Source organism: Hemiscyllium ocellatum, chromosome 44, assembly GCF_020745735.1.
Source record: "Hemiscyllium ocellatum isolate sHemOce1 chromosome 44, sHemOce1.pat.X.cur, whole genome shotgun sequence".
NCBI lineage: Eukaryota > Metazoa > Chordata > Chondrichthyes > Orectolobiformes > Hemiscylliidae > Hemiscyllium > Hemiscyllium ocellatum.
The window spans coordinates 5,727,418-5,797,337 of NC_083444.1; the positions used below are offsets into that span (position 1 = coordinate 5,727,418).

Below are 69,920 nucleotides of genomic sequence, written 5' to 3' on the forward strand. Positions count from 1 at the left end.
GGCGGTGATGTGGTAGAGAGGGTGGTGATGTGGTAGAGAGGATGGTGATGTGGTAGAGAGGGCGGTGATGAGGTAGAGAGGGTGGTGATGAGGTAGAGAGGGTGGTGATGAGGTAGAGAGGGTGGTGATGAGGTAGAGAGGGTGGTGATGTGGTAGAGAGGGCGGTGATGTGGTAGAGAGGGTGGTGATGTGGTAGAGAGGGTGGTGATGTGGTAGAGAGGGCGGTGATGAGGTAGAGAGGGTGGTGATGTGGTAGAGAGGGTGGTGATGTGGTAGAGAGGGCGGTGATGAGGTAGAGAGGGCGGTGATGTGGTAGAGAGGGCGGTGATGTGGTAGAGAGGGTGGTGATGTGGTAGAGAGGGCGGTGATGTGGTAGAGAGGGTGGTGATGTGGTAGAGAGGGCGGTGATGTGGTAGAGAGGGTGGTGATGAGGTAGAGAGGGTGGTGATGAGGTAGAGGGGGCGGTGATGAGGTAGAGAGGGCGGTGATGTGGTAGAGAGGGCGGTGATGTGGTAGAGAGGGTGGTGATGTGGTAGAGAGGGTGGTGATGTGGTAGAGAGGGCGGTGATGAGGTAGAGAGGGTGGTGATGTGGTAGAGAGGGTGGTGATGTGGTAGAGAGGGCGGTGATGAGGTAGAGAGGGCGGTGATGTGGTAGAGAGGGCGGTGATGTGGTAGAGAGGGTGGTGATGAGGTAGAGAGGGTGGTGATGAGGTAGAGGGGGCGGTGATGAGGTAGAGAGGGCGGTGATGTGGTAGAGAGGGCGGTGATGTGGTAGAGAGGGTGGTGATGTGGTAGAGAGGGTGGTGATGAGGTAGAGAGGGCGGTGATGTGGTAGCGAGGGCGGTGATGTGGTAGAGGGGGCGGTGATGTGGTAGAGAGGGCGGTGATGTGGTAGAGAGGGCGGTGATGAGGTAGAGAGGGCGGTGATGTGGTAGAGAGGGTGGTGATGTGGTAGAGAGGGCGGTGATGTGGTAGAGAGGGTGGTGATGTGGTAGAGAGGATGGTGATGTGGTAGAGAGGATGGTGATGAGGTAGAGAGGGCGGTGATGAGGTAGAGAGGGTGGTGATGAGGTAGAGAGGGTGGTGATGTGGTAGAGAGGGCGGTGATGTGGTAGAGAGGATGGTGATGAGGTAGAGAGGGCGGTGATGAGGTAGAGAGGGTGGTGATGTGGTAGAGAGGGTGGTGATGTGGTAGAGAGGGCGGTGATGTGGTAGAGAGGGCGGTGATGAGGTAGAGAGGGCGGTGATGTGGTAGAGAGGATGGTGATGAGGTAGAGAGGGCGGTGATGTGGTAGAGAGGGCGGTGATGTGGTAGAGAGGGTGGTGATGAGGTAGAGAGGGTGGTGATGTGGTAGAGAGGGCGGTGATGTGGTAGAGAGGATGGTGATGAGGTAGAGAGGGCGGTGATGAGGTAGAGAGGGCGGTGATGAGGTAGAGAGGGTGGTGATGTGGTAGAGAGGGTGGTGATGTGGTAGAGAGGGCGGTGATGTGGTAGAGAGGGCGGTGATGTGGTAGAGAGGGTGGTGATGTGGTAGAGAGGATGGTGATGTGGTAGAGAGGATGGTGATGAGGTAGAGAGGGCGGTGATGTGGTAGAGAGGATGGTGATGAGGTAGAGAGGGTGGTGATGAGGTAGAGAGGGCGGTGATGAGGTAGAGAGGGCGGTGATGTGGTAGAGAGGGTGGTGATGTGGTAGAGAGGGTGGTGATGTGGTAGAGAGGGCGGTGATGAGGTAGAGAGGGCGGTGATGAGGTAGAGAGGGCGGTGATGAGGTAGAGAGGGCGGTGATGTGGTAGAGAGGGTGGTGATGAGGTAGAGAGGGCGGTGATGAGGTAGAGAGGGCGGTGATGTGGTAGAGGGGGCGGTGATGTGGTAGAGAGGGCGGTGATGTGGTAGAGAGGGCGGTGATGAGGTAGAGAGGGCGGTGATGTGGTAGAGAGGGCGGTGATGAGGTAGAGAGGGCGGTGATGTGGTAGAGAGGGCGGTGATGAGGTAGAGAGGGCGGTGATGTGGTAGAGAGGGTGGTGATGTGGTAGAGAGGGCGGTGATGTGGTAGAGAGGGCGGTGATGTGGTAGAGAGGGCGGTGATGTGGTAGAGAGGGCGGTGATGTGGTAGAGAGGGCGGTGATGAGGTAGAGAGGGCGGTGATGTGGTAGAGAGGGCGGTGATGTGGTAGAGAGGGCGGTGATGTGGTAGAGAGGGCGGTGATGTGGTAGAGAGGGTGGTGATGTGGTAGAGAGGGCGGTGATGTGGTAGAGAGGGCGGTGATGTGGTAGAGAGGGCGGTGATGTGGTAGAGAGGGCGGTGATGTGGTAGAGAGGATGGTGATGAGGTAGAGAGAGCGGTGATGTGGTAGAGAGAGCGGTGATGAGGTAGAGAGGGCGGTGATGTGGTAGAGAGGATGGTGATGAGGTAGAGAGGGCGGTGATGTGGTAGAGAGGGCGGTGATGTGGTAGAGAGGGCGGTGATGTGGTAGAGAGGGCGGTGATGAGGTAGAGAGGGCGGTGATGTGGTAGAGAGGGCGGTGATGTGGTAGAGAGGGCGGTGATGTGGTAGAGAGGGCGGTGATGTGGTAGAGAGGGTGGTGATGTGGTAGAGAGGGCGGTGATGTGGTAGAGAGGGCGGTGATGTGGTAGAGAGGGCGGTGATGTGGTAGAGAGGGCGGTGATGTGGTAGAGAGGATGGTGATGAGGTAGAGAGAGCGGTGATGTGGTAGAGAGAGCGGTGATGAGGTAGAGAGGGCGGTGATGTGGTAGAGAGGATGGTGATGAGGTAGAGAGGGCGGTGATGAGGTAGAGAGGATGGTGATGTGGTAGAGAGGGCGGTGATGTGGTAGAGAGGATGGTGATGTGGTAGAGAGAGCGGTGATGTGGTAGAGAGAGCGGTGATGAGGTAGAGAGGGCGGTGATGTGGTAGAGAGGGCGGTGATGTGGTAGAGAGGGTGGTGATGAGGTAGAGAGGGTGGTGATGTGGTAGAGAGGGCGGTGATGAGGTAGAGAGGGCGGTGATGTGGTAGAGAGGGCGGTGATGTGGTAGAGAGGGCGGTGATGTGGTAGAGAGGGTGGTGATGTGGTAGAGAGGGCGGTGATGTGGTAGAGAGGGTGGTGATGTGGTAGAGAGGGTGGTGATGAGGTAGAGAGGGCGGTGATGAGGTAGAGAGGGCGGTGATGTGGTAGAGAGGATGGTGATGTGGTAGAGAGGATGGTGATGTGGTAGAGAGGGCGGTGATGTGGTAGAGAGGGCGGTGATGAGGTAGAGAGGGTGGTGATGAGGTAGAGAGGGCGGTGATGTGGTAGAGAGGGCGGTGATGTGGTAGAGAGGGCGGTGATGAGGTAGAGAGGGCGGTGATGTGGTAGAGAGGATGGTGATGAGGTAGAGAGGGCGGTGATGAGGTAGAGAGGGTGGTGATGTGGTAGAGAGGGTGGTGATGTGGTAGAGAGGGTGGTGATGAGGTAGAGAGGGCGGTGATGAGGTAGAGAGGGCGGTGATGTGGTAGAGAGGGTGGTGATGTGGTAGAGAGGATGGTGATGTGGTAGAGAGGGCGGTGATGTGGTAGAGAGGGCGGTGATGAGGTAGAGAGGGTGGTGATGAGGTAGAGAGGGCGGTGATGTGGTAGAGAGGGCGGTGATGTGGTAGAGAGGGCGGTGATGAGGTAGAGAGGGCGGTGATGTGGTAGAGAGGATGGTGATGAGGTAGAGAGGGCGGTGATGAGGTAGAGAGGGTGGTGATGAGGTAGAGAGGGCGGTGATGTGGTAGAGAGGGCGGTGATGTGGTAGAGAGGGCGGTGATGTGGTAGAGAGGGTGGTGATGAGGTAGAGAGGGCGGTGATGTGGTAGAGAGGGCGGTGATGAGGTAGAGAGGGTGGTGATGAGGTAGAGAGGGCGGTGATGTGGTAGAGAGGGCGGTGATGAGGTAGAGAGGGCGGTGATGAGGTAGAGAGGGTGGTGATGAGGTAGAGAGGGTGGTGATGAGGTAGAGAGGGCGGTGATGTGGTAGAGAGGGCGGTGATGTGGTAGAGAGGGTGGTGATGTGGTAGAGAGGGCGGTGATGTGGTAGAGAGGGTGGTGATGAGGTAGAGAGGGCGGTGATGTGGTAGAGAGGATGGTGATGTGGTAGAGAGGGCGGTGATGTGGTAGAGAGGGTGGTGATGTGGTAGAGAGGGTGGTGATGTGGTAGAGAGGGTGGTGATGTGGTAGAGAGGGTGGTGATGTGGTAGAGAGGGTGGTGATGTGGTAGAGAGGGTGGTGATGTGGTAGAGAGGGCGGTGATGTGGTAGAGAGGGTGGTGATGTGGTAGAGAGGGCGGTGATGTGGTAGAGAGGGTGGTGATGAGGTAGAGAGGGCGGTGATGTGGTAGAGAGGATGGTGATGTGGTAGAGAGGGCGGTGATGTGGTAGAGAGGGTGGTGATGTGGTAGAGAGGGTGGTGATGTGGTAGAGAGGGTGGTGATGTGGTAGAGAGGGTGGTGATGTGGTAGAGAGGGTGGTGATGTGGTAGAGAGGGTGGTGATGTGGTAGAGAGGGCGGTGATGAGGTAGAGAGGGCGGTGATGAGGTAGAGAGGGTGGTGATGTGGTAGAGAGGGCGGTGATGAGGTAGAGAGGGCGGTGATGTGGTAGAGAGGGTGGTGATGTGGTAGAGAGGGCGGTGATGTGGTAGAGAGGGCGGTGATGAGGTAGAGAGGGCGGTGATGTGGTAGAGAGGGCGGTGATGTGGTAGAGAGGGCGGTGATGTGGTAGAGAGGGCGGTGATGAGGTAGAGAGGGCGGTGATGAGGTAGAGAGGGTGGTGATGTGGTAGAGAGGGTGGTGATGTGGTAGAGAGGGCGGTGATGTGGTAGAGAGGGCGGTGATGAGGTAGAGAGGGCGGTGATGTGGTAGAGAGGGTGGTGATGTGGTAGAGAGGGCGGTGATGAGGTAGAGAGGGCGGTGATGTGGTAGAGAGGGTGGTGATGAGGTAGAGAGGGCGGTGATGTGGTAGAGAGGGTGGTGATGAGGTAGAGAGGGCGGTGATGTGGTAGAGAGGATGGTGATGTGGTAGAGAGGGCGGTGATGAGGTAGAGAGGGCGGTGATGAGGTAGAGAGGGCGGTGATGAGGTAGAGAGGGTGGTGATGTGGTAGAGAGGGTGGTGATGTGGTAGAGAGGGCGGTGATGAGGTAGAGAGGGCGGTGATGTGGTAGAGAGGGCGGTGATGTGGTAGAGAGGGCGGTGATGAGGTAGAGAGGGCGGTGATGTGGTAGAGAGGATGGTGATGTGGTAGAGAGGATGGTGATGTGGTAGAGAGGATGGTGATGTGGTAGAGAGGGCGGTGATGAGGTAGAGAGGGCGGTGATGAGGTAGAGAGGGTGGTGATGTGGTAGAGAGGGTGGTGATGTGGTAGAGAGGGCGGTGATGAGGTAGAGAGGGCGGTGATGTGGTAGAGAGGGTGGTGATGTGGTAGAGAGGGTGGTGATGTGGTAGAGAGGGCGGTGATGTGGTAGAGAGGGCGGTGATGTGGTAGAGAGGGTGGTGATGTGGTAGAGAGGGTGGTGATGTGGTAGAGAGGGCGGTGATGTGGTAGAGAGGGCGGTGATGAGGTAGAGAGGGCGGTGATGTGGTAGAGAGGGCGGTGATGTGGTAGAGAGGGCGGTGATGTGGTAGAGAGGATGGTGATGTGGTAGAGAGGGCGGTGATGAGGTAGAGAGGGCGGTGATGAGGTAGAGAGGGTGGTGATGTGGTAGAGAGGGTGGTGATGTGGTAGAGATGGCGGTGATGTGGTAGAGAGGGCGGTGATGTGGTAGAGAGGGCGGTGATGTGGTAGAGAGGGCGGTGATGTGGTAGAGAGGGCGGTGATGTGGTAGAGAGGGCGGTGATGAGGTAGAGAGGGCGGTGATGTGGTAGAGAGGGCGGTGATGTGGTAGAGAGGGCGGTGATGTGGTAGAGAGGATGGTGATGTGGTAGAGAGGGCGGTGATGAGGTAGAGAGGGCGGTGATGAGGTAGAGAGGGTGGTGATGTGGTAGAGAGGGTGGTGATGTGGTAGAGATGGCGGTGATGTGGTAGAGAGGGCGGTGATGTGGTAGAGAGGGCGGTGATGTGGTAGAGAGGGCGGTGATGTGGTAGAGAGGGTGGTGATGTGGTAGAGAGGGTGGTGATGTGGTAGAGATGGCGGTGATGTGGTAGAGAGGGTGGTGATGTGGTAGAGAGGGTGGTGATGTGGTAGAGAGGGCGGTGATGTGGTACAGAGGGCGGTGATGTGGTAGAGAGGGCGGTGATGTGGTAGAGAGGGCGGTGATGTGGTAGAGAGGGCGGTGATGAGGTAGAGAGGGCGGTGATGAGGTAGAGAGGGCGGTGATGAGGTAGAGAGGGCGGTGATGAGGTAGAGAGGGCGGTGATGTGGTAGAGAGGGTGGTGATGTGGTAGAGAGGGCGGTGATGTGGTAGAGAGGGTGGTGATGTGGTAGAGAGGGTGGTGATGTGGTAGAGAGGGCGGTGATGAGGTAGAGAGGGCGGTGATGTGGTAGAGAGGGCGGTGATGAGGTAGAGAGGGCGGTGATGAGGTAGAGAGGGCGGTGATGTGGTAGAGAGGGCGGTGATGAGGTAGAGAGGGCGGTGATGTGGTAGAGAGGGCGGTGATGTGGTAGAGAGGGCGGTGATGTGGTAGAGAGGGCGGTGATGAGGTAGAGAGGGTGGTGATGTGGTAGAGAGGGCGGTGATGTGGTAGAGAGGGCGGTGATGTGGTAGAGAGGGTGGTGATGAGGTAGAGAGGGCGGTGATGTGGTAGAGAGGGTGGTGATGTGGTAGAGAGGGTGGTGATGAGGTAGAGAGGGCGGTGATGTGGTAGAGAGGGCGGTGATGTGGTAGAGAGGGCGGTGATGTGGTAGAGAGGGCGGTGATGTGGTAGAGAGGGCGGTGATGTGGTAGAGAGGGCGGTGATGAGGTAGAGAGGGTGGTGATGAGGTAGAGAGGGTGGTGATGAGGTAGAGAGGGCGGTGATGTGGTAGAGAGGGCGGTGATGTGGTAGAGAGGGCGGTGATGAGGCAGAGAGGGCGGTGATGTGGTAGAGAGGGCGGTGATGAGGTAGAGAGGGTGGTGATGTGGTAGAGAGGGCGGTGATGTGGTAGAGAGGGTGGTGATGTGGTAGAGAGGGCGGTGATGTGGTAGAGAGGGCGGTGATGAGGTAGAGAGGGCGGTGATGTGGTAGAGAGGGCGGTGATGAGGTAGAGAGGGTGGTGATGTGGTAGAGAGGGCGGTGATGTGGTAGAGAGGGTGGTGATGTGGTAGAGAGGGCGGTGATGTGGTAGAGAGGGCGGTGATGAGGTAGAGAGGGTGGGGAAGAAGACACGTAGCATGCGCACAGACAGGAGGGTGTAAGAAGACATTGTCAGCCTTGCCTTCATCGCTCAGGGTTTTGAGTGTTGGAGTTGGGGCGTCATGTTGAGGTTGTACAGGACATTGGTGCGGCCCCCTCTGGAGAACTGTGTCCAGTTCTGCTCGCCCTGTTATAGGAAGGATATCATTAAACTGGAGAGGGTTCAGAAGAGATTTACCGGGATGTTACCGGGTCTGGTGGGTTTGGGTTATACAGAGAGCCTGGATAGGCCGGGACCTTTTTCACTGGAGGGTAGGAGGCTGAGGGGTGACTTTATAGAGGTTTGTAAAATCATGAGTGGTTTGGAGGCAGATTATTGTAACACCTTCTGTGTAAAAATGTTGCCCCTTAGGTCCCTTTTAAATCTTGTCCCTCTCACCTTAAACCTATGCCCCTCTAGTTTTGGACTCCCCAACCCTGGGGAAAAAGCCTTGACTATTAAGTGAACCTTACTGTCACTTTTTGGAAATCTATAATAGTGAGTAGAGTGGAGTTCTTTTTTGATGATACATTTTTATCGAGATCTGTCTCTTGATTAAATTTAAAAAATATAAAACATAGGTACTAAGTTCCCTTGGAGCAGTGTTTGTTTAGAGCAGTAAGACGGTGTTATTTTCTGGGTCTGTGGATTGTGAAGGAGCAAAGATGGCCATTAGTCGAGTGATCTGCTCTTCTCGGACGTGGGAGTTTAGGGAGAGTTTACAGGTTACTGAGGATTATGTCTGCAAGAAATGTCTTTGGTTGCAAATCCTATCAGATCACATGGATTGGTCGGAGCGGCAGTTAGAGGCAGTGAGGAATTTACAAGAGCAATGGGGATGTGATAGCTGGCAGTTATAGGAAGAGAGAAAACCCACAGATACAGTCAGGAAGATGGGATAACTGCAGGAAAGGTAGGAAAGGTAGGTAGTGCAGGAATCTCCTGTGGCTATCCCCATTTCAAACAAGTATGCTGTTTTGGAAAATGTAGGGGATGATGGATTCTCAGGGGAATGTAGCATGAACAGCCAAGTTTCTGATATCGAGACAGGCTGTAATGCAATGAGGGCTATGTCGGGTTGCAAGGGACCGATTGTGTTCGGGCACTCTGTAGTCTGAGGTACAGACAGATATTTCTATGGCCAGCAGTGAAAAATCAGAATGGTGTGTTCCCTCCCTGGTGCCAGGGATGTCTCAGAGAGGGTGCAGAATGTTCCCAGAGGGGGAGAGGGGCCAGCAGGAGGTCATTGTACACATTGGAACCAATGACATAGGAAGGGGAAAGGGTGAGATTCTAACGGGAGAATATCGAGAGTTAGGCAGGAAATTACAACGGATTACTCCCGGTGCCAAGAGCTGATGAGGGTAAGAATAGGAGGATAGAGCAGATGAATGCTTGGCTGAGGAGCTGGTGGATGGGGGAAGGATTCACATTTTTGGATCATTGGAATCTCTTCTGGGGTAGAAGTGACCTGTACAAGAAGGACAGATTGCACCTAAATTGGAAGGGGACTAATATACTGGCAGGGAAATTTACTAGAGCTGCTCGGGAGGATTTAAACTAGTAATGTGGGGCGGGGGGGGGAGGTGTGGATGGGACCCAGGGAGATAGTGAGGAAAGTAATCAATCTGAGACTGGTACAGTTGGGAAAAGGAGCGAGTCAGTCAGGGCAGGCAGGGACAAAGCAGAGAACAAGGTAGGACTGATGAATTAAACTACATTTATTTCAATGCAAAAGGCCTAACAGGGAAGGCAGATTAACTCAGGGCATGGTTAGGAATATGGGACTGGGATATCATGGCAACTACAGAAACATAGCTCAGGGATGGACAGGATTGGCAGCTTAATGTTCCAGGATACAAATGCTACAGGAAGGACAGGGGGAGGTAACAGGAGAGGGAGTGGCGTTTTTGATAAGGGATAGCATTACAGCTGTACTGAGGGGGGATATTCCCAGAAATACATCCAGGGAAGTTATTTGGGTGGAACTGAGAAATAAGAAAGGGATGATCACCTTATAGGAGTTGTGTTATAGATGTTCTAATAGTCAGAGGGAAACTGAGTAACAAACTTGTAAGGAGATCTCAGCTGTCTGTAAGAATAATAGGGTAGTTATGGTCGGGGGGTTTTTAAAATTTTTACAAACATAGACTTGGACTGCCATGGTCTAGATTAGTGTGGTGCTGGAAAAGCACAGCAGGTTAGGCAGCATCCGAGGAGCAGGAAAATCGACGTTTCGGGCAGGAGCCCTTCATCAGGAATGTTGCTGGGAGCCTCAGGGGTGGAGAGATAAATGGGAGGGGGGATGGGGCTGGGGAGAAGGTGGCAAAGAGTACAATAGGTGGATGGGGGAGGGGATGGGGGTGATAGGTCAGAGAGGAGGGTGGAGCTGATAGGTGGGAAGGGAGATTGGCAGGTAGGACAGGTCATGGGGATGGTGCTGAGCTGGAAGTTTGGAATTAGGGTGAGGTGGGGGAAGGGGAAATGAGGAAACTGTTGAAGTCCACATTGATGCCCTGGGGTTGAAGTGTTCCGAGGCGGAAGATGAGGCGTTCTTCCTCCAGGCGTCTGGTGGTGAGGGAGCGGCGGTGAAGGAGGCCCAGGGCCTCCATGTCCTCGGCAGAGTGGGAGGGGGATTTGAAATGTTGGGCCACGGGGCGGTGTGGTTGATTGGTGCGGGTGTCTCGGAGATGTTCCCTAAAGCGCTCTGCTAGGAGGTGCCCAGTCTCCCCAATGTAGAGGAGACCGCATCGGGAGCAACGGATACAATAAATGATATTGATGGATGGGCAGGTAAAACTTTGATGGATGTGGAAGGCTCCTTTAGGGCCTTGGATGGAGATGAGGGAGAAGGTGTGGGCACAGGTTTTACAGTTCCTGCGATGGCAGGGGAAGGTGCCAGGATGGGAGGGTGGGTCGTAGCGGGGGTGTGGACCTGACCAGGTAGTCACAGAGGGAACAGTCTTTGCGGAAGGCGGAAAGGGGTGGGGAGGGAAATATATCCCTGGTGGTGGGGTCTTTTTGGAGGTGGCGGAAATGTCGGCGGATGATTTGGTTTATGCGAAGGTTTGTAGGGTGCAAGGTGAGCACCAGGTGCGTTCTGTCCTTGTTACGGTTGGAGGGGTGGGGTCTGAGGGTGGAGGTGCGGGATGTGAACGAGATGCATTAGAGGGCATCTTTAACCACGTGGGAAGGGAAATTGCGGTCTCTAAAGAAGGAGGCCATCTGGTGTGTTCTGTGGTGGAACTGGTCCTCCTGGGAGCAAATAAGGCGGAGTCGGAGGAATTGGGAATATGGGATGGCAGTTTTGCCAGAGGTAGGGTGGGAAGAGGTGTAATCCAGGTAGCTGTGGGAGTCGGTGCTTTGTAAAAAAGGTCAGTGTTGAGTCAGTCGTCGTTGATGGAGATGGAGGGATCCAGGAAGGGGAGGGAGGTGACAGAGATGGTCCAGGTGGAATGTGTTAGTGAAATGGATGAAGTGTCAACCTCCTCATGGGAGCACGAGGTGGTGCCGATACAGTCATCAATGTAGCAGAGGAAGAGGTGGGGAGTGGTGCTGGTGTAACTACGGGAGATGGACTATCATAGTGGGAAGGAATTTGTTAAGTGTGTACAAGACAACTTTCTGATTCAGTATGTGGATGTACCTACTAGAGAAGGTACAAAACCTGACCTACTCTTGGGAAATAAGGCAGGGCAGGTGACTGAGGTGTTGGTGGGGGAGCACTTTGGGGCCAGCGACAATAATTCTATTAGTTATAGAATAGTAATGGAAAAGGATAGAACAGATCTAAAAGTTGAAGTTCTAAATTGGAGAAAGGCCAATTTTGATGGTATTAGGCAAGAACTTTCAAAAGCTGATTGGGGACAGAAGGAAAGGGACGGCTGGAAAATGGGGAGCCTTCAGAAATGGGATAATGAGAGTCCAGAGACAGTATATTCCTGTCAGGGTGAAAGGGAAGGCTGGTAGGTGTAAAGAATGGTGGGTGACTAAAGAAATTGAGGGTTTGGTTAAGAAAAAGAAGGAAGCATATGTCAGGGATGGACAGGAGAGATCGAGTGAATCCTTAGAAGAGTATAAAGGCTGTAGGAGGATACCTAAGAAGGCAGCTCTATGACTGTGGGAGAAAGTGAGGGCTGCAGATGCTGGAGATCAGAGTCGAGAGAGTGGTGCTGGAGAAACTCAGCAGGTCAGGCAGCATCCGAGGAGCGTGAGAATCGACATTTCGGTCATAAGCCCTTCATCAGGCCTTCATTCCTGATGAAGGGCTTATGCCTGAAACGTAGATTCTCCTGCTCCTCAGATGCTGCCTGACCTGCTGCGCTTTTCCAGCACCACTCTCTCGAACTCTATGTCTCCACACAATTACAGCATTCAAAAGGCATGTGGATGGGTCCAGGACGGGTTTAGAGGGATATGGGCCAAGTAGTGGCAAATGAGACGAGATTAGGTTAGGATACCTGGTCAGCATGGACGAGTTGGGCCGAAGGGTCTGTTTTCGTGCTGTATGTCTCTATGTCTACATGACATTCGGACAGATACACGGATAGGGAAGGTTTGGAGGATTATGGGCCAAGCGCAGGCAGACTGCGGACTAGTTTAGTTTGGGAAACTTGGTCGGCATGGAGGAGTTGGGCCGAAGGGCCTGTTTCTGTGCTGGGCGCCTCCATGACCTCCCAGAGCGTGTCCTTGACCTCAGATCTCTAGCGCCTAGCGACCTCTCACAGCGTCAAGTGTGTGAGGTGAATGTGTTCCTCCCGTCACCAAATCCCTCTGGCCTTTCAGGCGCAGCATGGCCAATCCACCCTAACCTGCACATCCCTGGGCACTATGGGACAATTTAGCACTGCCAACCCACCATAACCTGCACATCTTCGGAGTGCGGATAGAAACTGGAGCACATGGAGTTAACCCACACAGACACGGGGAGAATGTGCAAACTCCACACAGACAGTTGCCTGAGGGTGGGACCGAAGCCTGGTCCTTGGCGCTGGGTGGAAGCTGTGCTAACCTACCTGTAAAAGTCCAAACTCTAGAACACCCCGGGCACTGCATACAGACAGGTCGGGAAATTGGAGGGTAGAATAGAGGAGTGTATTGCTGAATGTGAGAAAGCGAGAGAGGGAGAGAGCGAGCTTTGAATTCCTGGGATTTCGGAACACTGGTATTCTCTCTGGGGAAGTGTAAGAAATAATGAGTAACAGTGACATGTAACCTCCTGCATTACATTTCTGTTGCTCCCAGAGTGGTTTTACATTGCCTTTAAGAGGCATGTCGATGTTGATGCATAGATTTTATTTTGAGGAATAATGATATCTTGAAGTCTGGCTTCGTCAGGGATTACTGCGGATGTGCGTTCTTCCTGAATTGATGGAATACTAGATCGACCGACTCCCCTCGGACCTGATTCATTTTGGAAATGCCGGACAGGAGTCACCTACGGAAGGGGTGTGGCTCTGAAAGCTTGTGATTTCATATAAATCTGTCGGAATAGAACCTGGTGACGTGTGACCGATGGGAGGTCACGTTGCGGCTGTACAGGACATTGCTTCAGCCACTGTAAGAATGCTGTGTTCAATTCTGGTCCCCCTGCTCTCCGAGAGATGTTGTGAAACTTGAAAGGGTTCAGAAAAGATTTACAAGGATGTTGCCAGGGTCGGTGGGTCTGAGCTACAGGGAGAGGCTGAACAGGCTGGGGCTGTTTTCCCTGGAGCGTCGGAGGCTGAGGGGTGATCTTATAGAGGTTTACAAAATTATGAGGGACATGGATAGGGCAAATAGACAAGGTCTTTTCCCTGGGGTGGGGGAGTCCAGAACTAGAGGGGCATAGGTTAGATTACTTACAGTGTGGAAACAGGCCCTTTGGCCCAACAAGTCCACACCGACCCGCCGAAGCACAACCCAGCCAGGTTTAGGGTGAGAGGAGAAAGATATAAAATGGACCTAAGGGGCAACTTTTTCACACAGAGAGTGGTACGTGTATGGACTGAGCTGCCAGAGGAAGTGGTGGAGGCTGGTACAATTACAGCATTTAAAAGGCATCTGGATGGGTATATGAATAGGAAGGGTTTGGAGGGATATGGGCCGGGTGCTGGCAGGTGGGACTAGATTGGGTTGGGATATCTGGTCGGCATGGACAGGTTGGGCCGAAGGGTCTGTTTCCGTGGTGTACATCTCTCTGACTGGATGATAAGGGCTGATCTCCGAAAAAATGCACCAAGTTACACAAGACACTGTCAGATGGAGAGGGCATCAAAGTAAGTTAAAAGGTGGAGTCGGGGTTAGGGGGAAAATTAATAGATTGTAAACTCTGGTCGCTGTGTGCGCGAGCGAGCGGACAGATTATAATAAGAGTGAAATGTTAGCACAGACTGTCATGTGGAAATATGATGCCTGGTGATCATAGAAATCTGGCTCAAGGAATATTTGGGTTAATTAAGTGAATCTCCAGGACAACAATATTAAAATCCCGTCCTTAAAATCCTGAGCTAAATAATGACGATTTTATTTTGTGAAGTGAAAACACTTTCTTAACGCAACATGCAATCGCTGTGTAAGAATCAGTGAAACGGATGTCAAAATATTCCTGGGTATAAGGTGTTCAGGAATCTCAAGAGCTAGGAAAGGAGGAAGGAAGAAGGGTCACCGGTCCCAAAATGTCGGCTGTGATTTCCCCTTCATAGATGCTGCCAGACCTGCTGAGCTTTTCCAGCGATCTCTGTGCTGGTTTCCGGTTTCCAGCTTCCTCAGTTGTTTCGGTTTTGTGAAGGTTTAATGACATTGTTCTGGTGCAGTGTCCAGTGATTTCGGGTTTAAGGGTGGCACGGTGGCTCAGTGGTTAGCACTGCTACCTCACAACACCGGGGTCCCGGGTTCGATTCCAGCCTGGGGCGACTGTCTGTGTGGAGATCGCACGTTCTCCCCGTGTCTGCGTGGGTTTCCTCCGGGTGCTCCGGTTTCCTCCCACAGTCCGAAGATATGTGCAGGTTAGGGTGGATTGGCCAGGCTGAGTTGACCCAGGGGTGTGTAGGCTGGGTGGGTTGGCAATGGGAAATTGCAGAGACAGGGGGGTGGGAGGGTCAGTGTGGACCTGCATATCCTTGATGGAGTGGGAGGGGGAGTTGAAGTGTTTAGCCATGGGGCGGTGGGGTTAATGGGTGCGGGCGTCCCAAAGATGTTCTCCAAAACGTTCCTCAAGAAGGCATCCTGTCTCCCCAATGTCCTAGAGACTATATCGGGTGCAGTAGATGACGTTGGTAGAGGTACAGGGAAATTTCTGTTGGATGTGGAAGGATCGCTGGGGACCTTGCACGGAGGCGAGGGGAGTGGTGTGGGCTGATGGAGGGCATGGAACAGAGGAGGGAGTCGCGGAGGGAATGGTCTTTCAGGAACACTGATAGGGGTGGGGAGGGAAATGTATCTCTGGTGGGTGGGGCCCGTTTGTAGGGGGCAGACATGGCAGAGAATGGTGTGGTGTTTCCAGTAGGGTGGAACGTGAGGACAGACACCACAGCAATCCCCGCACATCTGTTCGACGCCCCAAGGGATCCTTCCACATCTGGCAGAGATTTACCTGTACCTCCCCCAATGCCATCTACTGTGCCTGTTGCACCCGGTGTGGTCTCCTCTACATCAGGGAGACAGGACGCCTTCTTGCAGATCATCTCTGGGACACCCACACCCACCAACCCCACCGCCCCAGGACTGAACACTTCAACACCCCCCTCCCACTCCATCAAAGATATGCAGGTCCTGGGCCTCGTCCACCACCAAACCCTTACCACCCGACGCGTCATATCCTGCCTTGGGACCCTGCAACTGCACAGGATCAATGTGGATTTAAACAGCTTCCTCATTTACCCCCCCCTCCCCCCACCCCCCACATTATCCCAGTCCCAAACTCCCAACTCGACCCCGCCCTCCTGACCTGTCCATCATTCCACCCCCACTGACCTATGACCTTCTCCCTCACCGTCATCCACCTATCGCTTTCCCAGCTACCTCTCCCCAACCCCACCCCCTCCCATTTATCTCTCAGCCCCCTGCCCACCAGCCTCATTCCTGATGAAGGGCTTATGCCTGAAACGTCAATGCTCCTGCTCCTCAGATGCTGCCTGACCTGCTGCGCTTTTCCAGCACCACACTCGCCACTCTGATCTCCAGCATGTGTAGTCCTCACTTTCTCCTCGTTCAAATACCATTAGGGGTCAACTTACACATGAGATTGACCTATAGATGATATACATGACCTATACCATGTATAGGTCGATCTCACGTATAAACTGACCCCTTCTCTTTGGCCAAAATAGCTTGTATTTTCTATATATCTCGTGTATAAGTCGACCCTAGTTCTTCACAGTTACAGACCAGTATTTATGAGTGAGTGACCCTGCCCATTGCGCTTCGTTCTGGCTCTCCAGTCTGCTGGCCAGTCCACTCCATTCCGGGTCTTTGAGCCCGCCACCTGTCCACTCCAGGTTTTCAGAATTACTGTAATGGTACAACAATAGAGGCAGACCGCCGTATCCACGGAGTCGGTTTCAGTTATCCACGTTTTACCACGGCCCGAACATATGACAAGGAACCTTCCAGAAGCAGGGGGCAGGTTAGCTGCCTGGAAGGTAAATTTCCCATTTTATCTATTTTGTAAATAAATACTCAGCCCCTCGAAAACAATACCTCGGGCATGAGTCGTCCCCTCATTTCAAATTTAAACAAAAACGTCTTCAAAATTCGCCCTATACACGAGTAGGTGCGGTAAACCTGTCGGACTGGAACCTGGTAACCTGGTAACCTGGTAACCTTGTCCACCCCGATCCAACACTGCCACCTTCAGGTCAAACTGTAAAGTGTGGGATTTAGTAAAGCATTCTTTCCTGCCATCTTCAACAATGTAGAAAGTCTCTGCACCCTCTGTTTCCCACATCTACTCTCGGCTGGTATCCTTTATTTTCCCACATTGGTTTTCCACATTATTCCGGCCAAAATGAATATTTACACATGTTTCTATATTGTACATTCATAGAGATGTACAGCACGGAAACAGACCCTTCAGCCCAACGGGTCCGTGCCGACCAGATATTCTACAATCTTCTACACCACAACCACCTGTTAAAGGAGCGTCGCTCGGAAAGCTAGTGCTTCCAATTAAACCTGTTGGACTATAACCTGGTGTTGTGTGATTTCCAACTAAATTAACCTAGTCCCACCTACCAGCACCCGGCCCATATCCCTCCAAACCCTTCCTATTCATATCCCCATCCAGATGCCATTTAAATGCTGTAATTGTACCAGCCTCCATCACTTCCTCTGGCAGCTCATTCCATACACACCCCACCCTCTGGGGGAGAAAGTTGCCCCTTAGGTCCCTTTTAAATCTTTCCCCTCTCACCTCAAACCTACACCCTCTCGTTCTGGACTTCCCCACCCCAGGGAGTGTGGTGCTGGAAAAACACAGCAGGTCAGGCAGCATCCGAGGAGCGGGGGAATCGAGGTTTCGGGTGTAAGCCCTTCGTCAGGAATGAGGCTTGTAGGTTAGGGGCTGCGAGATCAATGGGAGGGGCGGGGGGGTGGGCTAGGGGAATAGTTGGCTGAGGATGTAATAGGGAGATGAAGGTGAGGGAGAGGGTGATGGGTCAGAGGGGGCAGTGATGGATGGGTCCGGAGGGCGGTGCCGAGTTGGAGACTTGGGACTGGGATAATGTGGGGGGGGGAGGGGAAATGAGGAAGCTGCTGAAATCCACATTGATCCCGTGTGGTTGGGGGGTCCCAAGGCGGAATATGAAGCATTCCTCCTCCAGGCGTCACGTGGTAAGGGTCTGTCAGTGGAGGAGGCCCAGGACCTGTATGTCCTTGATGGAGTGGGAGGGGGGTGTTGAAGTGTTCAGTCCCGGGGCAGGGGGGTTGGTGGGGGTGGGTGTCCCAGAGATGTTCTCTGAAACGAGAAGGCGTCCTGTCTCCCCGATGGAAGAGGGGACCACACCGGGTACAACGGATGCAGGAGATGGCACTGGGAGCGGTGCAGGGAAATTTCTGACGGATGTAGAAGGATCCGTTGGGGTCTTGGACGGAGATGAGGGGAGTGGTGTGGGCGCAGGTTTTTGCACTTCCTGCGGTGGCTGGGGAAGGTGCCAGCGCTGGGGAGTGGGCCGGAGGGGGCAGGGCGTGGACCTGACGAGGGAGTCACAGAGGGTATGGTCTTTTGGGAACGCTGACAGGGGTGGGGAGGGAATCTCCTGACCTTTATGGTATTTGAAATCATGATCTGTGGGTTCGCGGCTGACACAGGGTCCACCTGATGAAGGAGAAGTGGTGGGAAAGGTTGTGATCTCAAACAAGCCTGTTGGATTGGAACCTGGTGTTGTGTGACTTCTGTATTGGCAGCACAGAGCGCAGACGCTAAAGAGAGGGTCCACCGAACTTACAAGAGACACCAGTGGGGCGCGATTGTCTCCAATTTCAGGTTTTTGGGAAGGCTTTGAAAGGATTACGGAAAATATTCACCAGAATGATTCCAGAAATGAGGAACTTCATTTGAGGGAGACGAGAGGAGTTCTGGTTGCTTTCCTTCAGAAAAGAAAGGCCCAAAGTAGAGTAAACAGAAGTGTTCAAACCCACGAGGGTGCCTAGACTAGGGGGATCGGGAGAAACTGTTCCCATGGGTGAAGGGAAGGAGAATGAGCAGGGCGTGGAAGTTAACCTGAGATCCGAAAGCACTAATCCGGGAAATAAAATGAAAACCGGTGAGGTTTGGAATGAGCTACCTGAGGTACACATTGTGGTGTGACTGGGAAAGGACAAATGGCTGAGGTGACAGGGAGTCTCCCTGCTCAACTCAGGAGATTCCCCGTGGACACGATGGGCCGAATGGCCCAAACCTGTGATTCCGTCTTAGAGTCCAAATGCCACAGATGCTGGAAACCTGAGACAGAAAGAGAGGACCCCCCTGGAGGAAACACAACAACAGGCATCTGCAGAACCGAGAGTAACAGAGTTCAAGGCAGGGACAACGCTGCTCAGATTGTTATCGCTGCGTTCTCTCTCTCCTCTCTCTTTGTCCTCTGTCTCTCTCTGTCTCTCTCTCTCTCTCTTCTCTCTCTCTTTCTCCTCTCTCTCTCTCCCCTCTCTCTATCTTTCTGTCTTCACCCTCTCTCTTTCTCTCTCTCTCACTCTCCTCTCTCTCACTCTCTTTTTCTCTCTCACCTCTCTCTCTGTTCGGTGTCTCTCTCTCTCTCTCACTCTCCTCCCTCTTACTTTCTCTCACTCTCCTCTTTCTCTCTCACTCTCCACTCTCCTCTCTCTCTCTCTGTCCTTCTCTCTCTCCATAGATGCTGTCAGACCTAGCTGCGTTTCTCCAGCGTTTGACACAGTATATTTGTCAAGGTTTAGCTAAAAGGAGAGATTGGACAGACTGAGGTGGCTTTCCGCTGAGAGGCAGTTAGCTCAGTTTGTAAAAAGACCCCAGTGTGGAGCCCATGCATAGGCCAGCCGAGGGCTCCATCACCCTCAGTTCTTTAACAGGACAGTGGTCCGACTGGGACAAGTCCCAAAGTCACTCCTTGGAAAATAAAATCCACAACTGAGATTTACGGGAATTACGAGCAACGTAGACAGATCTAACTCTCCACCTTGGCAGAGGGAGCATTGTCCATCTTCATTGATCCATGTCGAGCGGCTGAGGGAATGTAAAGAGAAGACTGTTCACCCAGAGGATGATGGGAATCGGGAACCCACTGTCTGTAAACATTGGTGGCCATTCACAGGAGATTCACAAGATTGATTCTACAGATAAGGGGGTTGTCTAATTGAGGAGAGATTGAACAGTTTACTCGCTGGAATCGCATTTCAGAAGTATTTTGGCGTGCTTTTGTGATGAGAGGGGTTTTGGGGCCATCTGCTGGAAAGTGGGATGGGAACAGTTCAGTGGTTGGCGTAGACTCAATGGGGCAAAGGGCCTTTCTCTGTGCTGTAGGCCTCAATGAAGCCTCAAAGTGAGAATCCTTCCCACCCCAAGCCCTGGTGGTATTTTGTTAACAAGAAATGACTGGCGGGATTTTACGTGAATCGCCCTCCTACGTCCCTGTGTCCCTCTTTCTCAACAAGAGATTCCACCATCTCTAAGGGGCAGCGGCCATTTTGGGCACCATTTCCCTCCTACCCTCCCCCCCTTCCCCCCCATGCTTAGTGTCGGTGACCCTGGAGATGAGCTGCTTCCTCTGCAAGTAGGTGAGGTATTGTTTCTCAGGGAGTACCATTCGCTGACAGAGCTCCAGGTCATCATTGCTGAGGTTGACCTTCAGCACGTAGCCCTGGATCTTAGCCTTGCCGGAGCTGTGGGGCATGAAACCGGGGTCCCAGACCCGCCCGGGGAAGCTGCTTTTGAGACAGCGGGAGGCCAGGCGGTGGCTCAGGGCTTTCAGGCGGGCCACGTCGCTCTCCATCCTCTGGGCGCCGTAGCTGGAGATCCGCCGCCAGAGGGAGGCGTTGTAATGGCGGTAGAGTCTCCAGTCCAGGTGGTTCCAGGCCCGCAGCCTCTCCACTGAGCTGGCACTCAGAGGCAAGACCGAGTCATTGGAGCGGGTGTTCAGCTTGAAGTAGGCCACGTCCTCCAGGTCCCAGCACAGCGCCTCCTTGAGGAGGATCAGCGACTCGTCGAAATACTCAGCCACCAGCACCAGGTCAAAGATCCGGTCCAGCTGGGCCAGGACGGCGTCGACGTAACCGGGCACGTCCTCCATGTTGTTGTCGTGCCCGAAGTCGAACCACATGACGTTGCGGGCGTAGTGGTTGTTCGGCTCCAGGCCCCTGTAGTGGCGCTCGGGGAAGGCCACAAACTCATCCAGGCTCTTGGCATGACTGAAGGCCGGGGAGTGGAAGCGGTAATAGGCGAAGGAGGACTCAGCCAACCAGACAGGATCCCTGACGATGGAGAAGTAAAACGTATCGTTTGGCACCACCTTTTTCACCTGTGGGGGGTGGGGAGGGGGAAGAGAGAGCTACATGAGACAGCAAGGAAACAGGAAGTAGGCCCTCAAGCCTATCCCGCCATCCTGTCTTGACGTCATTCGCAGGATGCAGGTGCCGCTGGATAGGCCTGGCCCTTGTTGCTCCTCTCTCTCCCTAACTGCCCCTTTTCATGAGGGGGAAATGTCAGGATTGGAGAGGCCAAACTCTCAGAAACAGTTCAATGTGCACGTGCGATGCCAGGGCTGTGGGCCAAGTGCCAGAAAGTGGTGTGGGAACACCTTGGCGCTCGGCTCGGATTCAACGGGTCCTTCTCTGTCCTGTAGGCCGTGAAGCCTGGGACCGGTCGGAGGGCCGGCTGGAATCGGTCAGATTTGCCATGTGGGAGCCGGAGCAGAAAACACAGGCCATGTGACAATGATGGCTGCCTTCTCTGGACAGTTATCGTCCCCGAGGCGTGCGGCTCAAGGCTCTCCCGATGGAACGTGCCAATTCCTGACGTGGGATTTGAGCTCCAGCCTGGGCCTCCAGATTGGTCGCCTAGGGGACACCAATAACACACGCACGCGAGCAGGAAGTGCTGAAAATAAACACTCCTGTTAAAAATCCACTTCCCTTTCACAATGCCGAGAGTACTCTTTGAACCCTCTTTGATAGAAAGAGAGGCAAGAGAGAAGGGGGAGTGGCGTTTTTGATAAGGGATAGCATTACAGCTGTACATAGGGAGGATATTCCCGGAAATACACCCAGGGAAGGTATTTGGGTGGAACTGAGCATTAAGAAGGGGATGATCACCTTATTGGGATTGAATTACAGACCCCATAATAGTCAGAGGGAAATTGAGAAACAAATTTGTAAGGAGATCTCAGCTATCTGTAAGAATAATAGAATGGTTATGGTAGGGGATTTTAACTTTCCAAACATAGACTGGGACTGCCATAGTGTTAAAGGTTTAGATGGAGAGGAATTTGTTAAGTGTGTACAAGACAACTTTCTGATTCAGTATGTGGATGTACCTACTAGAGAAGGTGCAAAACTTGACCTACTCTTGGGAAATAAGGCAGGGCAGGTAACTGAGGTGTCAGTGGGGGGCACTTTGGGGCCAGCAACTATAATTCTATTAGTTATAGAATAGTGATGGAAAAGGATAGACCAGATCTAAAAGTTGAAGTTCTAAATTGGAGAAAGGCCAACTTTGACAGAATTAGGCAAGAACTTTCGAAAGCTGATTGGGGGCAGATGTTCGCAGGTAAAGGGACGGCTGGAAAATGGAAAGCCTTCAGGAGTGAGATAACAAGAATCCAGAGAAAGTATATTCCTGTCAGGGTGAAAGGGAAGGCTGGTAGGTATAGTGAATGCTGGGTGACTAAAGAAATTGAGGGTTTGGTTAAGAAAAAGAAGGAAGCATATGTCAGGTATAGACAGGATAGATCGAGTGAATCCTTAGAAGAGTATAAAGGCAGTAGGAGTATACTTAAGAGGGAAATCAGGAGGGCAAAACGGGGACATGAGATAGCTTTGGCAAATAGAATTAAGGAGAATCCAAAGGGTTTTTACAAACATATTAAGGACAAAAGGGTAACTAGGGAGAGAATAGGGCCCCTCAAAGATCAGCAAGGCAGCCTATGTGTGGAGCCGCAGTCTTTGGGGGAGATACTAAACGAGTATTTAGCATTAGTCTTGACTGTGGAAAAGGATATGGAAGATATAGACTGTAGGGAAATAGATGGTGACATCTTGCAAAATGTCCAGATTACAGAGGAGGAAGTGCTGGATGTCTTGAAACGGTTAAAGGTGGATAAATCCCCAGGACCTGATCAGGTGTACCCGAGAACTCTGTGGGAAGCCAGAGAAGTGATTGCTGGGCCTCTTGCTGAGATATTTGTGTCATCGATAGTCACAGGTGAGGGGACGGAAGACTGGAGGTTGGCTAACGTGGTGCCACTGTTTAAGAAGGGCGGTAAAGACAAGCCAGGGAACTATAGACCGGTGAGCCTGACCTCGGTGGTGGGCAAGTTGTTGGAGGGAATCCTGAGGGACAGGATGTACATGTATTTGGAAAGGCAAGGACTGATTAGGGATAGTCAACATGGCTTTGTGTGTGGGAAATCATGTCTCACAAACTTAATTGAGCTTTTTGAAGAAGTAAAAAAGATGACTGATGAGGGCAGAGTGGTAGATGTGATCTATATGGACTTCAGTAAGGCGTTCGACAAGGTTCCCCATGGGAGACTGATTAGCAAGGTTAGATCTCATGGAATACAGGGAGAACTAGCCATTTGGATATAGAACTGGCTCAAAGATAGAAGACAGAGGGTGGTGGTGGAGGGTTGTTTTTCAGACTGGAGGCCTGTGACCAGTGGAGTGCCACAAGGATCGGTGCTGGGTCCTCTACTTTCTGTCATTTACATAAATGATTTGGATGCGAGCATAGGAGGTACAGTTCGTAAGTTTGCAGATGACACCAAAATTGGAGGTGTAGTGGACAGCGAAGAGGGTTACCTCAGATTACAACAGGATCTGGACCAGATGGGCCAATGGGCTGACAAATGGCAGATGGAGTTTAATTCAGATAAATGTGAGGTGCTGTATTTTGGAAAGCAAATCTTAGCAGGACTTATACACTTAATGGTAAGGTCCTAGGGAGTGTTGCTGAACAAAGAGACCTTGGAGTGCAGGTTCATAGTTCCTTGAAAGTAGAGTCGCAGGTAGATAGGATAGTGAAGAAGGTGTTTGGTATGCTTTCCTTTATTGGTCAGAGTATTGAGTACAGGAGTTGGGAGGTCATGTTGCGGCTGTACAGGACATTGGTTAGGCCACTGTTGGAATATTGTGTGCAATTCTGGTCTCCTTCCTATCGGAAAGATATTGTGAAACTTGAAAGGGTTCAGAAAGGATTTACAAGGATGTTGCCAGGGTTGGAGGGTTTGAGCTACAGGGAGAGGCTGAACAGGCTGGGGCTGTTTTCCCTGGAACGTCGGAGACTGAGGCGTGATCTTATAGAGGTTTATAAAATCACGAGGGGCATGGATAGGGTAAACAGAGAAAGTCTTTTCCCTGGGGTCGGGGAGTCCAGAACTAGAGGGCATAGGTTTAGGGTGAGAGGGGAAAGATATAAAAGAGACCAAAGTGGCAACTTTTTCACACAGAGGGTGGTACGTGTATGGAATGAGCTGCCAGAGGAAGTGGTGGAGTCTGGTACAATTACAACATTTAAGAGGCATCTGGATGGGTAAATTTATTAGATTCCCTACAGTGTGGTAGAGGCCCTTCAGCCCAACCAGTCCACACCGGCCCTCTGAATGGTAACCCACCCAGACCCATTCCCCCTGACTAATGCACCTAACACTATGGAACAATTTAGCATGGCCAATCCACCCTAACCTGCACATCTTTGGACTCTGGGAGGAAACCGGAGCACCCGGAGGAAACCCACGCAGACATGGGGAGAACGTGCAAACTCCACACAGTCAGTCACCCGAGGCTGGGATCCTGGTGCTATGAGGCAGCAGCGCTAACCACTGAGCCACCGTGCCATCCTACACAAATAGGAAGGGATATGGGCCGGGTGCTGACAGGTGGAACTAGGTTGGGTTGGGATATCAGGTTGGCGTGGAGGGGTAGGGCCGAAGGGTCTGTCTCCGTGGTGAACACCTCTATGACTATGACCTGTTTCAACATTGGGGTCATCCCCGTGACCTTTGACAGTTACACAGGAAGCTCCGTTGTCCGTTCTCCCGAGAGGCAGAATTGTCAACTTGTCGGGGGTGGGGGAACTGAGACCTTACCCAGGAGGCCACACTCTCCTGGCTCGACCAGAGAATCTCTGGAAATGAGTCACCGGTGATGGTTAGAAGGTGAAAGGACTCACTACCTCCGGGTGGTAGAACCTCATGTGGTTGCACAGGATGTTGAACGTGCCGCGGTGGGTCTTGGTGAAGTGTTTGACGTATTCCGCCTTGAACCTTTGAGGGTAACCGAGGTGGTCGTAATAGGGCAGAGCGAAGGTGAGATTGTGGGCCTCACCGTACCGATACAGGATGTTCAGGATGGTACTGCTCGCCGTCTTGTGGGTCTTCAGGAACACCAGGTTCTGCTTCGGAACGCAGGGAGGCTCCAGCCGGATGTCCACGCTGCGCCTGAAAGGCCAGAGGGATTTGGTGACGGGAGGAACACATTCACCTCACACACTTGACGCTGTGAGAGGTCGCTAGGCGCTAGAGATCTGAGGTCAAGGACACGCTCTGGGAGGTCATGGAGGCACCCAGCACAGAAACAGGCCCTTCGGCCCAACTCCTCCATGCCGACCAAGTTTCCCAAACTAAACTAGTCCCCAGCCTGCCTGCGCTTGGCCCATATCCCTCCAAACCTTCCCTATCCATGTGTCTGTCCGAATGTCATGTAGACATAGAGACATACAGCACGAAAACAGACCCTTCGGCCCAACTCGTCCATGCTGACCAGATATCCTAACCTAATCTCGTCTCATTTGCCACTACTTGGCCCATATCCCTCTAAACCCCTCCTGGACCCATCCACATGCCTTTTGAATGCTGTAATTGTGTGGAGACATAGAGTTCGAGAGAGTGGTGCTGGAAAAGCGCAGCAGGTCAGGCAGCATCTGAGGAGCAGGAGAATCGACGTTTCAGGCATAAGCCCTTCATCAGGAATGAAGGCCTGATGAAGGGCTTATGACCGAAATGTCGATTCTCACGCTCCTCGGATGCTGACTGACCTGCTGAGTTTCTCCAGCACCACTCTCTCGACTCTGATCTCCAGCATCTGCAGCCCTCACTTTCTCCCACAGTCATAGAGCTGCCTTCTTAGGTATCCTCCTACAGCCTTTATACTCTTCTAAGGATTCACTCGATCTCTCCTGTCTATCCCTGACATATGCTTCCTTCTTTTTCTTAACTAACCCCTCAATTTCTTTAGTCACCCACCATTCTTTACACCTACCAGCCTTCCCTTTCACCCTGACAGGAATATACTGTCTCTGGACTCTCATTATCCCATTTCTGAAGGCTCCCCATTTTCCAGCCGTCCCTTTCCTGCTGTCCCCAATCAGCTTTTGAAAGTTCTTGCTTAATACCATCAAAATTGGCCTTTCTCCAATTTAGAACTTCAACTTTTAGATCTGTTCTATCCTTTTCCATCACTATTCTATAACTAATAGAATTATGGTCACTGGCCCCAAAGTGCTCCCACTGACACCTCAGTCACCTGCCCTGCCTTATTTCCCAAGAGTAGGTCAAGTTTTGTACCTTCTCTAGTAGGTACATCCACATACTGAATCAGAAAGTTGTCTTGTACACACTTAACAAATTCCTTCCCACTATGATAGTCCATCTCCCGTAGTTACACCAGCACCACTCCCCACCTCTTCCTCTGCTACATTGATGACTGTATCGGCACCACCTCGTGCTCCCATGAGGAGGTTGAACACTTCATCCATTTCACTAACACATTCCACCTGGACCATCTCTGACACCTCCCTCCCCTTCCTGGACCTCTCCATCTCCATCAACGACGACTGACTCAACACCGACCTTTTTTACAAAGCACCGACTCCCACAGCTACCTGGATTACACCTCTTCCCACCCTACCTCTGGCAAAAATGCCATCCCGTATTCCCAATTCCTCCGCCTCCGCCTTATTTGCTCCCAGGAGGACCAGTTCCACCACAGAACACACCAGATGGCCTCCTTCTTTAGAGACCGCAATTTCCCTTCCCACGTGGTTAAAGATGCCCTCCAACACATCTCGTTCACATCCCGCACCTCCACCCTCAGACCCCACCCCTCCAACCGTAACAAGGACAGAACACCCCTGGTGCTCACCTTCCACCCTACCAACCTCAGCATAAACCAAATCATCTGCTGACATTTCCGCCACCTCCAAACAGACCCCACCACCAGGGATGTACTTCCCTCCCCACCCCTTTCCACCCTCTGCAAAGACCGTTCCCTCCGTGACTACCTGGTCAGGTCCACGCCCCCCTACAACCCACCCTCCCATCCTGGCACCTTCCCCTGCCACCGCAGGAATTGCAAAACCTGCGCCCACACCTCCTCCCTCACCTCCATCCAAGGCCCTAAAGGAACCTTCCACATCCATCAAAGTTTTACCTGCACATCCACTAATATCATTTATTGTATCCGTTGCTCCCGATGCGGTCTCCTCTACACTGGGGAGACTGGACGCCTCCTAGCAGAGCGCTTTAGGGAACATCTCTGGGACACCCACACCAATCAACCACACCGCCCCGTGGCCCAACATTTCAACTCCCCCTCCCACTCTACCGAGGACATGGAGGTCCTGGGCCTCCTTCACCGCCGCTCCCTCACCACCAGACGCCTGGAGGAAGAACGCCTCATCTTCCGCCTCGGAACACTTCAACCCCAGGGCAAAAATGTGGACTTCAACAGCTTCCTCATTTCCCCTTCCCCCACCTCACCCTAATTCCAAACTTCCAGCTCAGCACCATCCCCATGACCTGTCCTACCTGCCAATCTCCCTTCCCACCTATCAGCTCCACCCTCCTCTCTGACCTATCACCCCCATCCCCTCCCCCATCCACCTATTGTACTCTTTGCCACCTTCTCCCCAGCCCCATCCCCCCTCCCATTTATCTCTCCACCCCTGAGGCTCCCAGCAACATTCCTGATGAAGGGCTCCTGCCCGAAACGTCGATTTTCCTGCTCCTCGGATGCTGCCTAACCTGCTGTGCTTTTCCAGCACCACACTAATCTAGACCATGGCAGTCCAAGTCTATGTTTGTAAAAATTTTAAAAACCCCCCGACCATAACTACCCTATTATTCTTACAGACAGCTGAGATCTCCTTACAAGTTTGTTACTCAGTTTCCCTCTGACTATTAGAACATCTATAACACAACTCCTATAAGGTGATCATCCCTTTCTTATTTCTCAGTTCCACCCAAATAACTTCCCTGGATGCATTTCTGGGAATATCCCCCCTCAGTACAGCTGTAATGCTATCCCTTATCAAAAACGCCACTCCCTCTCCTGTTACCTCCCCCTGTCCTTCCTGTAGCATTTGTATCCTGGAACATTAAGCTGCCAATCCTGTCCATCCCTGAACCATGTTTCTGTAATTGCCATGATATCCCAGTCCCATATTCCTAACCATGCCCTGAGTTAATCTGCCTTCCCTGTTAGGCCTGCAGTTTAATTTATCAGTCCTACCTTGTTCTCTGCTTTGTCCCTGCCTGCCCTGACTGACTCGCTCCTTTTCCCAACTGTACCAGTCTCAGATTGATTACTTTCCTCACTATCTCCCTGGGTCCCATCCACACACCCCCCCCGCCCCACATTACTAGTTTAAATCCTCCCGAGCAGCTCTAGTAAATTTCCCTGCCAGTATATTAGTCCCCTTCCAATTTAGGTGCAATCTGTCCTTCTTGTACAGGTCACTTCTACCCCAGAAGAGATTCCAATGATCCAAAAATGTGAATCCTTCCCCCATCCACCAGCTCCTCAGCCAAGCATTCATCTGCTCTATCCTCCTATTCTTACCCTCATCAGCTCTTGGCACCGGGAGTAATCCGTTGTAATTTCCTGCCTAACTCTCGATATTCTCCCGTTAGAATCTCACCCTTTCCCCTTCCTATGTCATTGGTTCCAATGTGTACAATGACCTCCTGCTGGCCCCTCTCCCCCTCTGGGAACATTCTGCACCCTCTCTGAGACATCCCTGGCACCAGGGAGGGAACACACCATTCTGAATTTTCACTGCTGGCCATAGAAATATCTGTCTGTACCTCAGACTAGAGAGTGCCCGAACACAATCGGTCCCTTGGAACCTGACATAGCCCTCATTGCATTACAGCCTGTCTCGATATCAGAAACTTGGCTGTTCATGCTACATTCCCCTGAGAATCCATCATCCCCTACATTTTCCAAAACAGCATACTTGTTTGAAATGGGGATAGCCACAGGAGATTCCTGCACTACCTACCTTTCCTACCTTTCCTGCAGTTATCCCATCTTCCTGACTGTATCTGTGGGTTTTCTCTCTTCCTATAACTGCCAGCTATCACATCCCCATTGCTCTTGTAAATTCCTCACTGCCTCTAACTGCCGCTCCGACCAATCCATGTGATCTGATAGGATTTGCAACCAAAGACATTTCTTGCAGACATAATCCTCAGTAACCTGTAAACTCTTCCTAAATTCCCACGTCCGACAAGAGCAAATCACTCGACTAATGGCCATCTTTGCTCCTTCACAATTCACAGACCCAGAAAATAACACCGTCTTACTGCTCTAAACAAACACTGCTCCAAGGGAACTTAGTACCTATGTTTTATATTTTTTAAATTTAATCAAGAGACAGATCTCAATAAAAATGTATCATCAAAAAAGAACTCCACTCTACTCACTATTATAGATTTCCAAAAAGTGACAGTAAGGTTCACTTAATAGTCAAGGCTTTTTCCCCAGGGTTGGGGAGTCCAAAACTAGAGGGGCACAGGTTTAAGGTGAGAGGGACAAGATTTAAAAGGGACCTAAGGGGCAACATTTTAACACAGAAGGTGTTACAATAAACTGTCTCCAAACTACTCATGATTTTACAAACCTCTATAAAGTCACTCCTCAGCCTCCTACCCTCCAGTGAAAAAGGTCCCGGCCTATCCAGGCTCTCTTTATAACCCAAAACCACCAGACCCGGTAACATCCCGGTAAATCTCTTCTGAACCCTCTCCAGTTTAATGATAACCTTCCTATAACAGGGCGAGCAGAACTGGACACAGTTCTCCAGAGGGGGCCGCACCAATGTCCTGCACAACCTCAACATGACGCCCCAACTCCAACACTCAAAACCCTGAGCGATGAAGGCAAGGCTGACAATGTCTTCTTACACCCTCCTGTCTGTGCGCATGCTACGTGTCTTCTTCCCCACCCTCTCTACCTCATCACCGCCCTCTCTACCACATCACCACCCTCTCTACCACATCACCATCCTCTCTACCACATCACCGCCCTCTCTACCACATCACCGCCCTCTCTACCTCATCACCGCCCTCTCTACCTCATCACCGCCCTCTCTACCTCATCACCGCCCTCTCTACCTCATCACCACCCTCTCTACCTCATCACCACCCTCTCTACCTCATCACCGCCCTCTCTACCTCATCACCGCCCTCTCTACCACATCACCGCCCTCTCTACCTCATCACCGCCCTCTCTACCACATCACCGCCCTCTCTACCTCATCACCGCCCTCTCTACCTCATCACCGCCCTCTCTACCTCATCACCGCCCTCTCTACCTCATCACCGCCCTCTCTACCTCATCACCGCCCTCTCTACCTCATCACCGCCCTCTCTACCTCATCACCACCCTCTCTACCTCATCACCGCCCTCTCTACCACATCACCGCCCTCTCTACCTCATCACCGCCCTCTCTACCTCATCACCGCCCTCTCTACCACATCACCGCCCTCTCTACCTCATCACCGCCCTCTCTACCTCATCACCGCCCTCTCTACCTCATCACCGCCCTCTCTACCTCATCACCGCCCTCTCTACCTCATCACCGCCCTCTCTACCTCATCACCGCCCTCTCTACCACATCACCGCCCTCTCTACCACATCACCGCCCTCTCTACCTCATCACCATCCTCTCTACCACATCACCACCCTCTCTACCTCATCACCGCCCTCTCTACCACATCACCACCCTCTCTACCACATCACCACCCTCTCTACCACATCACCGCCCTCTCTACCACATCACCACCCTCTCTACCACATCACCGCCCTCTCTACCACATCACCGCCCTCTCTACCACATCACCACCCTCTCTACCACATCACCGCCCTCTCTACCTCATCACCACCCTCTCTACCACATCACCACCCTCTCTACCACATCACCGCCCTCTCTACCACATCACCGCCCTCTCTACCACATCACCGCCCTCTCTACCACATCACCACCCTCTCTACCACATCACCGCCCTCTCTACCTCATCACCGCCCTCTCTACCACATCACCACCCTCTCTACCTCATCACCATCCTCTCTACCACATCACCGCCCTCTCTACCTCATCACCGCCCTCTCTACCACATCACCGCCCTCTCTACCTCATCACCGCCCTCTCTACCACATCACCGCCCTCTCTACCTCATCACCGCCCTCTCTACCTCATCACCACCCTCTCTACCTCATCACCGCCCTCTCTACCACATCACCATCCTCTCTACCTCATCACCGCCCTCTCTACCTCATCACCGCCCTCTCTACCACATCACCATCCTCTCTACCTCATCACCGCCCTCTCTACCACATCACCATCCTCTCTACCTCATCACCGCCCTCTCTACCTCATCACTGCCCTCTCTACCTCATCACCGCCCTCTCTACCTCATCACCGCCCTCTCTACCTCATCACCGCCCTCTCTACCTCATCACCGCCCTCTCTACCACATCACCGCCCTCTCTACCTCATCACCGCCCTCTCTACCTCATCACCGCCCTCTCTACCACATCACCGCCCTCTCTACCTCATCACCGCCCTCTCTACCTCATCACCGCCCTCTCTACCTCATCACCGCCCTCTCTACCACATCACCGCCCTCTCTACCACATCACCGCCCTCTCTACCTCATCACCACCCTCTCTACCTCATCACCGCCCTCTCTACCTCATCACCACCCTCTCTACCTCATCACCGCCCTCTCTACCACATCACCACCCTCTCTACCACATCACCGCCCTCTCTACCACATCACCACCCTCTCTACCTCATCACCGCCCTCTCTACCACATCACCGCCCTCTCTACCACATCACCGCCCTCTCTACCTCATCACCATCCTCTCTCCCTCATCACCACCCTCCCTACCACATCACCGCCCTCTCTACCTCATCACCACCCTCTCTACCACATCACCGCCCCCTCTACCACATCACCACCCTCTCTACCACATCACCGCCCTCTCTACCACATCACCGCCCTCTCTACCACATCACCGCCCTCTCTACCTCATCACCACCCTCTCTACCTCATCACCATCCTCTCTCCCTCATCACCACCCTCCCTACCACATCACCGCCCTCTCTACCTCATCACCGCCCCCTCTACCACATCACCACCCTCTCTACCACATCACCGCCCTCTCTACCTCATCACCGCCCTCCCTACCACATCACCGCCCTGTCTACCTCATCACCGCCCTCCCTACCACATCACCACCCTCTCTACCTCATCACCGCCCTCCCTACCACATCACCACCCTCTCTACCACATCACCGCCCTCTCTACCTCATCACCGCCCTCCCTACCACATCACCGCCCTGTCTACCTCATCACCGCCCTCTCTACCACATCACCGCCCTCTCTACCTCATCACCGCCCTCCCTACCACATCACCACCCTCTCTACCACATCACCGCCCTCTCTACCACATCACCACCCTCTCTACCACATCACCACCCTCTCTACCACATCACCACCCTCTCTACCTCATCACCGCCCTCTCTACCTCATCACCGCCCTCTCTACCTCATCACCGCCCTCTCTACCACATCACCGCCCTCTCTACCTCATCACCGCCCTCTCTACCTCATCACCGCCCTCTCTACCACATCACCGCCCTCTCTACCACATCACCGCCCTCTCTACCACATCACCGCCCTCTCTACCTCATCACCGCCCTCTCTACCACATCACCGCCCTCTCTACCACATCACCGCCCTCTCTACCTCATCACCGCCCTCTCTACCACATCACCGCCCTCTCTACCACATCACCGCCCTCTCTACCTCATCACCGCCCTCTCTACCACATCACCGCCCTCTCTAACTCATCACCGCCCTCTCTACCTCATCACCGCCCTCTCTACCTCATCACCGCCCTCTCTACCTCATCACCGCCCTCTCTACCACATCACCGCCCTCTCTACCACATCACCGCCCTCTCTACCTCATCACCGCCCTCTCTACCACATCACCGCCCTCTCTACCACATCACCGCCCTCTCTACCTCATCACCGCCCTCTCTACCACATCACCGCCCTCTCTACCACATCACCGCCCTCTCTACCACATCACCGCCCTCTCTACCTCATCACCGCCCTCTCTACCACATCACCGCCCTCTCTAACTCATCACCGCCCTCTCTACCACATCACCACCCTCTCTACCACATCACCGCCCTCTCTAACTCATCACCGCCCTCTCTACCACATCACCGCCCTCTCTACCACATCACCGCCCTCTCTACCTCATCACCGCCCTCTCTAACTCATCACCGCCCTCTCTACCACATCACCGCCCTCTCTACCACATCACCGCCCTCTCTACCTCATCACCACCCTCTCTACCTCATCACCACCCTCTCTACCACATCACCACCCTCTCTACCTCATCACCGCCCTCTCTACCACATCACCGCCCTCTCTACCTCATCACCACCCTCTCTACCACATCACCACCCTCTCTACCTCATCACCGCCCTCTCTACCTCATCACCGCCCTCTCTACCACATCACCGCCCTCTCTACCACATCACCGCCCTCTCTACCACATCACCGCCCTCTCTACCACATCACCGCCCTCTCTACCTCATCACCATCCTCTCTACCTCATCACCATCCTCTCTACCTCATCACCGCCCTCTCTACCTCATCACCACCCTCTCTACCACATCACCACCCTCTCTACCTCATCACCGCCCTCTCTACCACATCACCGCCCTCTCTACCTCATCACCACCCTCTCTACCTCATCACCGCCCTCTCTACCACATCACCGCCCTCTCTACCTCATCACCATCCTCTCTACCTCATCACCGCCCTCTCTACCACATCACCGCCCTCTCTACCACATCACCACCCTCTCTACCACATCACCGCCCTCTCTACCTCATCACCGCCCTCTCTACCACATCACCGCCCTCTCTACCTCATCACCATCCTCTCTACCACATCACCGCCCTCTCTACCACATCACCGCCCTCTCTACCACATCACCGCCCTCTCTACCACATCACCGCCCTCTCTACCACATCACCATCCTCTCTACCTCATCACCGCCCTCTCTACCTCATCACCATCCTCTCTACCACATCACCGCCCTCTCTACCACATCACCGCCCTCTCTACCACATCACCGCCCTCTCTACCACATCACCACCCTCTCTACCACATCACCGCCCTCTCTACCACATCACCGCCCTCTCTACCACATCACCGCCCTCTCTACCACATCACCGCCCTCTCTACCACATCACCGCCCTCTCTACCTCATCACCGCCCTCTCTACCACATCACCGCCCTCTCTACCACATCACCATCCTCTCTACCTCATCACCGCCCTCTCTACCACATCACCATCCTCTCTACCTCATCACCGCCCTCTCTACCACATCACCACCCTCTCTACCACATCACCGCCCTCTCTACCACATCACCGCCCTCTCTACCTCATCACCGCCCTCTCTACCTCATCACCGCCCCCTCTACCACATCACCGCCCCCTCTACCACATCACCGCCCTCTCTACCTCATCACCGCCCTCTCTACCACATCACCGCCCTCTCTACCACATCACCACCCTCTCTACCTCATCACCACCCTCTCTACCTCATCACCGCCCTCTCTACCACATCACCATCCTCTCTACCACATCACCATCCTCTCTACCTCATCACCACCCTCTCTACCACATCACCGCCCTCTCTACCACATCACCATCCTCTCTACCTCATCACCGCCCTCTCTACCACATCACCACCCTCTCTACCTCATCACCGCCCTCTCTACCACATCACCGCCCTCTCTACCACATCACCGCCCTCTCTACCACATCACCACCCTCTCTACCTCATCACCACCCTCTCTACCTCATCACCACCCTCTCTACCTCATCACCATCCTCTCTACCACATCACCACCCTCTCTACCACATCACCATCCTCTCTACCTCATCACCGCCCTCTCTACCACATCACCGCCCTCTCTACCACATCACCGCCCTCTCTACCACATCACCGCCCTCTCTACCACATCACCACCCCCTCTACCTCATCACCACCCTCTCTACCACATCACCGCCCTCTCTACCACATCACCATCCTCTCTACCACATCACCATCCTCTCTACCTCATCACCACCCTCTCTACCACATCACCGCCCTCTCTACCACATCACCATCCTCTCTACCTCATCACCGCCCTCTCTACCTCATCACCACCCTCTCTACCTCATCACCACCCTCTCTACCACATCACCACCCTCTCTACCACATCACCGCCCTCTCTACCACATCACCGCCCTCTCTACCACATCACCACCCTCTCTACCACATCACCACCCTCTCTACCACATCACCGCCCTCTCTACCACATCACCGCCCTCTCTACCTCATCACCACCCTCTCTACCACATCACCATCCTCTCTACCTCATCACCATCCTCTCTACCTCATCACCGCCCTCTCTACCTCATCACCATCCTCTCTACCTCATCACCGCCCTCTCTACCACATCACCACCCTCTGTACCACATCACCACCCTCTCTACCTCATCACCATCCTCTCTACCTCATCACCGCCCTCTCTACCTCATCACCGCCCTCTCTACCACATCACCACCCTCTCTACCTCATCACCACCCTCTCTACCACATCACCGCCCTCTCTACCACATCACCGCCCTCTCTACCACATCACCGCCCTCTCTACCACATCACCACCCTCTCTACCTCATCACCACCCTCTCTACCACATCACCACCCTCTCTACCTCATCACCACCCTCTCTACCACATCACCGCCCTCTCTACCACATCACCACCCTCTGTACCACATCACCACCCTCTCTACCTCATCACCATCCTCTCTACCTCATCACCGCCCTCTCTACCTCATCACCGCCCTCTCTACCACATCACCACCCTCTCTACCTCATCACCACCCTCTCTACCACATCACCGCCCTCTCTACCACATCACCGCCCTCTCTACCACATCACCGCCCTCTCTACCTCATCACCGCCCTCTCTACCTCATCACCACCCTCTCTACCACATCACCGCCCTCTCTACCACATCACCGCCCTCTCTACCTCATCACCGCCCTCTCTACCTCATCACCGCCCTCTCTACCTCATCACCACCCTCTCTACCACATCACCGCCCTCTCTACCACATCACCGCCCTCTCTACCTCATCACCGCCCTCTCTACCACATCACCGCCCTCTCTACCACATCACCACCCTCTCTACCACATCACCATCCTCTCTACCTCATCACCGCCCTCTCTACCACATCACCACCCTCTCTACCACATCACCGCCCTCTCTACCACATCACCGCCCTCTCTACCTCATCACCGCCCTCTCTACCACATCACCGCCCTCTCTACCACATCACCACCCTCTCTACCACATCACCGCCCTCTCTACCACATCACCATCCTCTCTACCTCATCACCGCCCTCTCTACCTCATCACCACCCTCTCTACCACATCACCGCCCTCTCTACCTCATCACCGCCCCCTCTACCACATCACCGCCCCCTCTACCACATCACCGCCCTCTCTACCACATCACCGCCCTCTCTACCACATCACCATCCTCTCTTCCTGAAACAGAATATAAATGTCTCTCATTGTAAACCACGTTTCATTTTTAATGTAAAATGAGTCTCACTTAGTAAGCTAATAAATCAGTCACAGACGCACACACACTCTCACACACAGACACACACACACACACGCACTCACACACACACACAGACACAGACGCACGTGCACACACACTCTCACACACAGACACACACACACACATGCACGCACACACACTCACACACACACAGAGGCACATGTGCTCACACACACACAGACACACACACACACACTCACACACACACAGACACACGTGCACACACTCTCACACACAGACACACACACACGCACTCACACACACGCGCACTCACACTCATACACACATGCACACTCTCTCATACACACACAGACACACACAGTCTCTCTCACACACTCACACACAGTCTCTCACACACACACAGACACTCTCGCACATACCCACACAAACTCTCTCATACACACACACAGACACACACACACTCTCTCTCTTGCACAGACACAGACACACACACATGCACACACTCTCTCTCACACACATGCGCGCATAATGATTACATATCGCTAGAGTGCAGGGAGGAAGCCTGGACAGTATACTCCAGTCTGGTGGGGGTGTGGGGGATTGGGGGAAGGGTGGGGTATGGGTGGGTGCGATAACACCCTGAAATTGTCCCTCGACCTACCTGTCGGTGATGGAATAGTAGACGTATCTCAGTGTGAAGCTGATGCTGGTTATCATGATGATGAACAGAGAGAGCTGGAACCCTTGGGTTCTACACCTGAAACCCTCCCTGGGAGGGCGGGAGAGAAAACACAGCTTAGCCATCTCTCACTCCAACATATTCTGACATTCCCGACCAGTTCAAACACGGGACTGGCGAAGGGGTCGCGGCGGTATCGATCACCCAGTTAGTGTTCCACTGCCGAGAGATCGTGGGATCTTCCTGTGCGCAGTGTGCCGAGCTGTGAGAACGAGGAAATGGTGGGGTGGTGGGGGGGAAGGCTGAGTAGCTAGATGTCACTGGAATGAGAAACGTCTCATTCGAATAAGATTCTGAAGGATTGTATTTCGCAACCATCTGGACACCATGCAAGAATGCCAAGTTTCCAACACTCACCACAATTTAACTGAGAGAAAGGGGGCACTGATTTCTCGGTCAGTGTGCTCAGGCCACACCGGCGGGAGGTTTGGGCGATGAGAGGTTAAAGGGAATCGGAAATAAGGTGAGAACCAACAAGGGAGAGGTTTAGTTTTCCAAGTGGGCGAGTTGGAAGGGGGCCAGGGATGGATTCAATTTTCAAAAGAGGGCGCGGAAAGCGAGTTGAGAAATTATTTTGAGGAAATTATTTGCAAGGGAGTGGGGGAAGAGGAGAGTGAATGAACTGATTGGACAGGTCAAGTCAAAAGAGACAGAATGGCCTCCTGTCTCATTGTAAAAATTCAGCAGTTTGACGATATAATCGCGATTCACGCAGTCAGACAAGGCAACCTTTCTGAAAGCTAGCATTGTACCCTCCAGGTAAAAACAAAGAGACTGCCTATTTCCTTAAACCTCCTCAGTCTCTCTGCCCGAGCCTCATTTATCACAAACAAGCCATTATCTCGCTTAATTCACCTGGCCATTTTCCTCCTTCCTGTTAATTCATCTCACTGGCTCCTCGAAAGCTTCCCAATCTTGTCAATGCAGGGAAATAGGTGCCTGCTGGAGGCTTCAAGCAGCGACCCTTGGACAGTCTATGTCAGGTACAGCAGCAGTTACAAACCTCTGAGCAAGCCGCTCCCTAAAAAGGGGGCTAGACAAAGGCAGCTTTGAGGGGACAAACAGAGAGATTTCCTTTTTGACTCAGACTTTTGCAATCGAGGGCTGCTCAGCGAACGCACCGTGAAAGTGTTTGACCCACTGCCAATTCAGGAGCAAAATAATACTCTCGCCATCCCAGGGAGTGGCTGGGCTTCTTAAATAGGCCATGCCTTTGAAACTGGATCAGCGATAGCTTCCTGACAAAGTCTGCTTCCCCAGCCACTGAAGAAATAAGCAGCCGATCGTGGTGGGGGGAAGCAGGGAGTTGGAGTCCACCTCCATAAGCCAAGTTGTTGAAACAGTGACTGTTTTTCATTTACTTGCTCATGGGATGTAGGTGTCTCTGCCTGGCCCAGTGTTTATTGTCCTGAGAGCAGTTCAGAGTCAACCACATTACCTGTGGACCTGGAATCATGTGTAGGTCAGACCATTCCTGATGAAGGGCTCCTACCCGAAACGTCGATTCTCCTGCTCCTCGGATGCTGCCTGACCTGCTGCGCTTTTCCAGCACCACTCTAATCTAGACTCTGATTTCTAGCATCTCTTGCTCCCACAGGTCAGGCCTAGTAAGGATGGCAGATTCCCTTCCCCAAAGGGACATTAGTGAACCAGATGGGTTTTCTTCCCCCCCCGCACTGTCATTAGACTCTTAATTTCAGATTTCCTTTAATTGAAATCATTTGGCGTGGTGGGATTTGAACCCAGAACATTAATGATCCAGATTCAATTCAATCCAGAGAAGGGGAGCCCTTCAGGGTTACTTCAGACGGTGACGGGAATTGAACTCACGCGGTTGGTGTCACAATCCAGCCTTCCAGCCAACCAAGCCTTGGAGCACAGCAGAGTTCTCAGGCGCACGCCACACCAATAACCTAAAATAGAGAACTCGCAAATGATTTTAAGGTGGTTCATTAAGCTTATTGAGAAGTTGTGGTACTGATGTGAAGCATAAGTTAAATAAACTGTAAAAAAAACCCCATCTAGGCCTCTTCTTGCCCACACTCCCCTCCACTTTCCTTCCCCTTCCCCAGTCTTCCCCCAATTACTTTCAACATCCCCGTTCTCCCTCCATTTTATTTTCCGTCTTTGCTGGTCTCCTCCCACCTGAAGGGGGCACTAACTGCAAGCAGATTTCATTTGCCGGGCGGAGGGGGTGTGTCCTATGACAGTCTCTGTGTTTCTAGCCAATGAGGAGAGGACAAATGTGGCAGATGGTCCTGTCCCCTCCTTGGCCATCATCTTTTTGTGTTCCCCTTTGCTGAGGGTCATTTCTTACGGAGTTTCCACAGCCATGAAGGAGGCCATTCAGGGCATTGTGCTGGTTCTATCCCCTCACGCCAATCTCCGGCCTTTACAACCCCCAGCCCCCATACCCCTGCACAGCACTTCCCTCCCAATAATCCTCAAATGCCTCAGTCGAACCTTGGCCACTTTTCCTGAAATCCCTACAGTGTGAAAGCAGGCCGCTCAGCCTGTCGAGTCTGCACCGACCATCTGAAGGGCATCCCACCCAGACTCATTCCCCCACCCTATCCCCGTAACCCTGCATTTCCCATGGCTAACCCACCCTAACCTGCACATCCCTGGGCACTATGGGACAATTTAACACGGCCAATCCACCCTGACCTGCACATCTTTGGACAGTGGGAGGAAACCGGAGCACCCAGGGGAAACCCACACAGACACGGGGAGAATGTGCAAACTCCACACAGACAGTCACCTGAGGGTGGGATCGAACCCAGGTCCCTGGCGCTGGGAGGCAGCAGCGCTAACCACTGTGCCACCGTGCCGCCCCCACAAAGCCACTTGCTCAAATAAATCGCAGGAAGGAAGAGCATTGGGGAGATATAGTGATGGCATGGGTCACAAGTCTGAGCTACGTTATGTTCAGCGTTAGCTAACAGGAGGTGAAGATAGCAAAATGCAACAACAAAACACAGATGCTGGAATTCAAAGTCAGCAGGGAGGAGGCTGGGGGAGCACAGCAAGGCAGGCAGCATCAGGAGGGAGAGGCAGGAGGCTGGGGGAACACAGCCAGGCAGGCAGCGTCAGGAGGGAGAGGCAGGAAGCTGGGGGAACACAGCCAGGCAGGCAGCATCAGGAGGGACAGGCAGGAGGCTGGGGGAACACAGCAAGGCAGGCAGCGTCAGGAGGGACAGGCAGGAGGCTGGGGGAACACAGCAAGGCAGGCAGCATCAGGAGGGACAGGCAGGAGGCTGGGGGAGCACAGCCAGGCAGGCAGCATCAGGAGGGACAGGCAGGAGGCTGGGGGAACACAGCAAGGCAGGCAGCATCAGGAGGGACAGGCAGGAGGCTGGGGGAACACAGCAAGGCAGGCAGCGTCAGGAGGGACAGGCAGGAGGCTGGGGGAACACAGCCAGGCAGGCAGCATCAGGAGGGAGAGGCAGGAGGCTGGGGGAACACAGCAAGGCAGGCAGCATCAGGAGGGAGAGGCAGGAGGCTGGGGGAACACAGCAAGGCAGGCAGCATCAGGAGGGACAGGCAGGAGGCTGGGGGAACACAGCAAGGCAGGCAGTATCAGGAGGGAGAGGCAGGAGGCTGTGGGAACACAGCAAGGCAGGCAGCATCAGGAGGGACAGGCAGGAGGCTGGGGGAACACAGCAAGGCAGGCAGCATCAGGAGGGACAGGCAGGAGGCTGGGGAACACAGCAAGGCAGGCAGCAACAGGAGGGGCTGGCAGGAGGCTGGGGGAACACAGCCAGGCAGGCAGCATCAGGAGGGACAGGCAGGAGGCTGGGGGAACACAGCAAGGCAGGCAGCATCAGGAGGGACAGGCAGGAGGCTGTGGGAACACAGCAAGGCAGGCAGTATCAGGAGGGACAGGCAGGAGGCTGGAGGAACACAGCAAGGCAGGCAGCATCAGGAGGGACTGGCAGGAAGCTGGGGGAACACAGCAAGGCAGGCAGCATCAGGAGGGACAGGCAGGAGGCTGGGGGAACACAGCAAGGCAGGCAGCATCAGGAGGGAGAGGCAGGAGGCTGGGGGAACACAGCAAGGCAGGCAGCATCAGGAGGGACAGGCAGGAGGCTGGGGGAACACAGCAAGGCAGGCAGTATCAGGAGGGAGAGGCAGGAGGCTGTGGGAACACAGCAAGGCAGGCAGCATCAGGAGGGACAGGCAGGAGGCTGGGGGAACACAGCAAGGCAGGCAGCATCAGGAGGGACAGGCAGGAGGCTGGGGAACACAGCAAGGCAGGCAGCAACAGGAGGGGCTGGCAGGAGGCTGGGGGAACACAGCAAGGCAGGCAGCATCAGGAGGGACAGGCAGGAGGCTGGGGGAACACAGCAAGGCAGGCAGCATCAGGAGGGACAGGCAGGAGGCTGGGGGAACACAACAAGGCAGGCAGCATCAGGAGGGGCTGGCAGGAGGCTGGGGGAACACAGCCAGGCAGGCAGCATCAGGAGGGACAGGCAGGAGGCTGAGGAACACAGCAAGGCAGGCAGCATCAGGAGGGAGAGGCAGGAGGCTGGGGGAACACAGCCAGGCAGGCAGCATCAGGAGGGACAGGCAGGAGGCTGGGGAACACAGCCAGGCAGGCAGCATCAGGAGGGACAGGCAGGAGGCTGGGGGAACACAGCAAGGCAGGCAGCATCAGGAGGGACTGGCAGGAGGCTGGGGGAACACAGCAAGGCAGGTAGCATCAGGAGGTGGGGAAGTCAACGTTTCGGGTGTGACCAGATAGCAAGACAGTGGATGCCCACTCGGGTAATTTATTCTGAAGAAGGCTGTTGAGTTCCATAATTAATAAATACCCCAGAATGACCTAAGTCCCAGTGACCGCCGTCTCGGCATGACCAGAGAGAGAGCACCGAGAAAAATTCCAAAACCATTTCATCCCATTCAGCAAACGCTTGGCTTCTAAAACCGAATGGGGACAGCCATCCTGAGCTGACCTGTTCAGTTCCATGTTGCAAAGGGAGACTGAGCAGGGCAGAGAGCAAGGAACAAAACATTCGGTTTCTCAAAGAAACGTCCCTTCTTGGTCACAGAAACAGTGGAATGCCCCCAGCTCAGGATCTCTGCTGCTCTATGTGAGACCACCCCAATTACCACCAGAGTCTGGAGTGTGTGTAGGTGAGTGTGTGCGTGTGTTTGTGCATGTGTGTGTGTGTGTGAGAGTGGGTGTATGAGTGTGCGTATGAGAGTGTGCATGTGTGTATGTGTGAGTGAGAGTGTGTATGTGTGTGTGAGAGTGTGTATATGTGTGTGTGAGAGTGTGTATATGTGTGTGTGCAAGTGTGCGTGTATGTGTGTGTGAGTGTGTGTGTGTGTGTGAGAAAGTGTGTGTTTTTGTGAGTGTGTGTTTTTGTGAGAGTGTGTGTATATGAGAGAGAGTGTGTCTGTGAGTGAGACAACCGTGTGTGTGCGTGTGTGAGAATGTGTGTGAGAAAGTGCATGTGTGAAACAGCGCATGTGTGTACTTGTGTGAGAGAGTGTGTGTGAGTGAGACAGCACGCGTGCGCATGTGAGAGTGTGTGTAAATGAGACTGTGCGTGCGTGTGTGCGCGTCTGAGAGTGAGTGTGTGTGTGAGACAGCGCATGTGTGTGTGTGTGCATGTGATAGAGAGAGACTGTGTGTGAGACAGCATGCGTGTGTGTGTGTGAGACAGCACGTGTGTGTGTGTGAGTGAGGCAACGCATGTGCGCACATGCATGTGTGAGAGAGAGTGTGAGTGAGACAGTATGTGTGAGCATGTGTAAGTGTGCATGTTTAAGTGTGGGTGAGTCCGTGTGTGAGTGAGACAGCGCACGTGTGTGTGTGTGTGTGTGTGTGTGCATGTATAAGTGTGGGTAGAGAGAGAGTGTGTGTCCCTGCTGAACTGGGTGTTATTTAATTACATTTTGTCAGAGTTTGCTGTGTATAAATTGGCTGTTACATTTCCAGAGAAGTGATTACCTTTTACAAACCCCCCTCGGGTTGAGCCGTTTAGCACGCTACAGAAATGCAAGTTGCCATTTCCCAGGGACAATCAAAGTGAAGGAAACTGCTTGGTGGTGAGGTCAGATTTCAATCTGCCAATCTATCCCTTCATTCAGTGCTGATAGAGCCATGGGGTAACCACAAGGAGGAGAATAGCTCTTTCTCTCTCTGGTACTGAATTACATCGAAATAAATTCAAGTCATTTCCACCCTGCTCTTGGCACAGCTGCCTCTGAAGTAAAGGCACACCCTGACTTCACAGGGCAACAGTATTAGATTCCTGACTGACTAAATCCTGGAGCAGTGAGTGTGGTTCAATATCATTTACCTGGACTGAGTCCATGGAGAGGAAGGAAATCAGCAACCCCTCCGCACAGACTAAGAGAAACCTCTTTTCAATTAGCAGTACTTAACGTGATTGATTAGGCACAGGGGGACACGGATTTTAACAGTAACGCTGCCATAGAGATGTACAGCACGGAAACAGACCCTTCGGCCCAACCCGTCCATGCCGACCAGATATCCCAACCCAATCTAGTCCCACCTGCCAGCACCCGGCCCCTATCCCCCCAAACCCTTCCTATTCATACACCCATCCAAATGCCTCTTAAATGCTGTAATTGTACCAGCCTCCACCACTTCCTCATTCCATACACATACCACCCTCTGTGTGAAAACGTTGCCCCTTAGATCCCTTTCATATCTTTCCCCTCTCACCCTAAACCTATGCCCCTCTAGTTCTGGACTCCCCCACCCCAGGGAAAAAGACCTTGCCTATTTATCCTATCCATGCCCCTCATGATTTTATAAACCTCAGCCTCCGACGCTCCAGGGAAAACAGCCCCAGCCTGTTCAGCCTCTCCCTGTAGCTCAAACCCTGCAACCCTGGCAACATCCTTGTAAATCTTTTCTGAACCCTTTCAAGTTTCACAACATCTTTCTGATTGGAAGGAGACCAGAATTGAACGCAGTGTTCCAACAGTGGCCTAACCAATGACTTTGGAACCAATCTGAAGTCCATCTAACCTACACTATTCCATTTCATCTTCATATTTATCCAATGAACATTTAAATGCCCTTAAAGTTGGTGAGTCTACTGTTGAAGGCAGGGCATCTCTGAGTAAAGAAACTCCCTCTGACATCTGTCCTACATCTATCACCCCTCAATTTAAAGCTATGTCCCCTCATGCTTATCATCACCATCACCAAATAAAAGCAACTCTTATTTTTTCACAACTTAGAACATAGAACATAGAAAAATACAGCACAGTACAGGCCCTTCGGCCCTCGATGTTGTGCCGACCCAAGCCCACCTAACCTACACTAGCCCACTCTCCTCCATATGCCTATCCAATGCCCGTTTAAATGCCCATAAAGAGGGAGAGTCCACCACTGCTACTGGCAGGGCATTCCATGAACTCACGACTCGCTTAGTAAAGAATCTACCCCTAACATCGGTCCTATGCCTACCACCCCTTAATTTAAAGCTATGCCCCCTCGTAATAGCTGACTCCATACATGGAAAAAGGTTCTCATGGTCAACCCTATCTAAACCCCTAATCATCTTGTACACCTCTATCAAGTCACCCCTAAACCTTCTTTTCTCCAATGAAAACAGCCCCAAGTGCCTTAGCCTTTCCTCATACGATCTTCCTACCATACCAGGCAACATCCTGGTAAACCTCCTCTGCACCCGTTCTGGTGCCTCCACATCCTCCTATAGTATGGCGACCAAAACTGCACACAATACTCCAGATGCGGCCGCACCAGAGTCTTATACAACTGCAACTTCAATCAGCAATCATCAAAATTTTCTTTTCGTCTCGAAGCAGGTTATATTTCCACTTCTGTGTGGTACAGTGACCCACAACGATTCTCTTCAGCAGTAAATCAGCACCGCGGTGTGTCCATGATTCAGTTCTGGGGTATGACAGTTGCTAAGCGCACACAAGGAGGCAAGGTCATAAAAGAGAGCAGAGGCTTCGGACAAATCCTATGCGCTGCATTTTGGAATGGCTAATAGGGCAGGACTTACACACTCAATAGTCAGGCTTGGTGAACAGAGAGACCTTGGAGTACCTTCTGAGAACAATCGAAAAGTGTGGGGCTGGAGAAGCCCAGGGGAGTCAATGTTTCGGGCATAAGCTCTTCATTAAGAATGTTTCTCCTGGTTCTGAGGAATAGTCACTCAACCTGAAACTTTAACGCTGATTTCTCTCCAGACCTGCTGAGCTTTTCCAGCAACTGCTGTTTTTGACCGTGGAGTGCAGGTTCATAGCTCCTTGAAAGTGGGGTCGCAGGTAGATAGGATAGTGAAGAAGGTGTTTGGTATGCTTTCCTTTATTGGTCAGAGTATTGAGTACGGGGGTTGGGAGGTCATGTTGCGGCTGTACAGGACATTGGTTAGGCCACTGTTGGAATATTGCGTGCAATTCTGGTCTCCTTCCTATCGGAAAGATGTTGTGAAACTTGAAAGGGTTCAGAAAAGATTTACAAGGATGTAGCCAGGGTTGGAGGGTTTGAGCTACAGGGAGAGGCTGAACAGGCTGGGGCTGTTTTCCCTGGAGTGTCGGAGGCTGAGGGGTGACCTTATAGAGGTTTATAAAATCATGAGGGGCATGGATAGGGTAAATAGGCAAAGTCTTTTCCCTGGGGTGGGGGAGTCCAGAACTAGAGGGCATAGGTTTAAGGTGAGAGAGGAAAGATATAAAAGGGAGAGGCTGAACAGGCTGGGGCTGTTTACCCTGGAGCGTCGGAGGCTGAGGGGTGACCTTATAGAGGTTTACAAAATCATGAGGGGCATGAATAGGATAAATAGGCAAGATCTTTTTACCAGTGTAGTGGAGTCCAAAATTAGATGAGCATAGTTTAAGGGTGAGAGGGGAAAGATAGAAAAGGGACCTAAAAGGGCAACGTTTTCACACAGAGGGTGGTACGTGTCTGGAATGAGCTGCCAGAGGAAGTGGTGGAGGCTGGTACAATGACAACATTTAAAAGGCACCTGGATGGGTATATGAATAGGAAGGGTTTGGAGGGATAGGGGCCAAGTGCTGGCAGGTGGGAGTCAATCAATTTACAATATCTGGTCGGCATAGACGAGTTGGGCCGAAGGGTCTGTTTCCGTGGTGTTTGACTCTATGACTGAGTCACGAACGTTGAAATCACTTGGATGTTGTAATGTCTGCTCTGTGGCTTGCAACGTGTTTTACCATTTAAATAAACTACCTTATAGAGTTAACCAACCCCCTCGTTGGACCATTACTATTGACACGATAGCCACCCCCCTGCAACTTCCCCTCGCCACACTGACTCGGTAATATATCGCTGTTCCTTTAGTGTCGCTGGCCCGGAACACTGGAGCTCCCTCTCTAACAGCGCTGTGTCCGGGTGGGTGGGCTTTAGTGACTTCAGGGTTTTACTTGGCCAGTGTACCCAGCATCCCTTGCGGTTCGGCCTGGTGTGAGCGTCCCTCCACACCACACGGGACTGCAGCGGGTCAATGAGGCAGCTCGCCCCCACCTTCTCAAGGGGGCAATTAGGGGCTGGGCGATAAATGCTGGGCCGAGCCCACATCCCTGAAAAAAGATTAGCAAAAACGGGTTCCATTTAGAGAGCTACAACATGGCGGCACAGTGGTTAGCACTGCTGCCTCACAGCGCCAGAGACCGGGGTTCAATTCCCCCCTCAGGCGACTGACTGTGTGGAGTTTGCACGTTGTCTGCGTGGGTTTGCTCCGGTTTCCTCCCACAGTCCAAAGATGTGCGGGTCAGGTGAATTGGCCGTGCTAAATTGCCCGTAGTGTTAGGTAAGGGGTAAATGTAGGGGGTATGGGTGGGTTGTGCTTCGGCGGGTCGGTGTGGACTTGTTGGGCCGAAGGGCCTGTTTCCACACTGTAAGTAATCTAATCTAAAAAAAAAATTCCCATGGACCCCACATGGAGAAACAGCTTCAGTAAAAATGACGAATATTGCACGTCAACATACCCACTTTTTCTGTCAGAATTTCATCTCCACAGATGTTTCAATTTACTACTAAAGATGGGGGAAGGAAAGTATTCTCTAAGACCTGTAAATCAAGGGATAAGGAACCAGGGCGAGAGGAACAGGATGCATGTCAAGTTTGCTTCAGGATGTAAATCATTAACTTTGTTGTCCATTGTGTTCAACAATTTAGAATCGGTCTCATTAGTTCCGACATGGTGATTCCCCCACATATCAATTTGCCAGCAATGAACACGTAAGGCAATTGTTTTGTAAGCCCTTCACTAAAGTTCCAGGTTACTCGAGGTCTGCCAAGTAGTGAGACCAGGACTTTTCCAGGGAATCTCTGAGAACAATAGGTTCAGGTGAAGACGGTCAAATTTGGCCCAATTTCACGAGGGGGCAGGACTTCCCTCGCTCCCCAGTCTCCGAGGGAGTGAGGAGTCCTGTCCAGGTGCATGTCCCCCCCCCCCCACCGGGCGTGTGTACGTGAGGGAGCGCGCGGTCAGCGGTCCGGGGTTCAACTCCCTCCGGGGCGAGGGTTTGGAATCGAGGGAATCGATCTGGAGTCGGGAGCTGGCTTCGTTGGCTGTGGGCGGGTGAGTTTCACGGTGGGGGTGGTGGGGTGGGTCTCTATTATTCTTTCCTCTATCATCCCGAAGTGGCCTCATTAATGAGGCAACCCGCCTCATCGCGTTCTCCCCGCCAGCCGACATGACCATCTCTCCCAGGACGGTGGGTACCGGACGCCATCTACAAAACCCAAGGTCAGCCACCAGAAATCCATAGCTGCCCACCCACACACCCCACCCCCCACACACCCCACCACCCCCCCACCCCCCTAGTGTTGAACAGTTTGGGTATTATTTGCCCTGACAGAGGGTAAATGCCCTTTTCCCCTTACCCCCACCTGCTTCAGTGATGGAGAGGGGGACATCCAAGATGGCGGACACCTCATGCTGACTGGATTACCCTGATTACCTCTCGGAATTTCGCGTCAGGAACTGTCAGTGTCTTGTTTTCCTTTTAATTTATTCACAGAGCCACCCATCCCTAATTACCCAGAGGGCAGTAATGAGTCAACCGCACCTTTATTTTTAATTAATTCACAGGATGGGCCAGCATTTAGCGCCCTTCCCAGTTGCCCAGAAGGAAGTTAATTGCTGAAGGGGGCAATCAGCCGTGGATTCATATCCATCAGATGTTTTTTCTTTAATTGAATTCAAATTCCACCTTCTGGTGTGGCGGGGTTTGAACCCAGGTCCCCCAGAACATTGCCTGAGCGTCTGGATCATAGGTAATATGATGTTGTTAACGTGATAATACCACAAGGCCCCTCCAGTTAAAGACGACAATCTCTCCGTCAGTGTCAGTGTGATGAAGGAGCTGGGCATTGACTTCAGGGAGCAGAGGGCATGGCCCCCTGTCTGCACTGATGGTGCTGAGGTGGAGGTGGTGTCACATTACTGACAGTGACGATCACCAACAATCTGCCCCGGTCCACCCACGTCAACGCTACGGTCACGAAAGCACAGCAATGCCTCTCGAATTCCTCAGGAGGCGAAGGAAATCCTACAGGTCCACGAGGACTCTGACCCACCTCGTACAGAGGTACAGTAGAGAGCATCCTACCCAGAACCATCAGAGCCTGGGGGTGGGGACTGCTCTGCCCGGGACGGTAAGAAACTACAGAGAGTGGGGAACACAGCCCAGTCCATCACCAGCCCCCCATCCACTGACTCCACCTACACTTCCCGCTGTCCCAGACACCATCATCAAAGACCCCTCCCACCCTGGTTATAATCCCCATCCCACCCCGGTTATAATCCCCCTCCCACCCCGGTTATAATCCCTTCCCAACCCGGTTATAATCCCCTCCCACCCCAGTTATAATCCCCCTCCCACCCCAGTTATAATCCCTTCCCAACCCGGTTATAATCCCCTTCCCATCCCGGTTATAATCCCCCTCCCACCCCGGTTATAGTCCCCTCCCACTCTGGTTATAACCCCCTCCCACCCCGGTTATAATCCTACTCCCACCCCGGTTATAGTCCACTCCCACCCCGGTTATAATCCCCTCCCACCCCTGTTATAATCCCCCTCCCACCCCGGTTATAACCCCCTCCCACCCCGGTTATAATCCTACTCCCACCCCTGTTATAATCCCCCTCCCACCCCGGTTATAATCCTACTCCCACCCCGGTTATAATCCCCCTCCCACCCCGGTTATAATCCTACTCCCACCCCTGTTATAATCCCCCTCCCACCCCGGTTATAACCCCCTCCCACCCCGGTTATAATCCTACTCCCACCCCTGTTATAATCCCCCTCCCACCCCGGTTATAATCCTACTCCCACCCCCGTTATAATCCCCCTCCCACCCCGGTTATAATCCTACTCCCACCCCGGTTATAATCCCTCTCCCACCCCGGTTATAATCCCCCTCCCACCCCAGTTATAATCCCCTCCCAACCTTGTCCGTCAGGCAGAAGATAAAAGGGTTTGAAAAAACGAACCACCAGATTCAGGTGCAGCTTCTTCCCCGCTGTTTTCAGACTCATCAACAAACCCCGCGTATATTAGAGTTGGTTTTTCTCTGCACCGTCTCTGTAGCTATAACACTATATTCTGCATTCTGATGGACTTATATAAGATATGACGTGTCTGGCTAACACGCAAAACAATACTTTTCACTGTATCCATAAGACCATAAGACATAGGAGTGGAAGTAAGGCCATTCGGCCCATCGAGTCCACTCCGCCATTCAATCATGGCTGATGGGCATTTCAGCTCCACTTACCAGCATTCTCCTCGTAGCCCTTAATTCCTTGTGACATAAAGAATTTATCAATCTCTGCCTTGAAGACATTTAACCTGCTCCACTGTTCTCCGTGACAATGAATTCCACAGGCCCACCACTCTCTGGCTGAAGAAATGTCTCCCACATTTCCATTCTGAATTGACCCCCTCTAATTCTAAGGCTGTACCCATGAGTCCTAGTCTCCCTGCCTAACGGAACCAATTTCCCAGCGTCCACCCTTTCTAAGCCATGCATTATCTTGTAACTTTCTATTAGATCTCCCCTCAACCTTCTAAACTCTAATGAATACAATCCCAGGATCCTCAGCTGTTCCTCATATGTTAGACCTACCATTCCAGGGATCATCCGTGTGAATCTCCCCTGGACACGGTCCAGTGCCAGTATGTCCTACCTGAGGTTTGACAGAAATACATCAAATCAAATTTCTGCCGGTTTCATTGGATCAACGTTGATGGCTTTGAGACTGAATAATGATGGCACCAAGATTGGGGGCTACAGAGATTAGGAAAGACAAATCTTAGCAGGACTTATACACTTAATGGTAAGGTCCTAGGGAGTGTTGCTGAACAAAGAGACCTTGGAGTGCAGGTTCATAGTTCCTTGAAAGTGGAGTCACAGGTAGATAGGATAGTGAAGAAAGTGTTTGGTATGCTTTCCTTTATTGGTTAGAGTATTGAGTACAGGAGTTGGGAGGTCATATTGCGGCTGTACAGGACATTGGTTAGGCCACTGTTGGAATATTGCGTGCAATTCTGGTCTTCTTCCTATCGGAAAGATGTTGTGAAACTTGAAAGGGTCCAGAAAAGATTTACAAGGAAGTTGCCAGGGTTGGAGGGTTTGAGCTACAGGGAGAGGCTGAACAGGCTGGGGCTGTTTTCCCTGGAGCGTCGGAGGCTGAGGGGTGACCTTATAGAGGTTTACAAAATCATGAGGGGCATGGATAGGGTAAATAGGAAAAAGTCTTTTCACTGGGGTGGGGGAGTCCAGAACTAGAGGGCATAGGTTTAGGGTGAGAGGGGAAAGATATAAAAGGGACCTAAGGGGCAACTTTTTCACACAGAGGGTGGTACGTGTATGGAATGAGCTGCCAGAGGATGTGGTGGAGGCTGGTACAATTACAACATTTAAGAGGCATTTGGATGGGGATATGAATAGGAAGGGTTTGGAGGGATATGGGCCGGGTACTGGTAGGTGGGGCTAGATTGGGTTGGGATATCTGGTCGGCATGGACGGGTTGGGCCGAAGGCTCTGTGTATGTGGTGGAGGACACTATTGCCCTGTGACCCTGTACCGGGAAGTTTAACTCCTTCGACATTGAACTGACTGGAGAAAAACCTGGCGGACCTTTTCATCAGAACATCTCGATCCACCAGAAAACTCCGATGCCCTTTTGGAGAACTCTCAACACGAGCCATAACTTTGAGCGATTATTGGAGCTCACCGGAAAGATTCTTCGGGGGCGACTGCGGGAGGGCTTGCATTGATGTAGCGCCTTCCCCTATCATGGGATGTGCCAGAGCCTTTTGCAACCCCGACAGAGTACTTGCCGAGAGGCTGAGTACCGAATGGACGGACAACAAGAGCCCGTAGTCTGCAATGAAATAAAGACCAGATTATCTGGTTAAGGCTTACTCACACACACATGGGGCCTGGGCATTGCTGGTTGGGCCTGACATTTACCCCCTTGGGAAGGTGGGGGGAGGGGGAATGAGCTGCCATCTTGAACTGCTACAGCCCATGACATTGATTGAGGGGATGGATTCTGGCTTAGCCTACCAATGGGAAGGCAACAGTCTAGTGGTATTATCGTTGGCATGAGACCCAGGTGGCGTTCTGGGAACCTGGGTTCCGGTCCTTGAAGGAATTTGAATTCGGTGAAAAACAAATCTGGAATTAAGAGTCTAATGATGATGAGGGAGCCGTTGCCAATCGTCAGAAGAGCCCATCACTAATATCCTTCAGGGAAGGAAATTATCTTCCTTACCTGGTCTGGCCTAGCTGACCCACGGCAACCCAAGGCCTTTGGTGTGTTGGCTTTCATTAGCAGGGGGATTAAGATCTGCGAGGACAGCTGACGCGCTGTCCAAACTGTATCTCAATAGAGCCCTGACTAGACAACACATGGAATATTGCGTTTTGTTCTGGTCACCTCATGTAAGATGTGGAGGTTTGTGAGGGGGCAGAGGAGATTTATCAGGGTGCTGCCTGGACTGGAGGGCATGTCTTATGAAGAAAGATGGACGGAGCTAGGGCTTTCATGGATGATAGTAAAACGAAGGGTCTGCAGGTTAGTTTGATCTTAAAGTAGGATTAAAGGCTGGTACCACATGAAGGGCTGAAGGGCCTGTACTGTTCTGTGTTCTCTTTATAGAAAATGGGGTTGACTCTTAACCAGACTCTGGACAATTAGGGACGAGCAATAAATGTAGGGATGCCCTCATCCCATGAATGAGTCAGAAATCGACCCCCTAAAACTCTCAGAAGTGAGATCTCTTGTGGACGGGATGACACACTGTCGGAGAGGAGCTGGAGTTTCTGTCTGTGAATCAGTGACACTGCAGCACTCCCTCAGTACGGCCCAGGACACGGGGTTGATTTCTCTGGTTCGGAGGTCACGAGTCAGGCTCGGGGGGGGGGGGGGGGCTACTTTGTGGCAACTGACCTGGGGATTATTGACGTCTCCAATCCCACAATTCCGTGCAGAGGCGGAGGGAACGTGAAGCGGGAGAATGGCGCATCGGAGTGGGGCTGACGCGCTATCCAAACTTCACCACAGACGGATTTATTCACTGGACCGTGAGGAAGTAGTCCGTGCCTGGATCTGCCGATGTTTCCCTCCCGTGGTTCCCAGTCCACCCCTTCAGCAGGAAGGCCGAATGAAACCCATGCCGCCTTTACAAGAGGAATAGGTTGGATTCACACAATTGGAAACCGAGACAGACTTCCCGAAACCTGAAACTAAAACCATGGAAAAGATCCGATGGTGGATAAAGCGAGTCACTCCCCAAATCCGCAACTTCTACCATCCCCACCAGGGGCAGCAGATACATGGGAACACCAGCACCTTGCGCATTCCCCTCCAAGGCCCTCCCCATCCCGACTTGGAAATATATCGGCCGTTCCCTCAGTGTCTCTGGGTCAGAATCCAGGAACTCCCTCCCTAACGGCGCTGTGTGGGTGTCCCTGGGTCAAGGAGGCAGCTCACCCCAACTCTTTTGAGGGGTCAATTGGGGACAGACAAGAACAGTACATTCAAAAATGAGAAACCGGAAACATTAATTGCCACTTACAGAGTCATGCAGTCATTGAGATGTACAGTATAGAAACAGACCCTTCGGTCCAACCCGTCCATGCCGACCCAACCTAGTCCCACCTGCCAGCACCCGGCCCATATTCCTCCAAACCCTTCCTATTCATATACCCATCCAAATGCCTCTTAAATGCTGTAATTGTACCAGCCTCCACCACTTCCTCTGGCAGCTCATTCCATACACGTACCACCCTCTGTGTGAAAAAGTTGCCCCTTTGGTCTCTTTTATATCTTTCTCCTCTCACCCTAAACCTATGCCCTCTAGTTCTGGACTCCCCCACCCCAGGGAAAAGACTTTGTCTATTTACCCTATCCATGCCCCTCATGATTTTGTAAACCTCTATAAGGTCACCCCTCAGCCTCCGACGCTCCAGAGAAAACAGCCCCAGCCTGTTCAGCCTCTCCCTGTAGCTCAAACCCTCCAACCCTGGGAACATCCTTGTAAATCTTTTCTGGACCCTTTCAAGTTTCACAACATCTTTCCGATAGGAAGGAGACCAGAATTGCACGCAGTATTCCAACAGTGGCCTAACAAATGTCCTGTACAGCCGCAACATGACCTCCCAACTCCTGTAGGAGAAAGTGAGGTCTGCAGATGCTGGAGATCAGAGCTGAAAATGTGTTGCTGGAAAAGCGCAACAGGTCAGGCAGCATCCAAGGAGCAGGAGAGTCGACGTTTCAGGCATAAGCCCTTCTTCAGGAATGAGGAAAGTGTGTCCAGCAGGCTCAACTCCTGTACTCAATACTCTGACCAATAAAGGAAAGCATACCAAACGCCGCCTTAACTATCCTCAACTGAATTAACATTCATCGTATTCCCTGATCAACTCTTTTAAACTCTTTGGAAAGGAAAATAAAGTTCCCTCAATTCCATCCCCAACAATCAGTCCTGGGATAGGGACAACTAGAGGTCAAAATACAGAGTAGAGAGTTATATAGAGAGTGATATACAGCATGAAAATGAACCCTTAGGTCCAACTCTTTTATTATTTAGTCTCATTTGCCAGTCCTTGAAACCCTTCCCATTCATGATAAAGGAAAGCATTCTAATCACCTCCTTCACTCTCCTATCGACCTGCGACTCCACTTCCAAGGAGCTATGAACCTGCTCTCCAAGGTCTCTTTACCATAGACCAGCTCTGTCGGACTTTCTGCACCCTCCTGGTTCAGTTTCTGCTGGTTCACCAAGAGGGAGGGATGGAGTGGAAGGCATGTTAGATGTAGAGATGGGCAAGAGGATAGGAGCCTGTGCCTGGACAGGATTAGGGTGATCCTGGGTATCTGCCAACTACAACCTGCTGGGGAAGAGGCACACCCGAAATGTTGACCCCACCCATCACCTCCTGATACTGCCTGGCCTGCTGTGTGTCCTTCCAGCCTCCTACCCACTTTGGATTCCAGCACCCATTGTCTCTAACCAGGGCTTTCTCAGTATGGACGTAAGCAGTGCTCAAATTGACTGCTCTCTCTCTCTCTCTGATGTCCGCCATCCCTCCACACGTGTCGGGGTCGGGCGCTACACAAATGCGCGCCCTCCCGCCGCCATGACAACCCCTCTCCTGATGTCTCTGCTCGGTATGACGGGCCGGAGGGGAGAACGCAATTCTCCAAAGGGAGCTGTTAATTCTTGCAAGGCGTCCTAGACTGAGGTCAGCCAGATTTCTGTTCTCCCCGTTCAGTCGGTGATTGCTCGAGTTATTCTCCCTCCGCCCAGGTGACCCGGTGCCGGGTCATGGCTTTCTGTGATTGCCTGTCAAAGCTGGTGCCTCCCAGTCTCGGTGCCATCATTGTCCGGGCCTTGGAGTTGGCACATCCACTCAGGCTCTGAAGTCAGGGATTAGGCCGGCCTGCCAATCTGTGAACAAAGAGCTGGACTGAGGCAGGTTCAGTTGACGCTGAGGCAAATAAATGTGATGTTAGTGATCATTTTGAGAGTGAAAGAGCAGGGATGGTCCGCTGAGGCAGCGTGGGGCTCTGGGCTGACCCCATTTGGAACATCATGAGCAGATTAGGCCCCGTAACTAAGGAAGGGTGTGCTGGCCTTGGAGGGGGGGACTCCAGAGGGGGTTCCCTGGGGATGAAGGGCTTGTCACATGGGGACCGGTCGAGGACTCTGGGTCTGTACCCGATGGGGTTGAGAACGATGATGGGGGGGTGGGGGAATCGGATTGAAACGTACAGAACACCGAGAGGCCTGGGACAGAGTGGGGAGGAGGGGGGGAAGGTGTTTCCACCGCTCAGAGAGACGAGGAACCCCAGGGCGCAGCCTCAGGGTGAGGGGAGGGACTGAGGTGGGGAGGAATTTCTCCAGCCGGGGGGTGGGGTCTCTGTGGGACTCACAGAGGGGGGGTGGGGGGGAAGAGATGGAGACTTCAAGGACAGAGAGAGAGAGAGATGGGTTCCTGATTAGTGAGGGGGGTGGGGGTGGAGGGTTACAGGGCTGAGAAACAGATAAGCCATGATGGAATGGTGGAGCAGACTCGATGGGCCGAATGGCCTCATTGTGTTGCTGTGACCTCTGTCGGATATCTGGGGTCAGGAAGGGTCAAGTAGAATGATCATTTGACAAGGCCGGGATCACACAAACTAGGTCCCATTCCCTTGAATTCTGAAGCTCGAGAGACACTTTGGTTTTTCCCAATTATCAGGGAATGCCGGGATAGTAGGACAGACTTCTTCCCAGCGGGTCTTGGGAATCAATCAGACTCAGCCTCTCTCGACGCGGTGACTGACACGGGGGTGTGGGGATGGGGAGGATGCAGGTTCAAATCCCCTTCTGTAGGAGCCACGTGAAGCCGGTTAAATGCAAATTATGAATCCGTGGGATCGTTGAGCGATTGGCCCACTATTGAGCGGTTGAGGAAAGGGTAGGAGGGGATGGGAGTTAGATTGCAGGCGGACTCCCTGACTGATGGAACAGGCCGGAGGGGCTGAACGCTCTCCTCCTATCCCCAGTGGAACAAAGATGGCGCAGCATCACATTCTGGCCAAGTGAGGCCTTGTGATGGTTCTGTTGCTGGGCCTGGCCGAGGTGGAGATGAGCAGGCCTGGACAGTGAGCCACGGCCAGCCTGGATGTTTCCTCCAGAGGGGTAACGTCCATGCTCCGTCCTCCTTGGAGTGGGGAGTACGTGGTGCTCACTTAATGGATTCAGGCCTTTCGGGCCCGGTGGAGCCTGGACTGGATCTCCGGCCTGGACAATGGTATTTCAATTTCGCAAGTTTGGGCTCCGTTGTAAAATTTTTCCAGTTGATGTTCCAAGTTTGTGTTAGATTTCAGAGCATTGTCAACAGCCTTTACCTCTGACCGTTTCCGACTCACTGAAAGAACTAGAGTTTATTTCAATACTTTTCCCTCCTCCCCACTCGTTCCACTCCCAGACCTGTTTGATGGGGGATTTTATTTTCAGTTCAAATCATTCCTTTCTCTGTATTTTAAGCCCTTGCTTTATCTGTCCCAGGTATCGTTGATGGGGACAGAGCTGAGGGAATTTCTACCTTGAACGAAAATCAGTTACTCATTCGATATGGTTGTCTATATCAGTCAGAATATTGAGTACAGGTGTTGGGAGGTCATGTTGCGGCTGTACAGGACATTGGTTAGGCCACTGTTGGAATATTGTGTGCAATTCTGGTCTCCTTCCTATAGGAAGGATGTTGTGAAACTTGAAAGGGTTCCGGAAAGATTTACAAGGATGTTGCCAGGGTTGGAGGGTTTGAGCTACAGGGAGAGGCTGAACAGGCTGGGGCTGTTTTCCCTGGAGTGTCGGAGGCTGAGGGGTGATCTTATAGAGGGGGGCATGGATTGGGTAAATAGACAACATTTTTCTCCCTGTAGTGGGGGAGTCCAGAACTAGAGGGGCATAAGTTTAGGGTGAGAGGGGAAAGATATAAAAGAGACCTAAGGGGCAACTTTTTCACACAGAGGGTGGTACGTGTATGGAATGAGCTGCCAGAGGAAGTGGTGGAGGCTGGTACAATTACAACATTTAAAAGGCATCTGGATGGGTATATGAATAGGAAGGGTTTGGGGGGATATGGGCCGGGTGCTGGCAGGTGGGACTAGATTGGGTTGGGATATCTGGTGGGCATGGACAGGTTAGGCCGAAGGGTCTGTTTCCGTGCTGTACATCTCTATTACTCTGAAGGACGGGCTCAGGACAGAAGTGAATGGAATCGCTGGAACTGTTCTGTCAAGAATTCGGAGACCGACCGCCATGGGTAGACCTGCGCTACCTTTGGTAGGTATGTAGGGACGGGGTAATTCCTGCGTTCCCTGACCAGAAAGGGAGCAGACCCCCTTTCCTTCTGACATCCAGATCTCAGGAGTTCGAGAACGGTGACCCTTCCCTCCACTGGAACGTCTAGTCCCAAGCTTCGTCAGGCCATCAGACACAATACCAGGCTAGGCTGGAGTCCCAGACTGACCACACCGACACATGGTGACCGTGAAAAGGCTAGCACTATACAGTAAGCCACAAAGTGAAGTCGAGGTAATCGCAGGCAGTGGTACATTGGTACCTGATGAGCTCAATGCAGTCTGTGCTCACTTTGAATTGAAGGACAGTGAATCGATGTCACCTGTCCTAACAGCCTCCGATGCTCGTGTACCCATAGTCACTGCTGCAGACGTTAGATTGCCTCTCTCAAGGGTGAATCAACAGAAAGTAACAGGCTTGGACGGAGTCTCCGGCCGTGATCCTGAACGGGCCAACTGGCGGGAATACTCACAGACATCCTCAACCTCTCCTTACTATGATCTGAAGACCCCATGTGCTTCAAGAAGACCCACATCATCCCAGTGCCAAAGACCATGCAGCGTGTCTCACTGACTACTGCCCACTGGCTCTGACATCCAATGTTACGAAGTGCTTCTAGAGGTTGGTCATGGCTCATGTCAAGTCCATCCTCTCAGACGGCCTTGCTTGCAATTCGCTAAACAATACCCCAGGTCCATGGCAGATGCCACCTCCCTGGCTTTACACTCCTCTCTGAAACATCTATACAACAAGGATATTTATGTTAGGCTCCTGTTTATTCAGGGTAGAGCCGTAGTCAACACCATAATTCCAAAGAAACTTATTTCTAAGCTCCAGAGCCTAGGTCTCCACTCTCTCCTCTGTAACTGTATCCTGGACTTGCTGACCAACAGATTGCAGTCAGTAAGGACAGTCAACACCTTCTCCACAATAATCCTCATCGCCAATGCCTTGCAGAGTTGTGTACTCAGTCCCCTTCTATACTCCTTATACACACATGACCGTGTAGCTAAATTTCACAGCAACTCCATGTACAGGTTTGCTGACGACACCACTGGTTTGGGTCAGATCTCAAACAAGGACGAGGTGGAGTACAGGAAGGAGATACAGTGCTTAGCGGTATGATGTAAAGACAACAATCTCTCCATCACTGTCAGCAAAATGAAAGAGCTGGGCTTTGACTTCAGGAAGCAGAGTGGAGGGCATGCCCCTGCCTGCATCAATAGGGCTGAGGTGGAGATTGTCGAGAGCACAACTTCCTTGGAAAGACCATCGCCAACTATCTGTCATCGTCCACCTACATTAACACTATGGTCAAGAAAGCAGAACAATGTTTTTATTTCCTCAGAAGGCTGAGGAAATTCATCATGTTCACAAGGACTTTTACCAACTTTTATGGATGCACCATAGAAAGCATCCTATCTGGATGCATCACAGCTCAAGACCATAAGAAATTAAAGAGAGTTGTGAACACAGCCCAGTCCATCTCGCAACCTACCTCCCAACCACTAACTACGTCTGTATTTCTGGCTGCATTGGGAAAGCGATTAGGAGATGGTGGAATTTGAAATAGTTTTAAAAAAACATCTGCAATGACGAGGCTGATGATGACCATGAATCCACTGGCGATTGTTGGGATAATCCCATCGGGTTGACTAATGTCGGTCAGGGAAGGAAACTGCCAACATTACCTGGTCAGGCCTACACGTGACTCCAGACTACAGCCCTTTGAGCTGTGGGGGGTATTTCTGGGAATGGGAGTGTTACTGAGGCACTGTGGGGGGTATGTCTGGGAATGGGAGTGTTACTGAGGCACTGTGGGGGGGTACGTCTGGGAATGGGAGTGTTACTGAGGCACTGTGGGGGAGTACGTCTGGGAATGGGAGTGTTACTGAGGCACTGTGGGGGGGGTATTTCTGGGAATGGGAGTGTTACTGAGGCACGGTGGGGGGGTACGTCTGGGAATGGGAGTGTTACTGAGGCACTGTGTGGGGGTACGTCTGGGAATGGGAGTGTTACTGAGGCACTGTGGGGGGTACGTCTGGGAATGGGAGTGTTACTGAGGCACTGTGGGGGTATTTCTGGGAATGGGAGTGTTACTGAGGCACTGTGGGGGGGTACGTCTGGGAATGGGAGTGTTACTGAGGCACTGTGGGGGGGTACGTCTGGGAATGGGAGTGTTACTGAGGCACTGTGGGGGGGTATCTGGGATTGGGAGTGTTACTGAGGCACTGTGGGGGGGTGCGTCTGGGAATGGGAGTGTTACTGAGGCACTGTGGGGGGGTATCTGGGAATGGGAGTGTTACTGAGGCACTGTGGGGGGGTACGTCTGGGAATGGGAGTGTTACTGAGGCACTGTGGGCGGGTACGTCTGGGAATGGGAGTGTTACTGAGGCACTGTGGGGGGTATGTCTGGGAATGGGAGTGTTACTGAGGCACTGTGGGGGGTACGTCTGGGAATGGGAGTGTTACTGAGGCACTGTGGGGGGGTACGTCTGGGAATGGGAGTGTTACTGAGGCACTGTCGGGGGGTACGTCTGGGAATGGGAGTGTTACTGAGGCACTGTGGGGGGTATTTCTGGGAATGGGAGTGTTACTGAGGCACTGTGGGGGGATACGTCTGGGAATGGGAGTGTTACTGAGGCACTGTGGGGGGGTATCTGGGAATGGGAGTGTTACTGAGACACTGTGCGGGGGTACGTCTGGGAATGGGAGTGTTACTGAGGCACTGTGGGGGGGTACGTCTGGGAATGGGAGTGTTACTGAGGCACTGTGGGGGGTATTTCTGGGAATGGGAGGGTTACTGAGGCACTGTTGGGGTGTATCTGGGAATGGGAGTGTTACTGAGGCACTGTGGGGGGTACGTCTGAGAATGGGAGTGTTACTGAGGCACTGTGGGAGGTACGTCTGGGAATGGGAGTGTTACCGAGGCACTGGGGGGGGTATCTGGCAATGGGAGTGTTACTGAGGCACTGTGGGGGGGTACGTCTGGGAATGGGGGTGTTACTGAGGCACTGTGGGGGGGGTACGTCTGGGAATGGGAGTGTTACTGAGGCACTGTGGGGGTATTTCTGGGAATGGGAGTGTTACTGAGGCACTGTGGGGGGGTGTCTGGGAATGGGAGTGTTACTGAGGCACTGTGGGGGGTACGTCTGGGAATGGGGGTGTTAGTGAGGCACTGTGGGGGGGTGCGTCTGGGAATGGGAGTGTTACTGAGGCACTGTGGGGGGGTACATCTGGGAATGGGGGTGTTACTGAGGCACTGTGGGGGGTGCGTCTGGGAATGGGAGTGTTACTGAGGCACTGTGGGGGTATTTCTGGGAATGGGAGTGTTACTGAGGCACTGTGGGGGGGTACGTCTGGGAATGGGAGTGTTACTGAGGCACTGTGGGGGGGTACGTCTGGGAATGGGAGTGTTACTGAGGCACTGTGGGGGGGTACGTCTGGGAATGGGGGTGTTACTGAGGCACTGTGGGGGGGTGCGTCTGGGAATGGGAGTGTTACTGAGGCACTGTGGGGGGGTATCTGGGAATGGGAGTGTTACTGAGGCACTGTGGGGGGGTACGTCTGGGAATGGGAGTGTTACTGAGGCACTGTGGGCGGGTACGTCTGGGAATGGGAGTGTTACTGAGGCACTGTGGGCGGGTACGTCTGGGAATGGGAGTGTTACTGAGGCACTGTGGGGGGGTACGTCTGGGAATGGGAGTGTTACTGAGGCACTGTGGGGGGGTATCTGGGAATGGGAGTGTTACTGAGGCACTGTGCGGGGTACGTCTGGGAATGGGAGTGTTACTGAGGCACTGTGGGGGGGTACGTCTGGGAATGGGAGTGTTACTGAGGCACTGTGGGGGGGTATCTGGGAATGGGAGTGTTACTGAGGCACTGTGGGGGGGTACGTCTGGGAATGGGAGTGTTACTGAGGCACTGTGGGGGTATTTCTGGGAATGGGAGTGTTACTGAGGCACTGTGGGGTGTATCTGGGAATGGGAGTGTTACTGAGGCACTGTGGGGGGTATCTGGGAATGGGAGTGTTACTGAGGCACTGTGGGGGGGTATCTGGGAATGGGAGTGTTACTGAGGCACTGTGGGGGGGTACGTCTGGGAATGGGGGTGTTACTGAGGCACTGTGGTGGGGTGCGTCTGGGAATGGGAGTGTTACTGAGGCACTGTGGGGGTGTATCTGGGAATGGGAGTGTTACTGAGGCACTGTGGGGGGTATCTGGGAATGGGAGTGTTACTGAGGCACTGTGGGGGGGTACGTCTGGGAATGGGGGTGTTACTGAGGCACTGTGGGGGGGTATGTCTGGGAATGGGAGTGTTACTGAGGCACTGTGGGGGGGTGCGTCTGGGAATGGGAGTGTTACTGAGGCACTGTGGGGAGGTACGTCTAGGAATGGGGTTGTTACTGAGGCACTGTGGGGGGGTGCGTCTGGGAATGGGAGTGTTACTGAGGCACTGTGGGGGTGTATCTGGGAATGGGAGTGTTACTGAGGCACTGTGGGGGGGTACGTCTGGGAATGGGGGTGTTACTGAGGCACTGTGGGGGGGTATCTGGGAATGGGAGTGTTACTGAGGCACTGTGGGGGGGTACGTCTGGGAATGGGAGTGTTACTGAGGCACTGTGGGGGGTACGTCTGGGAATGGGAGTGTTACTGAGGCACTGTGGGGGGTATCTGGGAATGGGAGTGTTACTGAGGCACTGTGGGGGTATTTCTGGGAATGGGAGTGTTACTGAGGCACTGTGGGGGGTATCTGGGAATGGGAGTGTTACTGAGGCACTGTGGGGGGGGGTACATCTGGGAATGGGAGTGTTACTGAGGCACTGTGGGGGGGTATCTGGGAATGGGAGTGTTACTGAGGCACTGTGGGGGTATTTCTGGGAATGGGAGTGTTACTGAGGCACTGTGGGGGTATTTCTGGGAATGGGAGTGTTACTGAGGCACTGTGGAGGGGATATCTGGGAATGGGAGTGTTACTGAGGCACTGTGGGGGGTATCTGGGAATGGGAGTGTTACTGAGGCACTGTGGGGGGTATCTGGGAATGGGAGTGTTACTGAGGCACTGTGGGGGGGTACGTCTGGGAATGGGAGTATTACTGAGGCACTGTGGGGGGGTACGTCTGGGAATGGGAGTATTACTGAGGCACTGTGGGGGTGTACATCTGGGAATGGGAGTATTACTGAGGCACTGTGGGGGGGTACGTCTGGGAATTGGGGTGTTACTGAGGCACTGTGGGGGGGTATCTGGGAATGGGAGTGTTACTGAGGCACTGTGGGGGGGTATCTGGGAATGGGAGTGTTACTGAGGCACTGTGGGGGGGTACGTCTGGGAATGGGGGTGTTACTGAGGCACTGTGGGGGGGGTACGTCTGGGAATGGGGGTGTTACTGAGGCACTGTGGGGGGGGTACGTCTGGGAATGGGAGTGTTACTGAGGCACTGGGGGGGGTATCTGGCAATGGGAGTGTTACTGAGGCACTGTGGGGGGGTACGTCTGGGAATGGGGGTGTTACTGAGGCACTGTGGGGGGGGTACGTCTGGGAATGGGAGTGTTACTGAGGCACTGTGGGGGTATTTCTGGGAATGCGAGTGTTACTGAGGCACTGTGGGGGGGTGTCTGGGAATGGGAGTGTTACTGAGGCACTGTGGGGGGTACGTCTGGGAATGGGGGTGTTAGTGAGGCACTGTGGGGGGGTGCGTCTGGGAATGGGAGTGTTACTGAGGCACTGTGGGGGGGTACATCTGGGAATGGGGGTGTTACTGAGGCACTGTGGGGGGTGCGTCTGGGAATGGGAGTGTTACTGAGGCACTGTGGGGGTATTTCTGGGAATGGGAGTGTTACTGAGGCACTGTGGGGGGGTACGTCTGGGAATGGGAGTGTTACTGAGGCACTGTGGGGGGGTACGTCTGGGAATGGGAGTGTTACTGAGGCACTGTGGGGGGGTACGTCTGGGAATGGGGGTGTTACTGAGGCACTGTGGGGGGGTGCGTCTGGGAATGGGAGTGTTACTGAGGCACTGTGGGGGGGTATCTGGGAATGGGAGTGTTACTGAGGCACTGTGGGGGGGTACGTCTGGGAATGGGAGTGTTACTGAGGCACTGTGGGCGGGTACGTCTGGGAATGGGAGTGTTACTGAGGCACTGTGGGCGGGTACGTCTGGGAATGGGAGTGTTACTGAGGCACTGTGGGGGGGTACGTCTGGGAATGGGAGTGTTACTGAGGCACTGTGGGGGGGTATCTGGGAATGGGAGTGTTACTGAGGCACTGTGCGGGGTACGTCTGGGAATGGGAGTGTTACTGAGGCACTGTGGGGGGGTACGTCTGGGAATGGGAGTGTTACTGAGGCACTGTGGGGGGGTATCTGGGAATGGGAGTGTTACTGAGGCACTGTGGGGGGGTACGTCTGGGAATGGGAGTGTTACTGAGGCACTGTGGGGGTATTTCTGGGAATGGGAGTGTTACTGAGGCACTGTGGGGTGTATCTGGGAATGGGAGTGTTACTGAGGCACTGGGGGGGGTATCTGGGAATGGGAGTGTTACTGAGGCACTGTGGGGGGGTATCTGGGAATGGGAGTGTTACTGAGGCACTGTGGGGGGGTACGTCTGGGAATGGGGGTGTTACTGAGGCACTGTGGTGGGGTGCGTCTGGGAATGGGAGTGTTACTGAGGCACTGTGGGGGTGTATCTGGGAATGGGAGTGTTACTGAGGCACTGTGGGGGGGTATCTGGGAATGGGAGTGTTACTGAGGCACTGTGGGGGGGTACGTCTGGGAATGGGGGTGTTACTGAGGCACTGTGGGGGGGTATGTCTGGCAATGGGAGTGTTACTGAGGCACTGTGGGGGGGTGCGTCTGGGAATGGGAGTGTTACTGAGGCACTGTGGGGGTGTATCTGGGAATGGGAGTGTTACTGAGGCACTGTGGGGGGGTACGTCTGGGAATGGGGGTGTTACTGAGGCACTGTGGGGGGGTCTCTGGGAATGGGAGTGTTACTGAGGCACTGTGGGGGGGTACGTCTGGGAATGGGAGTGTTACTGAGGCACTGTGGGGGGTACGTCTGGGAATGGGAGTGTTACTGAGGCACTGTGGTGGGTATCTGGGAATGGGAGTGTTACTGAGGCACTGTGGGGGTATTTCTGGGAATGGGAGTGTTACTGAGGCACTGTGGGGGGTATCTGGGAATGGGAGTGTTACTGAGGCACTGTGGGGGGGGGTACATCTGGGAATGGGAGTGTTACTGAGGCACTGTGGGGGGGTATCTGGGAATGGGAGTGTTACTGAGGCACTGTGGGGGTATTTCTGGGAATGGGAGTGTTACTGAGGCACTGTGGGGGTATTTCTGGGAATGGGAGTGTTACTGAGGCACTGTGGAGGGGATATCTGGGAATGGGAGTGTTACTGAGGCACTGTGGGGGGTATCTGGGAATGGGAGTGTTACTGAGGCACTGTGGGGGGGTACGTCTGGGAATGGGAGTATTACTGAGGCACTGTGGGGGGGTACGTCTGGGAATGGGAGTATTACTGAGGCACTGTGGGGGTGTACATCTGGGAATGGGAGTATTACTGAGGCACTGTGGGGGGGTACGTCTGGGAATTGGGGTGTTACTGAGGCACTGTGGGGGGGTATCTGGGAATGGGAGTGTTACTGAGGCACTGTGGGGGGGTATCTGGGAATGGGAGTGTTACTGAGGCACTGTGGGGGGGTATCTGGGAATGGGAGCGTTACTGAGGCACTGTGGGGGGGTACGTCTGGGAATGGGAGTGTTACTGAGGCACTGTGGGAGGGTACGTCTGGGAATGGGAGTGTTACTGAGGCACTGTGGGGGGGTACGTCTGGGAATGGGAGTGTTACTGAGGCACTGGGGGGGGGAACATCTGGGAATGGGAGTGTTACTGAGGCACTGTGGGGTGTATCTGGGAATGGGAGTGTTACTGAGGCACTGTGGGGGTGTACATCTGGGAATTGGAGTGTTACTGAGGCACTGTGGGGGAGTATCTGGGAATGGGAGTGTTACTGAGGCACTGTGGGGGGGTATCTGGGAATGGGAGTGTTACTGAGGCACTGTGGGGGGGGTATCTGGGAATGGGAGCGTTACTGAGGCACTGTGGGAGGGTACGTCTGGGAATGGGAGTGTTACTGAGGCACTGTGGGGGGGTATCTGGGAATGGGAGTGTTACTGAGGCACTGTGGGGGGGTATCTGGGAATGGGAGTGTTACTGAGGCACTGTGGGGGGGGTATCTGGGAATGGGAGTGTTACTGAGGCACTGTGGGGGGGTATCTGGGAATGGGAGTGTTACTGAGGCACTGTGGGGGGTACGTCTGGGAATGGGAGTGTTACTGAGGCACTGTGGGAGGGTATCTGGGAATGGGTGTGTTACTGAGGCACTGTGGGGGGGTACGTCTGGGAATGGGAGTGTTACTGAGGCACTGTGGGGGGTATCTGGGAATGGGAGTGTTACTGAGGCACTGTGGGGGTGTACGTCTGGGAATGGGAGTGTTACTGAGGCACTGTGGGGGGGTATCTGGGAATGGGATTGTTACTGAGGCACTGTGGGGGGGTATCTGGGAATGGGAGTGTTACTGAGGCACTGTGGGGGGGTATCTGGGAATGGGATTGTTACTGAGGCACTGTGGGGGGGTACGTCTGGGAATGGGAGTGTTACTGAGGCACTGTGGGGGGGTATCTGGGAATGGGAGTGTTACTGAGGCACTGTGGGGGGGGGTACATCTGGGAATGGGAGTGTTACTGAGGCACTGTGGGGGGGTATCTGGGAATGGGTGTGTTACTGAGGCACTGTGGGGGGTATCTGGGAATGGGAGTGTTACTGAGGCACTGTGGGGGTGTACATCTGGGAATGGGAGTGTTACTGAGGCACTGTGGGGGGGTATCTGGGAATGGGAGTGTTACTGAGGCACTGTGGGGGGTATCTGGGAATGGGAGTGTTACTGAGGCACTGTGGGGGGTATCTGGGAATGGGAGTGTGACTGAGGCACTGTGGGGGGGTATCTGGGAATGGGAGTGTTACTGAGGCACTGTGGGGGGGTATCTGGGAATGGGAGTGTTACTGAGGCACTGTGGGGGTATTTCTGGGAATGGGAGTGTTACTGAGGCACTGTGGGGGTATTTCTGGGAATGGGAGTGTTACTGAGGCACTGTGGAGGGGATATCTGGGAATGGGAGTGTTACTGAGGCACTGTGGGGGGTATCTGGGAATGGGAGTGTTACTGAGGCACTGTGGGGGGTATCTGGGAATGGGAGTGTTACTGAGGCACTGTGGGGGGGTACGTCTGGGAATGGGAGTATTACTGAGGCACTGTGGGGGGTACGTCTGGGAATGGGAGTATTACTGAGGCACTGTGGGGGTGTACATCTGGGAATGGGAGTATTACTGAGGCACTGTGGGGGGGTACGTCTGGGAATTGGGGTGTTACTGAGGCACTGTGGGGGGGTATCTGGGAATGGGAGTGTTACTGAGGCACTGTGGGGGGGTATCTGGGAATGGGAGTGTTACTGAGGCACTGTGGGGGGGTATCTGGGAATGGGAGCGTTACTGAGGCACTGTGGGGGGGTACGTCTGGGAATGGGAGTGTTACTGAGGCACTGTGGGAGGGTACGTCTGGGAATGGGAGTGTTACTGAGGCACTGTGGGGGGGTACGTCTGGGAATGGGAGTGTTACTGAGGCACTGTGGGGGGGTACGTCTGGGAATGGGAGTGTTACTGAGGCACTGTGGGGGTTATCTGGGAATGGGAGTGTTACTGAGGCACTGTGGGGGGGTATCTGGGAATGGGAGTGTTACTGAGGCACTGTGGGGGGGTACGTCTGGGAATGGGAGTGTTACTGAGGCACTGTGGGGGGGTATCTGGGAATGGGAGCGTTACTGAGGCACTGTGGGGGGGTATCTGGGAATGGGAGTGTTACTGAGGCACTGTGGGGGGGTATCTGGGAATGGGAGTGTTACTGAGGCACTGTGGGGGGGTACGTCTGGGAATGGGAGTGTTACTGAGGCACTGTGGGGGGGTATCTGGGAATGGGAGTGTTACTGAGGCACTGTGGGGGGGTATCTGGGAATGGGAGTGTTACTGAGGCACTGTGGGGGGGTACGTCTGGGAATGGGAGTGTTACTGAGGCACTGTGGGGGGGTATCTGGGAATGGGGGTGTTACTGAGGCACTGTGGGGGGGTACGTCTGGGAATGGGAGTGTTACTGAGGCACTGTGGGGGTGTACGTCTGGGAATGGGATTGTTACTGAGGCACTGTGGGGGGGTATCTGGGAATGGGATTGTTACTGAGGCACTGTGGCGGGGTACGTCTGGGAATGGGAGTGTTACTGAGGCACTGTGGGGGTGTACGTCTGGGAATGGGATTGTTACTGAGGCACTGTGGGGGGGTATCTGGGAATGGGGGTGTTACTGAGGCACTGTGGGGGGGTACGTCTGGGAATGGGGTTGTTACTGAGGCACTGTGGGGGGGTATCTGGGAATGGGAGTGTTACTGAGGCACTGTGGGGGGGTATCTGGGAATGGGAGTGTTACTGAGGCACTGTGGGGGGTCTTTCTGGGAATGGGAGTGTTACTGAGGCACTGTGGGAGGGTATCTGGGAATGGGAGTGTTACTGAGGCACTGTGGGGGGGTACGTCTGGGAATGGGAGTGTTACTGAGGCACTGTGGGGGGTATCTGGGAATGGGAGTGTTACTGAGGCACTGTGGGGGGTATCTGGGAATGGGAGTGTTACTGAGGCACTGTGGGGGGTATCTGGGAATGGGAGTGTTACTGAGGCACTGTGGGCCTTTGTGTACAGGAGCTGGGGCGTCATGTTGAGGTTGTACAGGACGTTGGTGAGGCCTGTTCTGGAGTAGAGTGTCCAGTTCTGGTTAGGAGAGATTTCCCAGGATGTTGCTGCCTATGGATGGGTTGGGTTATAAAGAGAGGCCGGGTAGGCCGCGAGTTCATCTGGAGCAACTCTGCTGTAGGAATGGCATTATTAAATTGGAAAGGGTGCGGAAAAGATTGACCAGGATGTTAGCGGGACTGAAGCGTTTAGGAGAGACTGGGACGTTTCTCGCGGGAGCGTCGGAGGTTGAGAGACGATCCAGTGGAGGCTTATAAAACGGTGAGGGGCGTAGATAGATAAAATGGTGGGTGTCTTTTCCCGAAGGTGGGAGGTTTCAAGACCAAGGGGCACATTTTTTAAGGTGAGAGGAGAGAGAGAGATTTAAAAACTGATACGGTGGGGGGGGCAAAGTTTTTTAGACAGAGGGTGGTTCACGTGTGGAGTGAATTTCCTGAGGGAGTGGGGGGATGTGGGATCAGTTACACCATTTAAGGACATTTGGATAAGTGTGTGAGTGGGAAAGGTTTGGTGGGTTATGCACCAAGGTGGGACTAGATTAGTTTGGGATTATGGGCTGGTCTGTGTCTGTGTTGTAAGACCCTGTAACTCAACAGATGGATTTGCATTTGGACTTCTGCAAGGTCATCAGCCTCACAGAAGGTGAAGGCTGTGGTGGGAGTATACTGGCAAGGCCGGAGAATCCGCTCATGGGCAGGAAACAGGGAACTGGGAGAAAGGGTCATTTTCTTTTCAGGTTGGCGAGCCCAGTCCATAAGACCATAAGACATAGGAGTGGAAGTAAGGCCATTCGGCCCATCGAGTCCACTCCGCCATTCAATCATGGCTGATGGGCACTTCAACTCCACTTACCATTTCAACTCCACCCCATAGGGGGTCAGCGCTGGGACCCCAACTCTTTACAATCCATCCCCAATGACTTGGAGGAGGGAGGGGAATGTGCTGTCGCCAGATCCACAGATGACACCAAAGCAGATGGAACGGGAGGTTGAGAGAAGGGGACGCACAGGGAGATATTGAAGCAGTATCGACGTCTCTGCCTCCTGAAGCCTGGCTTGCTGTGTCCTTCCAGCCTCCGGCCCGTCTACCTCAGATTCCAGCATCTGCTGTTTGTTTTCATCTCCTACAGAGGGACGTTGACAGGTGAAGGAGGTGCTTCAGGAGCGTCACGCGGGTAAACGTGAAGTCGTTCCTTTGGGAAGGGAGTCCGGGATGTTATTTAAATGGGGAAAGACTGCAGGAAGCTGGGGACCTGGGGAACAGGGGGGATATCCCGTGCACGAAACACAGAAAGCTAGCACTCACGGGGCAGCAGGGAATCAGGAAGGATCGTGGAACATTGAGCCTTATTTCATGGGGGTAAGAGTGGGGGAGGTGTGACTGGAACTGTCCAAGGTGCTGGGGGAGACCACATCGGGAGTACTCCGGGCAGTTCCTTATTTGGGGAAAGATATCATTTTATTGGAGGCAGTTCAGAGAGAAGCTTCACTCAGGGGGATGGGGGAGGGAGTGATCCCGGGGGGGGGGGGGGGTGAGGGGGAGGGGGGAGAGAGTGATCCCGGGGGGTGAGGGGGACGGGTGGGGGAGTATCTCACGTACAAAGGCTGAACAGGTTGGGACTCTGCTCCCTGGAGTTGGGATGAATGGGAGGGTGGTCTCACTGGGACATATTAAGGGGCCTGACAGGGTCAATGCTGAGAGGATGTTCCCCTCCCCACCCCCCTCCCCTCAGGGGAGAGGCTAGGACCCAGAGGGCACCCTCTCAGAATAAAGGAGGGTGGGGGGGGGGATTTCAGCCTGAGATGAGGAGGAATTTACTCCCTCGGAGAGTTGAGTGTGCCACAGACAGCAGTGTGGGGGTGGGGAGGGAGGGGGGTGGGGAGGGCAGAGTCCTTGTGTACATTGAAGGCTGAAACAGAGATTCCTGGTCAGTCGGGGAAATCGCGGTGTTACATAGAAAGAGGAAAATCAGATCAGCCACGATCCTGCTGAAAGCAGGAGCAGGGTCGATGGGCCGAATGGCCTGCTCCTCTT

The 69,920-nt window shown here is 53.2% G+C and overlaps 1 protein-coding gene across 1 annotated transcript; it reads right to left on the reverse strand.

The window, feature by feature from the left end:
• Positions 1-19,440: 19,440 nt before the first annotated feature.
• On the reverse strand, positions 19,441-55,877 carry LOC132835204 (galactose-3-O-sulfotransferase 2-like). The gene is made up of 4 exons (XM_060854569.1): positions 55,756-55,877; positions 50,907-51,056; positions 24,162-24,426; positions 19,441-20,289 (listed from the first exon to the last, which is right to left on the reverse strand). The coding sequence occupies exons 1-4, from the start codon at positions 55,875-55,877 to the stop codon at positions 19,441-19,443; spliced, it is 1,386 nt and encodes a 461-aa protein (XP_060710552.1).
• Between the last annotated feature and the right edge of the window lie 14,043 nt (positions 55,878-69,920).

What these genes read in the sequence shown, in the direction of transcription:
- LOC132835204 (XM_060854569.1), bottom strand. Translation starts at nt 55,877, where the DNA reads ATGGACGTTACCCCTCTGGAGGAAACATCCAGGCTGGCCGTGGCTCAC. An exon ending in GCCCCCGAAGAATCTTTCCG is followed by an intron (nt 24,427 to 50,906) that starts GTGAGCTCCAAT and finishes CTGGCCTTTCAG; the next exon opens with GCGCAGCGTGGACATCCGGC. An exon ending in TGAGGTTCTACCACCCGGAG is followed by an intron (nt 20,290 to 24,161) that starts GTAGTGAGTCCT and finishes CACCCCCCACAG; the next exon opens with GTGAAAAAGGTGGTGCCAAA.